General features: G+C 40.4%; 1 protein-coding gene across 1 annotated transcript; it reads right to left on the bottom strand.

Moving 5' to 3' along the window:
• Positions 1 to 3,348: 3,348 nt before the first annotated feature.
• Positions 3,349 to 53,537, bottom strand: MDFIC2 (MyoD family inhibitor domain containing 2). Its single transcript, XM_027823875.3, has 5 exons — positions 52,633 to 53,537; positions 51,871 to 51,958; positions 23,770 to 23,808; positions 9,162 to 9,383; positions 3,349 to 3,608 (listed from the first exon to the last, which is right to left on the bottom strand). Exons 2-5 carry the CDS (start codon positions 51,956 to 51,958, stop codon positions 3,349 to 3,351), a joined length of 609 nt encoding a protein of 202 aa, XP_027679676.2. The 5' UTR covers positions 52,633 to 53,537.
• Between the last annotated feature and the right edge of the window lie 18,552 nt (positions 53,538 to 72,089).

Raw genomic sequence — 72,089 nt, forward strand, 5'->3', positions numbered from 1 at the left:
TGTGCCCTATGAGCCTTCTGTGAAGTGCAAGGCCATTTTCTCTGGGGTGGGGTGAGGGAGAGGAGGATGCAGAGGAATCTTCATGAGGAGACTCTCGGAAAGTTTGCAGTGGACGTTATCCTTTTCTGTAGGAGGGGAACAAGTGGCTCATTGTGATTGGCTCTCTTCTCCACCCAGTCTGTCAGTGTTTTGTGGATTAAAAATAAAGTTGCTGAAGAAAGGCAGAGTATCAGGGAGATGTTCCCATTTACAAAATGGTGATATTTTATTCCTTGTCTTAAAGAGTTGAGGTTTCACACATTGCAGAGCTGACATTCACTTTGGCAGCACAGCTGATTCTGACAGCATGGACCAATGATGCAGCCCAAATGCCTCCCACTTGAGTGAGTAGGCCTTTCTCTGAGGTAAACCAAAAATGCAGCTCGGAATTGCTTTGAGTACCTGTGCTTAACCTGTCTGAACACTGTCTGTCTAAGTCTGAATCTGATGAATGGATTTTGTCTGACTTGTGAAAGTCAGGTATGTGTGGGAATAAGATGGATCTCTAAATAGAAAAGCTAATTTCTGGAACATTTCAGGGGGAAAATTATTCTAGCCCACTTGCTCTGCTGTCTGATCTCAATGTGCTAAATAGTTCCTCTGTGTCATGAAAATGCAGTATGCTGTATTTTGCAATTAACCGTTTTATGAGGGAAGACATGAGCTGTTAGTCCTTTCGGTCATTAAGGTAACATAAGGATGAAGAACATTTTCCAGGGTGTCTTAGTTCATGCTGTAGGGCACAAAAATATCCATCTGCATTATAAAACAAGAAACCAAATAGCATGCCCCCATAACCATTAGGTGAGGAGACACTTCTGTACTATTTAAAAGATCATCATCGATTGCTGCAGTGGTTCTCAACCTTTTCCATGTGGTGAACCCATGTAACAGCCGAAAGAAGTGTTGGGAGACCTGTCCCATCTAGTCATTGTTGTGGTTGTGACTCTCCTGGTCCTGTTCTTGCCATTTCTCCACTCCCCCTATGGATTCCGATATGAAGAAAAGCTGGCTTTGAAAGGTAATAGGAAATATGGGCCCAATTCTACAAAGCCTTAGTCAAATAAACCCCGATCTTGCTAGGTGATGCACATGGACAGACCTCTTTGCTCCTGATGAATCTGACTGAGGCCAACTGTGCAAAGGTCCTCCTCTATGCATCACATTGCAGTGTCAGGGTCATGAGTAGCCTTCCTTACCCTTTCACATATGTGCATTGAAATCAATGAAACTATTTGCACGAATAAGGAAAGGACAACTAATGTGAATAAGGGTTTGACAGATGCAGACCTCTGTGTCCTGTTCTCCACACTGAAAATTTACTCCCCAGTAGACATCTGGCACAGGCTAGACAATTTGGAAACACACATTTTAATCCTTAAACTGGCTAAAGTTGAGAAAAGCTTGACATTGTATGGCACGTAATACAACAAAGTGTAAACAGGCCTCTTCTACTCCAGCCCCCCAGCTCAACAAGAAGCACAGAAATCAGGTACAGTTGAGTCTAATGCACCTGTTCCCAAATGCAGTCTATTTTTATTATAATAAAAAGTGCTGAATTTGCAAAGGAGACTATATGGCCTTAAAATATTTATAAGACGAGTATTACAGTCTAACATTTTTACTGTACAGTCTTTTTTACTAGAAAAGAAATACACCAGTAGTTGTTACATCTTTTTAAATCTCTTGTAAATTTCCAGGTTGATGCTCCCATGGTATAAATCAGGGTATGTCTATATTGTAATCCCGGTGGTATCTGTACTGCCATGGGGTGTGATTGCAGCTCGAGTCGACATACCCAAGTTAGCTTTTGCTGGAGTGGAACCATGGGTAATTATTTGTGGAACTAGCCCGAGCTGAAGCATGTGCTACCAGAGTGTCACTGCTCTGGGATCTGAGCTAGCTAGATTAAAGCTAGCTAGGATATGTCTATTTGAGCTGCAGTCACGCCCCCTGTAGCACAAACGTACTGTCCATTATAGCTGCACTGCTTTCAATGGAACTATGTTGATTTGTACCCGAAGAGGATCTGATCTTGTACACTTTCCATGAGGATGCCTCTTTTGGCCCCTATAGGCACTATATTTCTTCCGTACTGAAATCAGTGAGCTTGCTTGGAAATCTGTGAATGCACAAAGAAGGCAAATGCTGCCACAGAGCAGGCCAGCTTCAGTATGTAAACCTCCCACATGAACGAGCAACTTTTGTATTTTCCTTTTTGCTCAATGTGCAGATTCTCCGCCCCTTGGTAGCTGAATTTCCATCCTTTTGTTGTCACACGTGTAATGTACAATGTTCATTTCATTTTTATTAATCAGACCCATTATCAGAAAAGAAAAATACAGAGAGTGTTACAGATTGTAGTAAGTGCCTCCAAGTTGGATACTGTCATTTTTTATCTTTTGTGCATTTTTTAATCTTTTGTGCACTCATGTCTGTTTTCCCACACTGTTATTGCTTACAATATTCTGCTCTTTACAAAAAATCAGACAAACAAAAATTGGGAAAAAGCATTACTGGCTATCCGTAGGAAAATTCTCCTCTAGAAGTGTGCATTCAATTTCTATTAATGCTAATTAGAATTAAGGAGCTCTTTCCTATAACTAATGAACAATAGGCATAACCTGATATTACATAATGGTAGGCACACATATTAATACACTGTTGAATTGCAGTTCCCTGTTAAAATGCATCCTCTTCAAAATTCACTGGAGATTTTTTAGAGACCTTTATTGTAATTACATCTAGCATGGTTTCTAACTCACTTAATTTTCTTTTCTACCTAAACTGAGCATTTAAGTGTATTTTAAGAGATTGTATAAATACATTTTTAATTATAAAATGATGTTATCGCATACATTATTAATAATACCCAACAATGTGTAATACATATTTTTGTATGAATCCATTAGGAAGATGACTTAATATACATCATTCCTAAAAGAATATCCTAATTTGTCTTATGTCTGTGGATGGAGGGAAATCCATGTTGAATGCAATGGAGAGCTTTATAAAAGAGTGAGACTGACCCTGAGCAAAGCAATTAGCACAGCTGGTATTTAGGATTTTTGTTTTCATCTGTTGCAAGGTAGGAAACAGGGCTTCATTCTTTATTGGCTTCAGTGATTTGTGAAATCATACAAACAAAATTTTCATTGGTAATGCTATACAGTTCTTCCAACGGGACATCAGAGAAAACACACAGCCCTGGTTAGCAAACACTCCAATTATTTTAAAAAATTGTATATCCTTTTTACTGTGTCAGTTTCCATTCAGATAGTTTATGGGAATTCTGTCAATTGTTTCCTATTAGCGATAACAGACTTCAGAAATCTCCAAGGCAAGTTCCAGACATTCACTGGTTTCATGACAGGATTCAAAAATGCTGCAATCAATGTCACACTCACAGTTGCAGTCATTGTTGGAGTGGTTTTCACTGGAGGTATGGTGATATCTATAGGATGGACAGCACATATTTATCAACCAATTTTCACAGGTATTAGGCAGCATTATAAGAAAGTCCCAAAATTGGCAGAACAAGCAGGCCAGGATAAGTGATGCACATTCATCTAAGAAAAAAGAAAAAGAGTGAGATACAGGAAAGAGAGAGGGCTTGATTCACTATCGTAGTACTCCAAATGTAGGCAGCTGTGGAGACACAGAAGTCATTTAAATGGGACACAGAAGTCAGAGATCCCTGCAGACTACAAGCTAAGCTTCAAATATAATTTTGAAAAATTACAGCAGTAAAACATATTACATAAAATGATTCCTGTGTTGTTTGGTCTGGACAGAAAACCCCCTCACCATGCTTTGGATGAAAGTATTCCATATGAGTGAAACTCACCTTTGTACAGAGGATGTAAGTAGTGCTGATGCCCTGGGCTGGCCCTCTGTATAGGCGTCAATTTCACTCAGTGAGGATACTCTCCATTGTACTAGGTTAGTACATAAACGTATCTCTAGTGTGATGCCAGTAATTCCACTCAAACACAGCATCTGCCATAGGCTATAGAATAGATTTTATTTTTCAGATAGGAATTTGTAATTCAATGTAGAAATCCTCAGTCCCAATCTTGCACCCCTTATGCAGGCAAAACTTCCAGTGGGGATTTTGCCTGCATGTAAAGATTTGAGGATTGGGCTCTTGCTGTTGAAATAATATTTTTATGGGCTGTCAGCCCATCAGAGCGTTTTAGGGCCTGATCTGATGCTCACTAAAGCCAACAGGAAGAGTGCCACTGACTTCAGTGAGAGTTGGATCAAGCCCTTAAAGTCTGCTAAAAGCGTAGTTATTAGTTGTTCAGATGGAAAGTGTCAGTTAGGATGCATATGATGCTGTATAGCCGAATCACCGAATTAGACATGGCAGATGGATGAGGATTTAGATGAATTTATGGGTGAGAGCAGAACTCACTTGTGGAGTGGTGTAAAACAGCACAGATTAATCACATGCTTCTAGTCTGATTTTTGTAAGGAGTCTGATTTAATAGGTTCACAGATTCTAACACCAGACGGGACCATTGTGATCACCTAGTCTTACCTCCTGTATAAAACAGACCATAGAACTTCCCCAGAATAACTCCTAGAGCAGATCTTTTGGAAAAACATACAGTTTTGAGTTAACAATTGTCAGTGATGCAGACTCCAGTACAACCCTTGGCAAGTTGTTCCAATGGCTAATTACGCTTACCGAAAACAAAGTATGTCTTATTTCTAGTCTGAGTTTGTCTAGCTTCAACTTCCAGTGAAGTTCAGTGAATGCTAGCTTGCAACATTTACCAAAAAGGGGGCGGAAAAGGAACAGTACAGAGTAGAGTTAACACATTGCAGTTTGGTATTCTACGCTCTGCCCAGGGTCACAGTTCACCCTCTCTCTTAAATAAGCTTTTCACCTTCTAATTCACATGCTTGTTAATTTTTAAAAGGGGAAAAAATGTGGAAAAAGAGTATCAACTTGGAAAGGTACATTTTAAAGGGAAGTCGTTTTCTTTCCAGCATTGTGTAAGGGAGTCACTCTTACATATCAGCAAGCATCAGCCCCAGAAGGACCAGTTCATGACTAGAGTAATTGTCCTGTAATGTTGCAGGTGCTTTGGCAGCCACTTCATACTTACAGTATATATAACATGCCCCAGAAGGTTGCCTTAATGTGCTCACCCAGGCTTTGATTTCCCCGTGCTCGGCCCCTACAATTAAAGCCAGATTTTCCAAACAGCTCAGCTCCCATTTGTTAGTGTTGAAGGAAGATAAGGTGTTCAGAGGCAAATCTGAACTATTTGGAAATTGGCGGGAGATGCAGTTTGAAGTGTGGTGGATTCTGCCAATGATTTGCCCTTCCTGTGCATTCACTTATTTCAGAAACCATAACATGACCTTTTCCCTTGGTCGTTCAGCTTTTTGTTTCTCTTTCTCTGTTGGTTGTTATTCCTAAGCTATGCTTGTGGTGATATCATGTCAGAAGCCACACTTTACTGCACCTTGTAATGCCTATCAACAAAGGTTTTTGTCTTCCTTTTTTTCCCCCAGAAGGATCAACACCATTAATTATCAGGGCCCAAATCTTTTCAACTGTTGTTTTTTTTTTCTTCTTTTTTTTAAGGAAAATATGTTTCAATAGTGAGAATTGTTTTCACCGGTACTTTCAGGAAAAAATATTGGATATTATCACATTTCTTGCTCTAGTATGACAAACTATCAGGTATCTTATTCAGCTGCATTTGTTCAGTTGTGGCATGAGATATATCATGTAACATAATGCAACATGACCAATGAAGTTAACTGAGAAGTTCATAGCCAGAAACTTTCCAGAAGAATTTTTTTAAAACTTCCTTGATGATAAAAAAAAAAAAATCACTCCAACTTCTTTATTTTTTAAAAAAAGTCTATTCAGCAGGTAGAATAAAGAATAAATAGCATGTGATTGAAATTCTTTCCGTAAGTAGCATAGCATTGGCAATGTTATCAATTTTAATACTTATTTCAATATGTCAAGATCTATTTAAGTTCAGACAAGCACAACTAACTTCCCAGTCAGTTCTGTAGAATGAGAATGACTAGATTTTGGTAATACTTAGTAAATTCATGCTTATATTTTTTTCTGAGTAAATGAACTGAAATAATTAGAAAATTGAAACATTTTATAAGGTGACACTGCTGCATTTAATTGTATGAAATTTACAGTGTAGAAAATGTAATCATTTTATCCAGTAGTCCATGGTGTAATTAAGACTATTCTTTTTAGGTATCTTATATTTATGAAATTTCCCCCTTGCACCTTGATAAGATATATCAAATTCAAAATAATACAGCAATTAGGGATCTTTTCAGCTTTTTCTAAAATAAAAAAAATAAGATCTGTTTTCTAATAACACAGATTTTCCTGAATTTATTAACCTTAGTGGTGCTCACATAATCTTATGAGAATAGATAATAGTTCTTAAGGGTCTACCCAGGAAAGGGACCACACAAAAAGCACAAGACTTTAATAATAAAGTAATGTTTCAGCACAAAGTCTGTGATGTGCAGTAAAGATGCTTTTAAATTCCCATCAGAGCACACACCATGAACTGTGCTAATGGATGTAACACATCTTGCAAAATCTGCATGTGTGAGGCTTTTTTGTCCTGTGTTAAGTGGTAATGTATATAAATAATAGATATTAGCAATTAAGCATCCATTCCTATGCATTCATTCATATATTTGAAAATAAATTAGCCACAAACTGCACAAAAGAAGATGCAATCTCCTGTTTTCTCTTCTGTTTTTCCTGCTCCTTTTGAAAGGCATTATTGCATTTATCTCAGTGAGAACAATGACCTCAGCTCTCAATTTCTACATTATTAGATTAATTACCACAAAATAACTATTTTTCATAGTGTTCCGGGTCTGCCTTTGCTCTACATTTTCTTGCTCTTCGTGGCTTGTGGGTGTCAATCCATCTTTAATTCATACTGCTGAGTCTTGGTATGGGCCTGATCCAAATCTCACTGAAGTCATGGGTGTCTTCTCCATGGATCAGACTCTCCTAGAGCAGTTTCTGCAAAGTGAGCCAAATTCTTCTCTCAGTTATAGCCAGGTAACACAGCTGGCTTCACTGGCTTTAGGGTTTTTCCATGGCTGTATCAGAGAATAGGATTTGGCCATATGTGTGCCTAATAATCAGCTACAATAACTAGTCAGAATAGATTGAACGAAGTGTTCAGTGACAAACACAAATCTTGAGTTTCCTTGATTTTCTTGGCTTACGTCCAATTCTTAACATTCTTAATTGAGCACAGATTGTTTTCGTTAATTTCCTTTGCTTTTCGTTTTTTAACTGTGTGAAATCTGTTATTTACTTCACATATGTACCACTCCTGTGTACCAGAAACAATTTAGGAGACCAATCCTGTAATCGCTACACAGGTAAAACACCCATTGGTGTTGGAACTGCTGGATCAGTCCCCCTTAATGGAATAACTACTTCACCTCTTTAAAGAAGATTGAATGCACTCTGATATCGCTAGAAGTATATGAAGCACTACAATTATTACAGAATCAGTGATACAATATATCATAATGGCTCCTTTGGAGCATTGTGGTTTATTGTGTTGATCTGTACTTAGTAGTTCTTAATTCAAGGATCATTAACATGATATAGCTGACATGTTTCAGCTATATTGAATAAAATCCTCTCCAATGCTTTATTATAAAATGCCCACATAAGGAAATTTAGTCTATGGAACAAGAGCATCACAGATATTTCATTGGGATGTATCATGTCTATGAGAATATTTAGGGCTAGAACCTCAGCTGCTGTAAATCAGCATAACTTCGTTGACTTCAGTGTAGTTATGCTGGTTCACACAAGATGTAGTCTGTACTAAGTTACAGAACCTGGGTGTTCTGCTTTGGTGCATGGATACATGATGGATAGTGAAATTCTTATGAAAACCAAAGATTGTGTCAGCACATTAATGACTTGTGTAATAATGAACGAGAAAGAAATAACTTGTTTTGTTTATGTAAAAGAAAAACAACCCCAAATAATAGCCACATGCAAATTTTGGATTAGCAGCCAAATACATTTCCTTTTAGAAAGTGCAAACATTTCTTTGGGTCAGGGGTGTTCTCACAAACTATGCAAAAGCCATGCAAGTTCTGTATTTTAACAGCCTTATATAGCATTTTGCTTTCAAGTTGGTAGAAAACAAATTTTTAAAAACCCTAGTCATGTGACGTACTGATATAACGTTAGTATTTTGCATATATGGGGTCATATTGGCTAGCAGAGGCAGGCCAGAATCAAAAGCCTCAAGGCCATGCTTCACCTAGGTTCAGTAGCACATGCCTAAATTTAAGCACCTTGAAGTCAGTGGTGCTACTACCATGCTTAAAGTTAGGCAAATGTTTAAGTACCTTGTCGTATCAGGGCTTAAAAGCAGCATAAACAGGATGCTGTATTCTGCATAAGTAGGGGCAGAATACGAAAAGGCCTCTTCAGTGTGGTCCTCTGTGAGTCTTTGCAGCAGGCTCACAGAGGCAGGATTAGGACTGGGTGGGGTAAAGGTAGATTTGTGGGTAATGGACCCACAACTATATGGATCCAGCAGGCAAGCCACTGTGCATAAGGGGTCGTCCGTGCTCATAGGCCCTGCTGTAGTAGCAATAACAATGCCATTCTGCTGCCTTGGGAGAAGGAGTCTGTTCCTCCAATGCCTACTAACCATCCTTATGCAAAGACTATTTCCTAAGATCCATGCACAGGTAGGGTGACCAGACAGCAAATGTGAAAAATCGGGGCGGGGGTGGGGTGTAATAGGAGCCTATATAAGAAAAAGACCCCAAGATCAGGACATCTGGTCACCCTATGCACAAGCACAGACATGTCCCCACTGGACTTAAATTCTTGTATTGTGGCCCACCAATAAGAACCCTCATGTCATGGCCACTTTAAAGCAATCTTCTTTAGATTCCCAACTCCAGCGTAAACCATCTCTAGGACATCTCATGATTGCTTAGTTTAGATTCTTGAACTTCCTGTCCAATGTTTAAGCAGGTGTTTCAACTGAAATAGGGCATTCTTTAAACAGATATTATTTAGCAATCTGCTTACACTTAATCTGTTTTACAAAACATACCATCACTGTCTCTCTGATGAACTGATGCATCATTTTCGATGTAGGTGAATTGTGTCCTGCACTTCTCAAGGGAAGATAATGATGATGTACTAGAGTCTGACAATTTCTTCTCATTTTTGGTGTCCTTGGATGGAGCGTCTGTGATGCTGAATTCCGACACTGAACTCATAATACCTTTAATAGGTTTCTTGTCTTTATGTTTTTCACTTGTAAGCTGGTTATCTGGGGGAAGGAAATAAAAGGTCTACATGTAGTACTAAGCCAGTGGACCAAAGGAACGACATTTGCAGAATTTCCCAACCTGTGGGCCCAATCCTATAAACCCTTACTCCCCAGCCGTGGCCTTACTCATCATAGTTGTCCCAATGACTTAAATGGGACTATTTGCCTGAGATAAGTGTATTCAAAAAGTAAGGGTTGGCAGGCTTACAGTTAAAGGTATTCTCCTACACCCAGAGAATTCAGTGGAAAAACTACCATCGACTTCAATGGGGCATGATCAAACGAGGCTATACAGCAGAGACTTTAATTCAAATGGAACCAAATTGGAGTGGCATGCTAGCCATTGCTACTATAATTCTTGGTAGTAGACTAGGAGGCAAAAAAGTTATCTTACTATTTTTCAGTTGCATCACTGTTTTTTTTAGACTGGCAGCCAGCTACATGATGTACAACTGCATGTAGGTGGTACCTGTGTGCAGGTGGGACAGCATGGATCACAACCCAGGGTTGTGAGTTCAATCCTTGAGGGGGCCATTTAGGGATCTGGGGCAAAAATTGGGGATTGGTCCTGCTTTGAGAAGTGGGTTGGACTAGATGATCTCCTGAGGTCCCTTCCAACCCTGATATTCTATGATTCTATGATTGTTCTTTTGCAATGGCTCACAATTTTGTTGCAAAGAGAGCCAGATGGTCTCTGATTAGAACCCTTACACCTTGTTTCAGGACTTCATTTTCATTTGCGCTGTTGGCCTGGATGTCCTAGTTATAGTGACTAAAAGATAGTTTGATTCACATGCTATAGTAATGTGAGAGATGCAGCTTAAAAACCAGGGGGGAAATTATGACTTTCCAAATAGATCTTAATTTTAAGGACCAATTAGGGAATGGTTTAAGAGAATTTTGAGCTCAGTCTAACCTTGAGGAATCTCTCAAGCACCAGTAAACGTGCTCTCCAAAGTGACCGAGAGGCCAAGAAACATAACTAATAGCCAGTCTCACTGGTACTGGGATAATATAACCTCATCAACTCTTATCTCCAGTTGATTAACACTGGCACCTCACATCACACAGAGCCTTACTTTTTATCTAACCTAAATCTCATGATATGCTTCCTCTTAAGCTATATACAGAAAATCAATCTTTACAAACAGCTCAGTTTTGCAAACATTTAATTCTAAGAAGAGCCGTAAAGGTTTTCAAGAAGCGGGGCTGCCTTCTGTGGCAAGGACCCAGAAAGAGATCATGCATATCATTTCCCCCCCACATACTTTTGCTCCATACTGTATAATAAAGAGCAGCTAAGAAAAGGGTTGATAGCTAGAGAAACCTTGATGATTATAGAGATTGCAGTAGCTATTTACTTACAGAATTAATTAACAATCAGTTTAAATTATCACACATAGTCAGACTGCATGTAATTTAAATTGCCTGTACACAAAGTAATTTGCAGAGACCAAAAAGTTGGCTAGAGGTTAGTGAAGTATAAGAACATGGGGAGAATATAAAGTTGAAGTACGGGGCTGTATATTTTACTTTTTAACTTTGAGCCATTTTTTAAAGAGTTCTTTTTGTAAAGGAAGACAAGGGATGCTACGAAGAAATGCTGGAGTGAAAAATCCCTCCTGTGTCCACGTAGGCTTCTAAGGGAACAGAGCTATTATTAGTAAAACTATTTTTATTATTCCTAGGGGGTGCACACTCCACAGCTTCTGTAGCTCCTGGCTTCCCTTCATTCCCCCCACCAAGTTTCCCGTATGCCACCCTCCCATCCCCCTCCATTTCAGGAACTTCCTGCAACTCCCTCCCATCGCCTCTCTGCCAGAGTTTCCATGTGCCCCTCATTGGCCCCTCCTGACATACCCAGGATCCCCTATTCTTCCCCCCATACCAGCTGCTCGGTGTGTACCCCATTCCCACTTCCCTCCATGCCATGGGCTCTATGTGCCCCCCTTTCCCCATGCCATGTTCCCCCAATCTCCCTCCCCCGAGAGGTTCTTTGTTCCCCTCATTCTCTCCTTCACCCGTTCCCGCGTCCCCCATTTTCCCCCATGACTTCATGTTAACCCCCATTCCCCTCTTTTCTGCTGTGCACCCCATTTCATCATGCTAGGCATCATAGAAACACAGAACAAAAAGACGCTCTCTGCTCCAAAGGGCTTACAATTCAAGCAAAAAACAAGAGACAACTGGTGAATACAGCCAGACAAAGGAGCACAAGGAAACAATAAGGTAGTATGGATGAGCACACTAGAGAGTGCTCACAGCACACCCGCTGCTTAGCTGTTGTCAAGTTTTTTGTAGGCACCAGGACAAAAGAAAACTTTAAGGAGGGATTTGAGGAAGGACAATGAGATAGCTTTGCAGGTGTTTAGGGGGAGCTCCTCCCGAAGTGTGAGGGGCAGCACAGGGGAGGTCTTGTTTGAAAATGTAACAAGTGGGCAATGAAAGCTGCATCGCTGGCAGAGCAGAAGTGGGATTTTGCTAGTTTAATAATATATCCTTCCTGAAGGTAACTATCTCTTTCACATCAGCTGCATAAAATCAAACATATATTGATTCATTGTCCAGCCCGGCCAGCCCAGAATGCAATAAAATTGTCAATCTTGGAGTGTATTTACAAGTGCACGAACTGGCATTTTCCACCTTACATAGATGAGGGACTAATCACAAATTTCTCTGCCATTTGTATTTGATGACACTGTACTATGTAGCATCTCCAAGTAGGATAGGCTTAAGAAAAAAGAGGATGCACAAATAGAGGTATCAGATCTCTGGAGGAAGCAATTTACTTCGAACGTATTGGTAAACTTTTCTCTGGTACAGATTTTATTGCATAGTCCACACCATAGTTACCTGACAAAGCAAATAAAAGACGTTCACCTCAATATTAGATGATAAGTACCATACTGAGTACTCTCTGGTGTCCAGTGTGTTGACTTAAACTGGAGTTGCATGGGTGTATCTGAGGGCAGAATTTAGCTTTCTGTGAGTTAGACATGTTCTGAAATGTTAGAACATTTTTCAGGAAAGTGGAAATGTTACAGGCAAATATGGAAGTCTCTACACCAGCAGCCTGATTGTGCTTCCACAAAAGTTAAAGGCAACACTCCCATTGATTTAAATCAAACTTAGAATCAGTGACTTTTTCCCTCAGGTCATATTTTGTTTCAACTGATATGTTAATCCCAGTTACAAGTAGTTCAAGAAGCAGGTTGGTTTACTACCATATACATCTTGTTCAAACTATAATGTAGGTATGCAGATATAGATACAGATATAGATTTGAAAATGTGGATGTAGGTACATATGCTTGTGTATCTAGCTAGCTAGCTATCATTACATTATATTTGTATGAGTTGCTGATGATAGACCCACCTACAACTGAACAAACGTTGACTCTCTTACATTAAAGTACATTTTGTTTCATTTGAATCTATGGCATCTTCTAAAACAAATTCTCACTTGAAATCCCAGTTTTCAAAAGAAAGGCCTGTAATCAGACACTATCAATGTTTCCCCCCCAGTTGATGGGCATGACCAACTGCAGGCACAAGGGATAGAATTTAGACAACGACCTGATTTGTGGATGTAAAAGACATTCACTGTCACAGGTCCCTCAGTCCCCAACCCTGCAAACAGATCCATATGGGCAGACCCCTCCATACCCACTCTGAGACCCAATGATTTCAGAATGTGCAGACCCAGGAGTCCATCCTATGCAGAGCTGCTTGCAAGACTGAGCCTCGTTAGAATTTTGATTTCTATCATTTGCACCAGCATTTGTTGGTGATCACAAACTAGTGTTTGACTGCAAATATAGAGGACAGGTTGAGAATTGGACCCTTTCAAAATTTGCCCCTAAAAACTGAACAGAGTATTACCTTTAATAACTAAACAAATATGTCAAGTGCTCACTTTGCCATGTTATGTAACAATGCAGTCACCCTCACAATACACTTATTCCTTCAATGGAACTAGACTGAAAAATCAGATGGAAATAGTCAATAAGTGCCAGTTTAACATTTATTGTATCCACTAGACGGCTAGTATTCATGCTTCAAGTCAAGTTTTATCCTTGAAGTGCTGTTGAAGAGAAATCAAAACTAGAAATATAAAGGCATAGATGCAACCTGAATTTCTCAGTACAACACTGTCAAACAAAAGAGTAACAAAAGATACCATGCAAGGATGCAAAAAAAAATCCTCTGTTTTTTGAAGAATAGTACATCTTTGAAAATACAGTACATTTTTGGGGTCAGACTCTTAGTTTGAAAATCTCCCCCTAAGTAATGTTATACTTGTCTTGTAAAGCTAGATCGAGTCATGGCACAATCACCATAGCAAGCAACTTGCTATGCCAAGCAGGATCCTTGCTTCCAGAAAACAGTGCAATAGGGGAGAATGCAGTGTACCGTTATAGGTCTCCATTTCATTTTTATGTAATTACCTTAAGTTCAGCTATGGGTCTATCTGCATTATGTCTTTTATCAATTTAATGTTTGCACAAAGTGTCTAAAGAAATAAAGATTATGCTAGACCAGCATAAAAAAGGTGTTAGCATTTTTTTAATAGTTTGATACTATAATGGTCAGTAATAGGGTTAGTGCTTGGAAAAATAAATGAAGCTAAATAATCTTTAAAATATATTGTGTACAGTGGATATTATTTATTATCATTTTGAAATGTGAATATAAAAGACCCCTTACAATTAGAGATTGGCAGGAGGTTCAAACCCCATTGTTACCTTCTAAATATGTGTGTAGCATAACTATCATATACTCATATATGCCTGTGTTTTTAACAGTCAGATCGACTTCAACAAACTATCCACTGAAAAAAATCAAGGGGGGGGGGAGGGGGAGAAATGCACCCTAATGAAGAAATCTCTGTCTACTCATATACCTCATCAGGTCAGTCTGTGCAGCCATATACTGTACCAGAAGCTTCAGAGGAAGGTGTTAACTGCCCCCACCACCAATGTACAATCTTGCAATAACATCCCTATGGAGCAAATTTCTTCCTAAGCCCAGGAAGTTAGTGGTTGGCTTAAGTCCTGATGCATAAGGGTTGAAATCTCTCATACATTTTTAATATTAAAGCTTATGTTATTTTTAATATCCCTATGAATGTCCAATCCTTTTTAGAATCAGACTAAGATCTTTGCCTTAATATCTTGTGGCAAAGAGTTCCACTGGTTAATTATGTATTATATGAAAAACTTTCCATCAATTTAAAAAATATTGCTTTTTAATTTTATCGAGAGTCACCATGTTCTTGTATCAGGAGAAAAGGTAAAAAGGGAATGCCTGGCTGATCTTCTTTATCCCATTATTTCATATACCGCTGTCATTCTGTCTGTCTAATTTATCATGCACCCATCACTATAATAGCTATGTGCCATGTCCATTCAATCCCTTGATGAAGTAGGCAGGACTACATTGGACCGGAAGGAAAATACCTCTTGTATTTTTAATGTTTTGAACTCAGCTCATTTGGCTTGAATAGAATCACAGCAAAAGTAAAACCAAAAGCCAAGTTTTGTGTTGCCGTGTGAAAAGGTGGAACTTTCTAACTCTTTTAACTGACTTCAGGTGGGTCAGTTTTCCCACCAGCCTAACACACATGGTTTGTGTTGTGATGAAAGTGGGAGGTGAAATTTAGGCAGTAATTTTGTTCAGTGTCATACTGTTTCGAGGGCTGAATCTTACCTGGATGGTCAGCAGGGTTCAGAATTACAATGGGAAGAGCTTAGAGAGGGAGGGAACTTGTGCAGCTGTCTTGGTCGCGGAAAAAACGCAACACAGCACAGAGAGACACCATAATAAAATGTGGTTCCGCACATGAATCAGTCAAGTTGCTTAATGCCAATAGTTTATTCTGAAGGTTGTTATGTCAAGGTGGGAGGAAGCAAGTGTGGTTGTTGGGGGATTTTTAAAAGGAAAGTGCATCCTGTTTTGTTATCCTATTTTTCTGCTTTTCTTGTTTGGAAAGGAAGCAAAACCAACCCCATAATAATAAGGAAAAGAATTCAAAATGTAGAGTGGGTATAGAGGATTGTAGGAAGCAGGCACGCCACTGCCTTACAGAGGTACAGGGAATTTGAAGGCTGGGAAAGGAGGAGAGTCCACAGGATTACAATGAGAATATGGGAAGGCTATGGAGTCTTACCAAGAATCTAAACATCACACATCTCCAGTATCAAACACTAGTGAACTTCACTTGAGGTTCTGAAACGTTCAGCAAAGAAGCCTTTAAGGGGAGATGGGGGAAGTCCTGAAATTCTGTCACAAAGCCCCCTGCCTCCATATCTTACCTGCTGTGGCAGGTCTTCTGGGGGTCTAGAGGAGCAGGCCCATTATCTCTGAAGTCTTTCAGGGGCCAGTCACTGCAGGGGCAGTTGTATGGAACTCCTCCCCTTCTGTGCTGGATGGGCATCATCTCCCCCAGTGCAGTCTGAAGGCTGGCTAGCAAGCAAACTCCCCCTCAGCAACAAGACCTTAGGTAAGGAGGTCCTGTTGTTATGGTCCTTTAAATCTCACAGTATTTTGGTGCATTAAGAACTCTGAAATTCCATATCTTGCACAAGATCATTCCCTGTTTACTCATTGCCACTGTGAATACTTTGAGGGAACACACCTTAACAGAACTGTTCTGATGAATTTCAAAGAAGGTGGGAGAGAGAGCTGCAACTGTTCTAAACCCATCTATTAGAGAAGAGTATATTCATGGCCATTTTTAGTGTCTCATGCCGACCATATTTTACTGGGCTCAGGCTTTAGGATACAAGGGATTTAGAAATGGCTTATTTTTGCAGCATGGAAGCAAGGCTGTAAATACATGTTGGGCTTCTCATGGCATCATGAAATTGTGCAAGCTCCTCTCTTCTGATTTATGATGATGGATTAGTAATTCACAGAAGCTTCGGGTTTACTGTTTTTTGCTGTTGGAAGGGCAAAGCTAATGGTGTGATCTCTGTAGGGGGGATTTTTGACCCCATCACGTAAATTCTTAGTTCATGAATCAGTGACCCGATAGACTGTAAAGTCCTCTATTGACTCATTATAAGTCTATCACAGGGCTGGCCAAACATTTTGGCCCAGATCCTAAAGTCTGACAGGAATGCGTTGATTAACCACCTCCCATCCAGTTCCATTAATACTTCTTACAAATTATACCAGATATTATAAAAATTAATTAAGCCAATATATGGATGTAACTTTAACTGGTTTTGAAATAAGAAAAATATGCCCCCCCCGCCAACATTTTTCCACCTTCAACATTTTTTATTCATTTTGAATTTTAATGTGATGAATGAAATTGAGGGTTTGGGATTTTTTTTTAATATTGAAATCTGTTCAATTAAAGGTTTAATTTACTTCCCTTTACCACCGTAGATTCAGGAAGCGAGAACAGCTGGGCATAGAAACAGGAGGGAGGCAAATGCAGAATGCAAAAAATGTGTGAGGAATAGATGGATATAGACAGAAAATAAAGAGGAAAGTCAACTGGGTTAGTACCAAAATACTTGTGCACCATGGGTCAGGTGGATCGCTCTTTATAATATATCCTTTCCCCCTCTCCCTGGCCCTTATCTAGCAGAGGCTTATTATGCATGGGCTTAATTTTATGCAGTGTGATTTGATGACAAGGTCTTTGCAGGATCAGGCCTACCCCACTGCAAGGCAGAGGTCCCGAGCTTCTCCCCCGTCTGGTAGGTGGAGAATGGGGGTGGGGGGAAGGCTCTGTGAGCCACACTTCAATGGTAAAAGAGCCAAATATGGCTTGCGAGCCACAGTTTGGCCACCCCTGTCATATACCTTCATGGCTATCCATGCTATATGAATATTTATTCTGCTATTCTTACACTAATATTGACTTACTGCTATCCTGAAGTCAATGGGACTAATCAAGAAATAATGTACAATTCTCGGTGAGTAAAGGTGGCAGAATCTGGTCCAAAGAGTGAAATTCACCAATTGGCACACGATACTATGCAGGAGTCACAATGAGAGCTACGATACAACAGGGGGCTACTGCACTGTACTCCACACTAGCTCTGCCTATGCTGGCACGGTGGCATATACAGTTCCAGTGGGCAGAAGGAGCCAGTTAATAGGGGTTTGGCAGGGCTGCAAGCCAGTCCAGAGATTGGAACTAATAGTCTGGAAGGGGTTTCCTTGCACCTTGCTCTTGTATTGGGAATAGATTCTATGTCCCAGATTTTCAAAGTGATTCGTGATTTTGAGTGTCCAAAATGATACATCAAAGGGGTCTGATTTTCAGAAAGTGCTGTGCACCCATCCGCTGAGATTTCTCCAGCTGAGCACCCAAAATCACTACTCACTTCGAAAATCCTGGCCTATGTCCCTAACTCCATTAAATTGCCTGCACTTAGCCTATTTACTCTGGCTCTGTGCAGGCTTAAAGATGGAAGAGGTGAAGGTCAAATTCTGGTCATGTGTGCAACTCCCTTTGATGTAAATGGGAGCCATGTGCATATATCTAACCATAAAATTAGGCCCAAACTATCATTTTACAGCTGGCTCCCAGCTTCATGAATGCCAAGACAGTAAAAGGCTCCATCCGAGTGATCTGATCAACACTATATTTTTATTCTTAATTTAAGGCACACATGCAGTGGGAGCAGACTTTGTTTTCCTCACTCTCAAAATCACCCTCCTCCCCAGAGTTGATAACATCAGTATAAAATGTTGCTCTCATCCCACAAACGAGAGAGACAGCTGAAAATATATGTCAAATAAAATACACAACCTTATGTCTTTCTGACGCTTCAGTGGCTGTTTTTTAAAAATAGATTTGTTAATTTTGACTGAATAAAAGGTTCCTTTTAGGGATTTCAGTAGGTGACATGAAAAATGTTAATGCAAGTGATCAAGACAATGGAGGTTAAAACTGTTTTGAAAATATGTTTCTTTTATAGATCTCAGCTGTTGGAAGAGTTACAGAATAAATATATGGTAGTGCTGACATTCAGTGCTGTGCTGTTTCATCTTAGCAAAAGAGTTTTTTCATAAAGCAATTTCTTTTCAAGGAACATATTCTGCAACCAGTCTTAAAAAAAAAAAGAGAGAGAGAGAGAGTTTTCCCCCCTCCTAGTTTAATAAAATTAAAGTAATTTATGTCATATTGATATGTCGATATGTTTTTCAATAAACTTTTTCACAGCGTTTTTTTTAATTCTCTTCACTTTAAAAATTATAATTATACATCTTCCTCCCACTTTGAAAATGGCATAAGGTGCTCATTTGCAGAGTTCTACTGTTCAAATCTTCACTGAGAATAGAAATGTCATGACTCAGTTAACAATGCTTTATTATTCACATTGATCTTTTTTTGTAGTGTTCTTTATCTCAAAAACATTGTAAATTAGATATCTTCCTCCCACTCTTTTGTTCATTTGCAAATTTTTATTATTCTAGGTTAAGAAAGCAATGGAGTGTCAAGAGTCAGTGTATATTGTTTATGTTCCTTTTTTTGCTTTAAAATTACTTTTAACTATAAAAAGTAAGGCTGCTCAGCCTGAAAAAAAAGAAGCTGAATTTAAAGGTGCTTTGAACCATGCTTGGAAGGAACAGCGTATGTCTATTTTGTTTTCTTACACAAAAGAGAACTGTAGTTGTAACCGACCTTGAAAGAAGTTTGACCAAGTTTTTTATAGAATATTTTTGGATGTGTTAATCCCAAAACACCCCTATTACATATACCTAGCTTATAGAGTTCAGTTTTTTGGTGTAATTTGTCTTCAGAATAAAGATCTGGGCAAAACAGTCAAATGCATTTGCAGTGTGTGACTCTGACTACGTGCATGTGTGTATTCAGAGGGCCACATTTTGAAATGCTCAGCACTCACAATATGGGTCAGATTTTCAAAGTATTTAGTTCCCAGGCTTGCACCAAAATAAGTGACCAGATATTCATGCAATCAGGGAAATGGCTCATGCAGACAGTCATTCAATTATGTATGCCAATTTGGGGGTGGGGTGGGCGTTGAAAGTACATCAGTGGTGATCATGTTTGAAAAGTTGGTCGTTTGAGTCCAACATTATGCAATCACATATACTTGGGCCTGAGCCACAGAGTTTTGTTTCTGGATCAGAACCTCTACACTGTGTGGAGGTTCTAGTCCAGAATTCTGGTTCAGGCCCATCTCCAATTCCTACCAGATTTCTTTTTGGTTTGCATTGTACATTTTGGTGGTTGTGGTGATGGCCTGAGGTTTCTGACTATAAGCTCTTCCTCATAACAATGTGTCTGGCCGCCTCAAGACCCCCTCCGACCCTCTATTTTTATACTTTATATTCTGTTTGGTTCAGCTGGTGGCAAGAAAACCTGGGTGAACTTTTCTATTTGCTAAGTCTTGAGAAGCAGATAAGCTCTTTGGGGCAGGGACAATCTTTCTATTCCATGTTTGTACAGGGCCTGGCACAATGAAGTCCTGGTCCTTGATTGGGGCTCCAGGTGCTACCATAATACACAATAATAATAATTAATAATTAATTAAAACTATCTTGCTTGGTCTTTTGGGTAGGGATCTTGTTCTCCAATTTGTCTATTAAGCAACATCTATGTTTCTTTCAGTTTAAAAAATAAGCAAATAATTCTAATTTGGGGCTGGTGCAGAGAGCAGCAGGTCTTTGTGGCATTTCACCTTTGTGATAGCTAATCTTTTCCCCCCCTGTTTTTAATTGATTTCCTCCTGTCTGTGGCCAAGGCACACTGGTATCATGCCATGACTTTTTCTGCACTTGAGAAAGTGAGAGTCCCCTTTCGGAGACTCCTAGAAGCTATGTCTCTGTTTCAGAGCCTGAAGTTAAGCTGCAGCTTGGATCTCCTAAATGGCAAAGCTGCTATGTTCTGGGCCGCAGTCCCACAGGGCTTTTGTAAAGAAGCTGTCCTGTTATTAGTTGTGGTTAGTGCTTTTTTTTTTTACAGTGCACTTTTCTGATCTTTTTGCCTCTAGGGATGATTGAACCAGTTCAGATCAAGTACGTATCAACCCGAGCCTTTGCCTGAAACCACAACACCATCCTCCCTCTTCTGAACAGAGAACTGAGGTTTTGGATTTATATTTATTCTTATTAATGGGGCGTGTTGTGGCCTATCCTGGGCACTAGCGCAGTGGAGAAAGAGGTCATGAAGCAGTCCTCACTCTCCGGACCTGGCTACCCATATTGTGGGCAGCAGCATGGTCAAAACCACTATTACACCCGCACATAAGTGGGTCGGGGAGAGGGCTGGCAGGCACCGCCCCATAAATCTACCAGACAGCACTGCTACACCAGTATGCCAGGGGACATACACTGCACTGAATATAGGGCTGAGACCAGGTCGGTCTCCTTTTTTGGAGCGGGGAAAACCAAGAGGTGGATTTGGAGTCACAGTATGCTTCCCTGGGTACTCCTGCAGTAGTGCAGCTATGTGCTGTCCCACACATGGAGCTTGTGGCAAAGCCACCAGGGAGCCGTTGTTGTTATTTATTACAGTTAAAGAATAATTGAAAATGTCTCATTCACAGTATTCTTCACTGCAGCTTGTGAAGCTTAAGAGTACGATGCATCTTTCTATCTGTATTGCTCAGCTTGTTTTGTTTTTAAAAAATCCTTTGAAATTGTAGCAATGCTGCAGAAGCAAAAGCTATGTTAATTCAGTTTTCCTGCATTCCTCTCAGGGTTCATTGTTCACCCCAAGTTAGACGATCTACCAATATGATCAAGTCTCCAAAATAAAATTTCTGATCAGAATAGAGGAGCCAAAAATGGACATTGTTTTATTAATACACTGACACTGTTACTAAGGGCAAGTCTCCACCATATAAACATAATCATAGAAATATCGGGTTGGAAGGGATCTTGAGTTGTCATCAGGTCCAGCCTCTCCTAGCTGCAGTAGGACCAAGTAAACCTAGACCATCCCACAAAGGTGGTTGTCCCACCTGTTCTTAAAAACCTCCAATGATGAGGATTTCACAATCTTCCTCTGATTCTACATCTTAGATACCCATACAGAACAGAATCAGGCACACTCAAGTTTGTCAACATGCATCCCAGCATCGGTATTCCTTGTTCACTTATATTGATGCCACTCTTCCTCTGTCACCCTTAGGACTTGTTCACCATTTTATGGATGTATTATAAGACTATGTGTGAAAGATATAATCCAATCTGGAACCTAACTGTGAATCTAACCATGAACCGATGATCCACATGAGTAGATGCACTGAAGTCACCACTGAAGACTCATGTGAGTAACTCCTTCCCAGTGGGAGTAAGAAAGTCACAGCCTGGACCTTGGAGATGAATATTTAGACATCAACTAAATGAAAGAGGTGCCACCACTTTTACACCAAAATCAGGCAAATATCCAGCCCTAAGTCTGGCATTAATCCTTTCAGAACAGGGCCCTTGGTTTATTCCTCTTTGAATCTATTCTGTATTCAAAGCAAGTACGTTTTTTCTGTCACTATACCACTATTGTTAACCACTATAAATGTATTAAAAACACAAGGGCATTTCAGTATGTGTATTGTGCATGAGAAATATTGTTACATGACAAGCTCCAATTGGCAAGTGAAAAGAGGTTTTATTGAAGGAAATAGCAGAAGCAAACAGTGAACTATGCAGAATAATGGTAATTGTTCCTTTAACATTGGCAGCACACGTTCACTTAATATGACTGCTCCTCTGTCTCTGCCTCATCCAGACCCAAAGGACCTGTTAGACAAGCAGGCAGCCACCTCTCTCTGGGATCAAGCTGTCAATGCAAACTTGCTTTCTTTCTATTTCTCTGAGCTAAGCTATACCCCCAGAGCTCCAGAAGCTTTTCCTGAGTGAAAGCTTTAAAAAAGCTCTATTCTAAATTACAGCACACGAGCTGTTCTCTTCAGACTGACAGAACAAAAGAGGGGGGAAAAATGCCAAAAGTGCAGTCTGAATTACTTCTTAGTTACACTGAATGATTTGCCTCATCGTGGTTTAGCGGCACAGATTAATGTCGTCTTGACCTTGCCCAACTAACCCTCAATGAGCTTCCTGCTAATTAGTTTCTGATCAAAGCAACTTCAATCAGTGGGGGCTGAGGGGAACAATAAAAAATGCAGCACAGAGCTATTGTATTCAGCTCAATTCAGTGCAATATCAGGACATTCTGAGACCAATTCCAATGATTACTAGTATGGTTTGTTTATTGAGTGCCAGAAGTGTTCCTGATGCTTTACAAATATGTTAGATGATGTGGTCCTTGTTGTAAGCAGCTTGTTGTTATAACATCCCCAAATGTCCTTGGTGCGGAATCTTATAAGCTCACAATCTAATGCGGAAACACAGAGAAGGTCAGGTCAGGGGTGGGGTGGAGTGAGTCATGGCAGTGATCTTAAAGGCCTCAATAGCCAGCTTTGTCTGACGCATCTCATGCTGAAGGCTATTACAGAAGTAGAGGGATTGGATGGACAATTCCCAATCCTGCTGCTGCTGAATGGGGAGAGGATAAGCAGGCAGACATCCCACTCCTTCAAGGGGCCTTAAATTGGATTAAAGGGGTAGAGAGTCCCCTAAAGCAGCAAGAAGTGGCCAGATGTGAGGGGCGTTCTTTTGCAATCCTTTCCACTCCAGCAGATAAATAAAGGTAGGGCAGAGGTGAGATCTTTTGGGATAAGAGGTAGTTAAATTCTGATTTAAGCAAAAAACCAGCAAGATTCATTAGGCAGCCAGTGAGAGTTGCCCGGAAGTCTCAGCTTTGCATCAACCCAAAGTAAACTGCTGGGTTTCGGCAGCTGAAATTCTGCAAACTGAAACAAGCTGGTTTCATGCAGCTCACATTCTGATTCTTGTGGCTATTTATCAAACCATCTGTCAAAAGGTACCGTTGCAATATTCACAAGAGAAAGAGGGTTTAACCTCGGCATCCAAGCAAAGTGCCCAACTAAGGTAAAGTGGGTGAGATAATATCTTTTACTGGACCAACGGTCTAATAAAAGGTGTTATCTCACCTACCTTGTCACTCTCATATCCTGGGACCAACATAGCTACAACAATATTGCAAACAACTGACATAAATACACTGTATGGTGGCCTACATACATTCCCCTCTTAGTTCTGAGTTGGATATATTATTTTACACATCTTAAACTGTTGGTGGTTCTAATAAATGTGCACACACCTTCTAGAGATGGGCTGAAACCTGACTCAGATGACAGATCAATAAGTAAAGCCAAACGAGATGGAGACCAGGTTCCCTACGCAATACTAAATTATATAGAATTAAATTCTTTCTTCTGCATGACAGGTGCTATATAAATAGTTATAATTATCATAACATCATTTAATATTCCTCACAGAAAGGGGTAGCTCAGATAGGTGGGGAAGCTTACCTGAGTCTCCAAGAGGCTGTAAGATAGGACTGGCCAATTCTGAAAAACAAGAATTAAACAAAGAGCATCATGAGGCTGGATTTTGTAGCAGCACTAGTATGGCCTGGATATCAGTATTTTGGAAAACCAGTGTATGTATCCTAAAGCCCTACTATTTTAATTGAAGAGACAGAGTCCTCTTTCGTACCCCTGGCATACCATATGTACAGAATTCCCATTGATCAGAAAGTGCTCAATTGCTCTTTGTAGGCTGGTCCCAGAGCACTTTACCTACAGAGGGATCATTTCACCCACCAGTGGAAAACAAAGAGCTTTGCGGACGTGTTTAACCCCGCACACTACAACACTGTATAAAAATGTAGGCCAGGTCAGCAAGAGGAATATCTTTCTCAGTTGCACCTTTCGAGATGGAGTATAGCTAGGCAGAATGAAATGGTATGTGCCCAGGGCACCTGCTCTGATACTCTGCATATGCATTGGGATCGCAGGGAGCTGGAGAGAGGAACCGCCATGAGCAGCAGGTAAGGAATGAGTGTGAAAAGGTGACTTTCCTTCCTCAGTGACTCCAAGATGGTTTAAACAAGAGTGTCTCTAGCAAAGGATTCGTAGCGAAGTCCATTTCCAAATGGATACTGAGAGTTGTCTTAAAAGTATAATTGAGAATTATGATGTCTTAAACTCTGAAAGTTCCTCCTAGGTTAAATGAACCTGGGCTATTTATTCAATTTCTTTGTGTCCAAATGTATCTTCTGTAAACTGGGGACAATTCCTGTCTATAAAGTAACGTTTTGGATATGCCCGTTCAGCTCCAGAAAGTTTAATCTGTGGTGAATTATGTGGCACATAATTAAATCTCTGTAGCTATTCAGTTTATGGCCACTAGTTAGCTCCAATAGCTAGGATAAATTTGACAGGCTCACAAATGTCTTTCCAGCCTGTAAGTTTCCTGTTTTTTTCCTCAGTCTCATTTCTACACTTGCCAATACTCCCCCTCTTGCTTCAGAGCATTAGTAATGCCAATAAAACTCAGTGTGCCCAGTATATTAGTTAAGTTGTTTCCATTTTAACCAGAGAAAAATCTATTTAATTTAGTGTATTTGGCATGAGGGAGTTGTATTTGTATCTGGGTTGGGCCACGATAAGCCAATTGTCTGTCGGCATTATGTTTAAATTTGCTTTTAGCAGAACATTTACTGGAATGTCCTGTTTGGAAAGTTGGTCTGAGCTTTGGTAATCTAATTTCAGTCTGGTGGGTGGCGAGGGAAATATGAACTATGGGAAACAAAATGTTACTGCCACATGTGCTGGATTGTGGTTTGGTAGCAGGAGCTGCCTGTAATCGAGTCGTCATCAAAGCATTTCTCAGGGGATGCAATATATATATATATATATCAGTTTTCAAAGAGTAAAGAAAGGTACAACAGTTATTGTGACATAGGTTTTCAGCATGTTTCTGATTATCCTCTTGGCTGGAGAGTTGGGATTTCTAATTGTAAGGTTAAGGAAGCCTTTTTAGCTATCTCTTGCCTCCTAATTCTACGCTAGACAGTATTGTTTTCTGTGCCTTTTGTCTTCTGCCGAAGGAGACAATCTCTGGCTCATGTGAACATCTTGTTAAAGTCTGTTGAGGCTTAGAGGGTGTGACAGTTTTCTTTCTGAGCCTTTTTATTGGGGATTTTTATGCCTGATTTTCTGGGAGGTCTTTGAAATGTCTTTTATGTGGCAATCATTTCCCTGTTTCTTTGTTGTCCCAAGGTGTTGAGGTTGTATTTTTCTCATCTGTTCCTGTTTATATTGCGTTCTGGTTGGTTGTAACACTTTGACTTGAAACACTGTGCTATTCTAACATTCCACATCATTCAGAATCTCAGAAATGTTGCTAACCGCCTTCGTACTATAGCAGAGCTGATTTTTGTTTCGAGAACATTGAGTTTTAAAATCCCTGTTGTCACTTGAAGAAAAGATTGAGTGAAAAGTCTGAAATGTTATGAGAGGATGCCCACAAAAGACTACTGAAGAGAAGAAATACAAAGAAACCAGACAGATTTCCAAAACAGATCTGGGTCTGATTTTCAAGTAGGCCAGGTTTGCAAAAGTGCTCTGTATCCAATAACTCGCACTGGAAGTGTGATGCTTATGACCAACTTATCAAAAGACCTCAGCAAAAAAGTTGGTTGAAAAGTTTCTAATTTGACATTTTTCTTTGAAAACCAGAAACAAGTTTTTCACACACGTTTTCATGAAAAGTTGAGCCCATGTTTTGACTAGCTGTAGAGCTGGCCACAAAAATTCCAAAAAATTTCAATAAAAATGCACTTTTTGCTAAAATGGTCACATCTTCCCCCCGCCCCCCAGATCCTCTCAGCATGAACCACATTTTTGAAAATTGGCCAATTAGTTTGATCTGAAATGACAGCTGAGCCCTTCTGAAAAATCTGGATCTGAATGCGGGAGCTGATGTTTGGAAAATCTTGCCAATAGGGCACTTACTGTGTAACCCCAGTTTGCAGCAGTGAGCACTTACTCATATTAGTAGTCGCAGAGCATTGCTTCTGGCTACAACCCCGCAAGCTACGAGGGATCCGTGCAGACTCCGGGGTCCATCCGTGCAGATTCAGGATCAGGGATTAAGTGCTCACTGACATGAGCCAGAGTTGCACACTCTAGTCGATAATGAAAATGTATACAATGCTTCTCTGGTTTTCATAATGGGAAAATGACTGCACCACTTCTGCCTCGCAAAAGAACCGGTTTAAAATCTTGGCTCCATTTAAGTTAATGGTGAAACTCCCATTGATTTCACTGGGGTCAAAATTTCAACTCAGATTTTTTTCTATATAACTTACTGCAGAACTCCCATTGACTTCACTAGGAGCAGGATCACATCCTTATTAATTGAAGAAGAAAGGGCCACCATTTAGCCACTTTCCTTTTGCTCTAGTAATTATCTATACCTATTTTGTCTCCCTTACAAGCAACTTGGCCCATGCAACACACTGTTTTCCCTCCCATGTTTCAATTTCAGGTTCCCCAATTTTTTTCAAGGTGTTATGCCTTAAATAATCTTGTTTCATTTTCCCCACTGCCTTTAAAACACTCTGTTCCAGATCTGATTTCATCTTAATTTATATTACCAACTGTGTGTGTTTTGTTAATGGGTTTTATATGCAGCATAATACATACTGGTATATCACTGATGTTTATAAAAATCAAGTTTCATACCGTACTTATTTCTCTTTCGGTCACATAAAACGCTCAAACATGGCACTGTTGCAGATTAACAGTCATTTAAAAAATAGGCTTCATGTTTATATTTTTTCTCACCACCTTCATTACATCCACAAGTTAGTTACTTGGATTGGAGTAATGGAAATCTTGTGGGACCGTCAAAAGGGCATTTATTTGCTACTGAAATATCAATTAAGATAACATGCAAACTAATACAGTAATCAAATAAACTTGATGGATAACACAAACTTTTTTTAAAGCTGCAGAGGCACTCTAACAAATCTATTTGATCAATATATGGGATGCAAAAAAGGGGAAGACAAGATTGACTGATGAATAAAATGAAACTGACACAAATAGGCTGACAGCCAGTTGTAAGTCTCTTTAGGGCAAATGCAATTAACTCAGAATAATAGACTCAAATTTGATGGTTAGAAATGCATTTTTATTAACAATCACAGCCTGAATCATTATGCACTCCTATGAATAAAACTGTACTTATTTTGCCTATGTGTATATATGTATATGTACAAAAATAGACCTCACTGGGTGAGAGCATTGTTTTTGTGTGTCAGAGAGAATAACAGGATTTGATTTAAAATAGAAAAGCATAAACAACCATAAATCTAAATATTTAAAACCATGACATAAAATCAAGTATACTACTTTTAAACATAAAGGCAATAAGCACCGGTCTCAGGACTGCTGGTCCTTTTGGGATGTGAAATTGCAGTCAGGGATTTACAGATTTCTTTTTGAAGAAGAGAAGTCATTACTAAAAACATAAGCTCATTCTCTTTACTTTAATAGCTATTTTAAATCATTCATTTAGAAAATACATTAACAATCTATTGTATCAGCAATATGTTTCCATTGGCATTCAGTCTCCATGCTTTTTTATTTCAAATTATTTCATTAAAAGACTATTAGAATTAGCAAAATGATCCTACCAATTTCTGCAAATGCTACTCTTGAAAGGGCTATTTTCCTGATTATTAACAGGTATGAAGTATTAAAATTTTTAAGAGGAGGGGAGATACTCAATTGTTAATATGTCCTTTTTCTTTTGACCTTAATTACAGAGGTTGATTGCTATTTGTAAATTACTTTAAATATTATTAATCTAATTTAATTTCTGAATAAATATAATCTCTATTTTCGCATGGATCCCACAGGACACAGATATGAAAAGCGATACCTTGCAGATATGCCTATAATGGCAAAGTGTCCTTTTTGTCAGAAATGGGTACAATATACAGTACCATTTAGTGCGTAGAATCTATAAATCATAGTAACAAGCATAGTGTAAAACGACTACACTACTGAGGAACCCACCCACAGTGCTTGAGGGTAAATCAATGTAAATATCATGACTGGGTGACAACAAGGAGTGCTAATAGAAAAAATAGGCATCACACAAAAATTAATTTAGGTCACATGCTGTCCTCTGGCGTGTGGTGTGGGTGGGAGCAATGGAACAACGAATGGCCACGAAATCAACAGAAAGGGAAGTGACACATTCTCCACCCACCCACAGCCTGTGGAAACCCTTCTGTACAAATGTCATGCAGCTGGTCAATGCAGTGCAGGTTTGTTGGGTTGGAGCCAGGGAGCAGCTGCGCACAATTTACTCTTCTTTAAAAGTGGCTTTCACCCTCCCCATTCCCAGGAGTGGGCAATGTACAGTTATACTGGGAGCCTGGGCGACATGACCTCTGGTAGGAAGAGGCCAGTGAGAACCACAGAGACCAGATTCTCCTGTAAATCCTTAGGTTCAGACAGGTTTTAAGGCTGCCATTTTACATGCCTCCTCCATATAGCCACAGACTTCTTTGCCCAGAGGGAAGAATTTCTCAGAAACTTCAAAAGGGTAATCTTCATGGATGGGGGTTTTTTTGAACACTTTTTCTCCTCCCATGATTTATGACAGGGATATTATGGCTGTCTATCCCAGGGTTTCTTATACCTTCTTCTGAAGCAGCTGATACTGGCTATTGTCAGAGACTGGATGTTAGACTAGATGGACCACTAATCTGATCCTGTCTTGCAGTTCATGTGGCTATATCATCACCACATATTGTGTGCATATGTATGCAGATAATAATGATAGTGTGGGGTGGTAAAGCATAAAGTTGTTCTTTTCTGAAATGGAAGCTCTTAGAAGCTGTTCAGAGTTTGGAATATTAAGGAGTCCCTATGGAGACGGATTTGTGGGCACAGTTCAGGTGAAGTGGTCAAATTTGCACAATCCATACAATTTATGATGTGGCTCTTTAGCCTTACACACTTGATGATGATATCCATATAGCTGTCACTGGATGCTAGTGGAAAAAAATCTTACTTCTTGGCTGTGATGTCAACAGAATGCTGTATTTTGTGACTATAGCATAACTACTCTCAAATCATAGAAGGTTAGGGTTGGAAGGGACCTCAGGAGGTCATCTAGTCCACCCCCCTGCTTGAAGCAGGACCAATCCCCAATTTTTCCCCAGATCCTTAAATGGTCCCCTCAAGGATTGAACTCACAACCCTGGGTTTAGCAGGCCAATGCTCAAACCACTGAGCTATCCCTCTCCCCATCATTTGTAAATGAGGGAAATGCCCTAAAACAACATACATGCAGGGCTTCAGGATGTAAATAAACTAAAGATAAAGGGCCAGATCCTCAACTGGTGCAAATGGGTGCCGCTCCTATTGATCTCAGCAGAGGTGAACCCATTTATACCTGCTGAGGATCTGGCACTATAGGCTTGCTCCTCCTTTCATTTCATTGATTTTATACCAGTGTGACTCCACTGATCTCCATGCAGTTATTCCTGATCTACAATGGAGTAAGTAAGAGGAGAATCAGGCCCTGTATGCTGATTCTTCATGGATATCATCATCATCCCACAAAACAAGAATGATTCATTTTATTCACAAATGCCTCGGTGCTTGATACGGGTCACATTTAAACTGGTTTCACACCAACCTCACCCCATTGATTTGAATGTCACTCCTGAATTACATGGATAATGTGAGAGGAAAACTAGGCTCTTAAAATCATATCTTAAATAATGTGTCTCAATAATCTCTTAAAAATCATCTCTCTCCAAAAAAAATCAGCAAGCAAGAAGGAGGCTGTTTTTAAGTGCATGCTATTTTTTTCTTAACACAGTTGTCAGTAACAGCAATATACATCTTCGATAAGTGAGCATTTTCCACAATTTCTGTTCCCCTCATTCATTAAAAAGCCGTGTTTAAGCTCAGAGCTTTGCTGGGTATGTTCTCTGATGCCCCTGCAAGGGTTTAAAAGGGGATTGCTGGTGTGTAGGAATGCCAAGGCAACACCCTTTACACCCCTGTTGGGAGCCAAGTGTATAGATGGCACAGAAGTTTTTCTGGGAAGACAACTGTATGAAGGGGGAATCCTCATGTAATCTGTAAAGACTGCACAAAATAGCCAGACTGAATGGAGAATTTGGACCAAGGACTGAAGAGTCATCCTTTTAGATCATTTCAAGCACTTATTTCGTTCCTCTTCCTCTCACCGGTGAGGTCCAGGAAGCAATGGCTAATTGTCCTATGTTCAGAGCGATAAGGATTTATGCCAATAATACACCTTCCCCATCAGTTATCGCACCCCTTTCTCTGACTAGCATGCAGTGCGTGTGACTGTGAAGCAACAGACAGGCAAATTGGTCAAAAAGGCCATTTATAGTAGTAGCTTCTGTTTAAGAGGCGCATCGCTAATCAGATTCACTGAGTCTGAGTCAGCATCAGCCCCTAGGCTGGCTTCTACTAGCCATCATGTTGACTTAGTGCTACAGGCGTGAACTGGATGAGCCCGGATTTTGAATCCGAAGAACAATGCCAACAAGAATCTCAGTGGATGGAGTTGGAAAAGACCCCATGGGTCAATTAGCTAAATCCCTTGCATGGAGTGAAATTTTCCTGTAGGCTAATACCTTAGGTGTTTTCTCTAACCTCTTCTTAAACACCTCTTAGTGACAGTGCCTCAACCTCTTCTTTAGGCAGCTCATTCCATTGCCTAATAATCTTTGCTCTTAAGACATTGTTCTACCATCCAAGCTAAATTTTTCCTTTTCCTAAATAAGCAGCATGGCAGGTGTCCTGCTGTGGAAACAGAAAAAAAACCTTAATATAGTTTTTTGGGGAGAAGCATGGGGGAGGGAGAAGGGATTGTGAAGCAGTAAAGTGAAGCTTGCCCATTCCTGGATTTACTTATTTATTTTAAAATATTAAAGGGCTGAATTCTGTTCTCTCTCTCACATCTACCTAAATCTGGAGTAATGCATCAAGACACAAAGGGAGTTATTCTGGTTTCACACTGATGTAAACAAGATCTGAATTTGGCTCCAAGTTGCTGAGCTATGGTAGCTGTTTTATTTATATTAGGCAATGCAGTGGTAATAAAATAAGACTGAAATTACTTTAGTTATTAGACTAGCTCTAATAAGACAGTTCTGTAGGGTACTCAGTAGTTGGCACTCAAAAAACATCTAACATGCCCAGTATTATAGTACATAAATACCTCCAGCAACCACCTGATTGGTTTGATTTTCTAGTAAAATACAGTGACCTGGCATTGTATTAATAGTAGTATTAACAACAGAGGCTAGAGACCCCATGATTGGAGCTCCAGGTGCTCTACATACACATAGATGGAGGCAGTCCCAAAGAGCTTACAATCTAAATAGCCTATGGAGGTCTGAGGATTTTACACATGGGAACTGCAGCACAGAGAGATCAAATCATTTGTGCAAACTCACACAGGAAGTCAGTGGCAGAGCCATGAACTGCATGTTGCTCATCTGTCCTGTAAGCCAGCACCTTAACCACAAGCCATGATTCTCCAATATCACATAGTCTTGAAAATTATCATCATCCTACACTGGGTTTCCTGAAGTTATCGTTTCACTTTTTTCCCTGATCGGAGAAGGTTTTACATTTCCTATGTATGATTTATGTCTGAAAATGGTGGAAACTCATTTCATTATCTTCAGCAATAATACTAGCCTCTTACAAGCTATGCTGTCTACGGTGACACTGCATTCATGGTTTACTGAAGACCCTCACGAATCACCTTATCTTTCATTTCAGCCCCTTTTTAGTTTTGTTTTTATTTTTGCAGGTAAATATTTGCTTAATGACCAGTGCCACTCCTGAAATTTCACTGAGAGAAGGTAAATTTGTGAAATTTCAGACTATACTCATTTAAAACAAAATCCCAATGAAATCACCAAGAAGCAAAATCACAAAATTCCATTAAAATCAAAACAAAATACAGCTATAAAATACTATTTTCCTGTATTAAAAAAAAAGGATAAAATTAGATAACTATTATTCTCTTGAAATTCACACTTGTCTACCTAGCTTCATAGATTTGTAAGGCCGGCAGAGACCACTTGATCATCTATCATGGCACAACACAAGCCACAGAATTTCACCCAGTAATTCTTTCAGTGAAGAGAATTCTTCTTCTTTACTACATAAGTGAACACTGTCAAATCCAAACAGACACTGTCAGGTCAATTTAGGCCCCACATTTAGGGCTAGATCCTGCTCCCCTGGAAGTCAATAGTTTTGCCATTGATTTTGGTGGAAGCAGGATCAAGTCTTTTATTTTCAATTTGAGGCATACAGGTTGGAATTATGAAGAATGATTATTTAAAATAGCAATGATGTAATATCAGTGTCAATTCCATTATTTTAACAGATGTAAATTTGCTCTGTTCTTGAACTCTGGTGAATGGTAATGGCAATATTAAAGAGATACTATTAAGACTACTTAAAAGAACTATTTGTAAAAATTGTCTCAGATAAAAAAACAGTATAAATTGCTTTTTTATTCACTCTGTGCAATTATTTATTTGAATGGGTTTGTATATTATTACAAATTAATGGGAATAAGCAGCTAAAAGAGACATGCTAATAATGCTAGTTGACACTGGATACAGGAGAGCTTACACTGCCTCGAGGATGTAGATGGCCTTCCTCCAAAGCAACTGCTAGAATAATCTTAGCTGCAGAGCAAACACAGTGCGCAGCATTATGGATCGAGGATGTAGAAAGATGCTGTAACTGAAAATCAGCAGGTTAAGTATGTTTCACTGACGGGGCATATTTGTGTGCGTGTGTACTGCAAACGTCCTTTCTGCAAACAGTTACATGGTCCTTCCTGCCTGATGTTGAGTGCCCTGAGTTTTCCCAGCATTCAAAGTATGAGTGCTGAGCTTCTTGCAGGATTAGGCTCTTATTTTATATAGTTTTTTTTAGGGAACCTGTATAACAAAATATTCAAGAGGTAAATAATAGAAAGAGAGAGAAACAAACATTGAGAGGTATTTGCAAGGAGGAGAATGTGTAGCTACAGCACAGGTTGGAAATTGACTTTTCCTAACCTGTATACATCCCCTACCCAGAGAGGGCTGTATTTTCATCCAGTTCATGTTAAAATAACCAAACTTTCCTTCCTGAAAGCACTAAGGGCCTGATCCAAAGCCCATTGAAGTAAATAGGAGTCCTGACTGAGATATGAGACTGAGAATCAGGAAACCTAGAGTCTAATAATGCAGTACTGACACTAGGTCACTTTGGGCTCGATCCTGCTCCCATTGAAGCCAGTGGCAGTTTTAGCTCCTTGTGATGTTGGGCCACGTTTTTCAAAAAAGGGCCAGTGATTTTGGGTGGCACAAGTTTTGGATGACCAACTTAAAACATAGGGGGCCTAACTGTCATAGCGTTTACAACTCCAGATGAAGTCCATGAGAGATGCATCGGATGAAGTGAGCTGTAGCTCACGAAAGCTTATGCTTAAATAAATTGGTTAGTCTCTAAGGTGCCACTAGTACTCCTTTTCTTTTTCCATGAGAGTTGCAATTCTCGACATCTCAGAAAATAAGGTGCAAGATGGGCACTCTAAAATGAGATAAATAAGATCAGTGGCCACTTTTCAATGTTTGCATTTCTGTGCTTCAGTCTCTCAACCTATAATATAGAGGTTATAGAAAGGATGAACCCAGTCTGCAAAGTTTTGATCTGAACTTCCTCAGGGTTCAAGAAGGTTCAGCTGTAAGGTTTGGCTTGGTCCATTATAGAAATAGGATCCAGCCACAAAGTTCAGATCTGGTGCAGACCTTCACTCAAGTTTCCAAAGTTTTGGTTCAGGCCAACCTTCTTCACAAAGGTGTGAGGCTTAGCTTGTTAAAGTCAGCAAAGTGACTATATAGTGGAAGGTGTAAAGCATTATTAGTGTCGTCTCACCTGTCTTATTGGGAAAGTCAATTGTTTAAAGTTCTCTATGCAGCGCTGTAAACTGTTCAGTCAGCAGAACTATGCAAAATTACTAGGTGTTCCCCCTCACTGAGTATTCATGGGCACAACCTGAGATTTTCTTTTTCACAATTACTCATGAATTTGATCGAAGCTGAAATGCGTCTATTTCCATTAGCAAAATGCGTCTATTTCCATCTCGTTTTTTGGTGCAGATAAAGTGAAATATCGCAAAGGGCAAAATCATGAATCCTCCAACCCCTCCCCCCCCCCCCCCGCCAATTTGCCCCTCAGGGTGTGAAGCAGCTTTTTTCATGGTAAAATGGCAATCTTTTACTTGTGTTAAATTGCCTCTCATCTTTGTAAAAGCCAGCAAAAAACCCAAGGAAGATAAAGGTATAGTTGAAATCAGCAGATATAAAATAATAAGTGTCCTTCCTCTAGTAATAGAACCCCACCTTGATTTAGTAAGTTGTCATTCCTGAACCCCAAGAACAGTTTATCTATTAAACTGGAACACCAAATGGCCAGTTGCTTCTAGTGCTTTTTTTGTTCTTCAAGCTAATGGTCATGACTTCACCCTGATTTGATCTGACTGACCCAGAGCAGAGTGCTCAGTGATCTCAGCCTTTTTCTAACACATTTGGCTGGAGCAATCGGAACTCAGTCAGCACAAAGCTTTAAAGGGGAGCCAAACCAAGCCTACCGGGCACAGAGCAATGAGCTTAGAAGGGCTCATTTGCCAGAATCCAAGCTTCTGATCTGCTGTTTTGCTCGTGTCTTAATGGTACAGTCTACACAGTGCTCTTGAGAATAATGAATGTATAATCCCATACGCCACAGTCCATTACCACACCGTATTTGAAAAAGTTCCCATTAACAAAACAAAATACACATAGGTAAAAATATCAATATGTCTCACTAAAGAGGAAAAATGGAAAATATGGCCAAGTCCTGGGCTGCTGGGCAAAGCCACAGTGGATTTATGCAGGTGGAGTCGCGGGGAGGACAGATTCGTACCTATCCCCTCAGAAAATCAGAGAGACAGTGCTAAGTAACATTGCACCTGGGCCACAGACTCTATTACAGCCTATTGGCAGAAATAATGCCCAGAGCCTTCCTCATCTTCCTATCCTATTTGGCCCAGATTCAGCAAAATACTTAAGCACGTGCCTAACTTTAAATGCACAAGTCCCACTGAATTAAGCATCTTGCTGAATTGGGGCCTCTGTCATAAAACTCTGCTTAAAATCATATTCCATACTCATGTGGCCCTCCCACAATGCCTCTCTCAACACTCCTGCATCCAGTCACCATGGACCACCCGCCTTGTGGTGTGCAACAGGTAGTTGAATGTCTTGTGCTGACTCTTTTTCCTGCCACTGTAACAAAAATTCTGTATTTCCACTGCATTTGGGGCTTTGCATGTGGCAGTGGTGTGATGCAGCTTTGGTTCTAGGGATGAAATTCACCATTGTGCATAGCACAGTGTCTTCAAAACAGAGCTTAAAATGGGGCTTAAAAGTGTGGATTGGAGTTGTGTTGGTCCTCTGCACTGGGATGAGTTTCACCCTAAAAGAGATAATTGTGACTAATAGCTGAATAAAAGCTAGTCATCTGATCAACACACACACATCAAATCCATAAGATTAAATTCAAAGTTCCCAAGCTTTGAAATCTTCACAGAATTAGACTCTTCTCTTACCTCTTAACTTTGTAGTAACTTTTGAGATAGAAGAAGGGGTGATGAATCACTATTGGAAAGTGCTATTAAAAGTGACAGATAGGTGACACTGATATTACCATCTTCAACAGGCAGCCTGTACTCCTCAGTCCTGAACTACTGTACCTCTGCTGACCAGCTTATTCCTGGGCACCGAACAGCAGTTGTTCAGTCTGTGGGCAGCGTTTGTAATGTGGATAAATGGTTACTAGGTACTCTGAGATATTTGCATGAACTCAGAGAGCATTAAAAAGGATCATGCACCTTACTGTTATTTATGAATCAGTAAACTCTGTTTTAGCACTTCCCCTCCTCTCGGTCTTCCTGTGAGGAGTCTTGCCTCCTTCCCTGCACCTGTTCCACTCTCTCTCCAACCCTGAAATAAAATGAAGTGAAACGTGGTGGTTTCAGCTGAGTTTCACTTTTTGTTTCTGGAGTTGTTTGAACTCAGGAGGCACAAATCCACAAAAAGTGATACTGGGCAGAAAACTACATCTTTCCCTCCAGATTCTACCAAGCTATATAGCTCTGCCAATGGGGCCTAGTCCTTCAAAGCCTGTATTAACAGCACATTTCCAAGAGTAAGAGGTATGTTGGCGTCTTTTAAACCAGACACAAGGATGTACTTGGGAGTGATGCACCCTGCATCTGCTGTGCCTCACTCTCACTGAGTAAGAATCTTTCCCATGTCACCTCCAAACCAAGCCATCCTGGGAAGTGTTTTTCTCTGGATTGCCCTGAACCCACAATGAACTATTTTACCATCAGGCAAGCACCTGCCCTGGATCTTCTTACCACACAAGTCAGAGAAAGACTAAGTGAGATGGGGCAGCTAGATTGGTCTCCACTGTGATATTGTGTGTCAATAAGGGCCAATGTCAATTTCCCAGTGTAATTTATGGGACATGAAGTCTACTTGAGAGCTTATGCAGTTCAATTTTAACAATGAGGGTAACTAGCCCCTTGAATGGATTAACAAAGGACATGGTAAATTCTCTGTTTCTTGGAGTCTTTAAATCGGATGGGATGTCTTTCTAAAAGATATGCTGTAGTTCAACCTGCTCTGGTTAGACCAGACGCAGGAATTTCTGGATGAAGTCTATGTTCAGTAGGAGGTCAGACTAGATGAATATAATTGTCCCTTTAGGCCACGAAATCTGACTCTGTGAATGACAATGTTCAGAAGTGAAAAAATAAATGGATTAAACCTGGCTTCAGCTTGGTTCATTCTGCACAGACATCTGCATCTAAACTGTACTCAATATCTTTATCTGATTGAACATGAGAGATGTCCAAAGCCCCTGCAAGCTTCAGTGAGGCTGAGAGAATTCCTGCTTTTCCAAGGGCATCACAGAGAATGTGTTGCATCCAAGGGGACTGGTCCCCATGCATAGATTTGCCACTTCGGATCACTGAAGTGTTTACTGGGATAGAGGGGGACCCCAACCAGCACCTATCAGTGTGGTATTTAAGCTGAAATTCACCTCCATGCAGAGGGCCTTCATGAGGAAAAACCCAACAAAACAAGAAGGGGAGCCTAGAGAGGAATCTGCAATGATGGGCCTCCCCCGCCAGGACCTCTGGCCTGGTAAGGCTGTTGCTATGGTAACATGGGCTAGACCCAGACCCTTCAGGCTATGAGCTTCGCTGGGAGGCCCGTGGCTAGGGACTTAACACTCGCCCAGCTTGGAGGGCTGAGGAGACACTCTAGGCTGCTCCTCTAGACGGGGTCTCTATGATTAGAGCCCTCAAGGACTTTAGACTCTAAGTCTTCCCCTGAAGGTTTTAACCATAGAGTGGAGCTATGGCGACAGTGACATGGAGTGGCCACTTCTCCCTGACCCCAGGGGCCTGCCAGCTATAGCTAGGAGCAATAGGCAGGACAGCTAGAGCCCCTAAGCAGCCAGGCCTAGGTACCCAGCTGGAGCTAGCAGCCCAGCTGCAGCTTCGCCCAGCTGATTTCAGGAGCCAGCCTACCCCTCCACGCCCCAGCCCAGGGCAAGCAGCACCCCTAACAACCCCACCACAGGTCTTTTAGGACAAAGAGCAAACAGGGGCAGAGCCTCTAGGCGCCACCCAAGTTACCAGGGCACCAGGCGAGTCAGCAGGAGCACAGCAATTCCTGTGTCCTTAAAGCTCATTCCAGGCTGCAGCCTCATCCATCTTACATTCTGGTAAGCAGGACATTTGCTGCCATCTGTGCAAACAGGCTGATGCGTGTTCAGCAAGCAAGTCATGTGAGTAAAATCTCCAGATTTCTGAAACTTCAGGCTTAACAAGGGTGCACACTTAACCTGGTTACACAGTGATCCAGTTGTGTTAAGAAGCTATGCTACTGTCCCACGCTGTGGTGGTCTGTAGAAGTGCAGTAGTATGGCTGTTTTCCTTGTCAAAACTGGTTAGAGAAATTTTGCTAGAGTCACTGCAGTCATGCTAGCGACAGTTGTATTTGCAAGTCAGTTACAAGCACAGACCATGATACATATTTTCAAGATAGGTACTGAACTTTGAGCTGTAGTGTGGTCAGGGGTTTGAAGGCTAGAAATGACAAATGTAGATGGCTGAGACTGGGTCTGGTGGAGTTTCAATTAAATATGTAACAGCTTGTCTTATTCAGCTGCATAGGGCAGCATGGGAGAGTAAATCTCCCATCCTTTTGCTAGGCCTACTCAGCCCTGCTCTCGGGATACTACTCTCTTAAAAGCAAATTGGCAGAAAGTGGCTGGAGAGTGGTTGGTAGTTGTTGGACCCTTAGCTCTTCTCTCCCTTCTTGCTGGGCAGCTTAACTGGGCACGTATCCGGGAGGAAATAAACTATACTCTTTCAGGGGTTGCAGTAGCATACTTTCCCTCGTGGAGCAAGAACAGCGCAGGGGAAGAGTGCCTCAGTGCAATGCTTGTGAGACAAAATGCCTCCTGGGGTTGAGCACTACCCCTTGCTCAGGGTTGGGCCTAAAAGCACAATCTAGGCCTAAGCATTTTCCAGAGCTGATGAAGATATGTCACTATATCCAGCTAAACATCTCATTGTTGCGCTATCTAAACATTTCTGATTGTCTGAAAATTATACACAGATAAAAAAATTGGGGGAAATTGTGGCAGTTTATGTATAAAACTATCTTATTTAAAATCTAACTGAAATGATCTTAATGAGTTATGTTAGGTGAAATATTGGGTTTTCCTTTTTCTTTCTTTCTTTTCCCTGGCCTCACACAGGCATATTAATGATTATTTGTCAAAGTCACACTGTTTGCTTACAAGGTACGAAGGCTTTTTAGACACTATAATGACAGCTTTTGATTCACTTGATAATATTTAGAATAAGCCATAAAAGCCAATCTCTGAACGAACAGACCGTTTTTATTGGCTTTTAGTGCTATTACTGCTATCATAAGTGGTAAATTGGCCTAATGCAAGTAATACTGCTGTGTCATACTGTAAAACCGCTGCTTAGTTTTATATTTTATTTATTTTACATGAAAACATTTTAAGGCATGGAGACTATACTATCCTTTCATGACTACTGGCAGTTCCCTGCAGGCCAGGGCTGGAACAATGTGGAGAAGCTTGCACTGCTGCTTATGTTAGATCTCTTTTGTGCATAAATTCTCCTCTGGGTCAGTGCAGATCACATGGCTCAGGGCAAAGCATATGAGAGCCAGGGACAAAGCATTCTCATTTGAGGGGATCCAGCTGTGGAATGAACTTCCAGAGGAGATTAGACAAATCCAGAGTCTGAGCACCTTTAGGAAATGCTGCAAAGCCTTCCTATTTGATAAAACTTTATCACGATAAAGAGAGTGACATTCTCAACCACAACCAACTCACACTAGCCACTTAAAATCATCCCTACCTCAAGCAGATCTTTCTATAACCTGAAATAGAAAGACAGACTCCCTGAACTCCCCTAGGGACTTCACTATTGCTAATCTGTTTAACGCAGAAGGTGCTCAGATACTATTGATAATGGCTAGCAATACATGGCTCCTAAAATCAGATACAATCCTTTTAATTATGGTGTTATAGAACAATTCTCAAAATATAAGAATGGATTGCATAAACAATGAAAAAGTATTGGTGATGATTGCAAATGCTAGTCAGAATCTGATGAAAAGAAAGATTCAGTTTGCAGGCGATATGTATGCAGTGTTGTTGAAGCCGTGTTGGTCCCAGGTATTAGAGAGATAAGGTGGGTGAGGTAATATCTTTTATTGGACCAACTTCTGTTGGTGAGAGAGACAAGTTTTCAAGCTACACAGAGCTCTTCCTCAGGTCTGGGAAAGGTACTCCAAGAGTCACAGCTAAATACAAGATGGAACAGATTGTTTACTACAGGCAGTTAGCACTTAGTCTATGGGACTGTCAAGGTTCCTTCCCCACTCTGAACTCTAGGGCACAGATGTGGGGACCTGCATGAAAACCTCCATGAAAAAAACATGAGAGTGTATCCTAGGCTTTTATGCAGCACCTATCCATTTGGTATTTAAGCCCTCTGTAGCTGAAATTCACCTCCACGCAGAGGGCCTTCACGGAGGTTTAAGTGGGAGTTAATTGATGCATGGACTTTGTGCTGGCTCTGAGCACACAGAGGTAAATTTCACCAACTGGAATAATACTTGGAAAAACAGAGATGGGAAATACCAGTATGATTTTGCATTTGGCTTTAGAAAGTCTCATTGGGTTTTTTTTTTTAGTTTGCAAAATAAGAGTGGTTGGAACCGGGGTTCTGTATCGGAATAACCAAAGATTGGAAGATAAATGATTCTGCTTTGGGCCAAAGGGATATTCTGTTTTAAATTAAATGAAAGTATGCAGGTCCAAAATCTCCCCCACGTTGCACTGAAAATTCATTTTTAAAAACCCTACTCATTAGTTGTAAAGACTGAATAGCAATTAGCTGAAAAATATGCATGCAGCTAATGCAGTGATTGTGTGTAATGTAATTTACTTGTTTTATATATGCTACAGGAATAGGAAGGAGATTTGCAGATTCAAACTTTGGTTTTGGCATCCAAATGTCTGTGGGTTCCTGTAGGTTATGTGATCTTTTTTGCCCACACACATTGTCTGTTTTCCATTGGCATAAAGCTATTTGTTTTTGTTTTTCCTCTGTAACTGCTTTTCAATGTTTTGTTTGATCCAATACTTTTTATTTAGAACATTGCCTTCTATAAATTCCAAAATAGACAGGACCTTTCTCACCTTAATTTTTATTCCTGATTGGTTTGCTTCAATGGGAAGAGATTAATAGGCCCTGTATTATTTTACTCTCTAGACCCTACTTACATGATGATATTGAAGCAGAGTACATATTTTCCTTTTCATTATGGATGCAGTGCTACTGCTAAATTGTGTACCCATCACATCTATTTAATCTCTAAAAACTTTAGAGAACTTGGCACCTGCATCTTCTGAGAATGTTGGAACAATATTTCCTTTCAAATTGCTTATGGGCATATTTCAGCAACGATGTAGGGAAGCTTAATTTGTGTTAGTAATCAGTTCAAAGATCCATCATCAGCACTGAAACATTTTTATTTGGCTGGAGGAGCTCAACAGAGAAGAATTCATCTACTTTTCTATCTCTGGAGCTTGTCAACATGTTCACGCAGAGGTTTTTTGTTACACAGATTTCTGGAGTGTGTCTATATAGAATGTGTGTGTAAGAATATATAACATTATCTTCTTAGACAGTGCAGTCATGGGTGCATTAAGAAGATAATAAACAATCTGTCTGAATTTATCATTTACCTAATTTTCCGCATTGTTTGAATGTGTTCAACGGGATTAAATCCAGAAACTAGAAGGGAAATTTAGAAACCTGAAGAGCTGTTGCCTTAAGTAGGGTGAAAATCATCTTGTGGAGAGGGCCAGCCAAAGCTTGCCCACCACTTAAGTGGTATTTAAGTCATGCATAGATCTTATGTTGGTCCTTTGCACGGGGATGAATTCCACCTGTAGTGAATTAAGGCCCTACTTTATTAAAAGAAAAATGGGAGACCTTTGAACCTCCGTAAAAACTGATCAGTGCCTCAGCTGCCATTTATTTTTCATTTTGAGGAATTCAATCAGGTCTTGTTACTTTAACTGTCACAGGGGCACTCCTCAGAATGATTGACTCTGCCTGATTCATTCTGCTTATCAATACATAACCTGGAAAAACTGAAAACAATTTTCTGAAAATTGTAGCTGTGCAAAAAGAAACTTCTGAACTATGAAAAAAAATCTTAAATGGTAAAATACGTGCAGGCGTAGCACTGAAATACTTCCTGGCCAATGGATGAAAATGTACTTCCATTTGAAAAGTTGCGTAGGTTACTTTGGAATGTGTACATCTGAAGCCTGTTTATTTGCAGAAGGACTCTAAACTCATTCATGAAATGGGGTCCAACACCAGGTACAGTAGTTCAGAGCAGGCTGCAGCTTGCTCTAACCTATGCTGGTATGATTGCCACCAACTTATTTATAACTCCCCTTCAGGCTGGGTGCAGCTGAGAATCTGGCCTATACAACAGATTATTTCTGATGGGTTATCTCTTAAGTAATAAAAAAGATTTCTAAATGAATTTTAGGAAAACCTCAGTGAGACATGGACAATTCTCACTAACAGGAGTGCAGACTGCTTTTTCACAGTAGTAAGCCTTCAGATACACACGCTGTATATGTGGCTTCATCAGGCCTTATCCTCCTCTGAGACTAGTATAAATCAAAAGCTACCCACTGAAGTCAGTGCAGTTACCCCAGAGTACAACTGGTGTCAGTTATTATTTGTTTTTTGAGCCTTCAAAAATGTTTCCATTGGTTAAGGAAAATAACAGTATGCTTCCCTTTACCTTAGAAGAAAAGCAAACAGCTTACTGGAAATGATAGATGTACTCGAATCAAATACCAACAAATTCTTGTTAGAGAGAGGATTTATATTCAGGATCTTTAACAACTCTATTAAGAGTCTTCTGAAATACTCACCACTTTTATTGGTAGTAAACGTTCTTTATAAACCAGTATAGTTATTGTGCCTATTCACATACGTGCATCTTTCTGGCTTCTACAGGAGTACAACAGACCTGTTTTGCATTTAATAGGTCCTTAACATAGGTGAGATGGTAAAATGCTTCGACTGAGCCACCTTGTGAATGGAATGTTTGCGACTGCTTCAGTAAGATCTTGGTCCAGCAGCTTGTAAGCACACTTGAGCTAAATTCTGCAGTCTTTTAATTGTTGACACCCAAGAGGACTAAGGAAATGTGAGTTGGAGTCTATTCTGGATTGCACATCACCAGTTAAATTGTAGCTATGGTGCAGAATTCTGCCCTTGCTTATACTTGTGCCACCAAGGGCAAAGTTTAAAGACAATAAAGTTGCCCAGGCACAGCTGAGAGCAGAATTGGGCCTGCAGAATCTTTACTGATGCATGAGACAAAAAGAACATAGCCTATTTTCAGATCTTGGCTTGTTTACCAAAATGCTAGTTAGAAAAACTAGTTTTTCCTGGCAACTGAGCAAATTTGAATGGAAAGGAAATGAGACTTAACAGACATGGAACCATTTTTACAGTTGACTTTCAGAGTAGAAGTTTACTTTTAAATATCTTCCTATTGCTGGAGAATAGTGTGCCTTCTCGTTCAGATACTGTACATTCACACTATATGACTATCGTTGGGTTTTTTTCATTTCCAAGGGGTCTGCAGTACAGAGATCAAGGACTACTCAGTTTATAAAACTGCCATTAGGAGCACTGAACTGGAATCATTTTACATTTCATATACTCCATTTCCATTGGAGGAGAGTCTTTAAATCTACTGTTTTACAACTTAAAGGAAGGGTTGTCTTAATTAATTCATTTGGTCATAGTCCTGAAGCTGACATGGCACCTTCCAGGAATTCCAACCCTCTGGGATCAGTAGCATCAGTTTTTACGTCTTCTTTTTCTTGTCATTCCTAGCTGGACAGCATCAGCTAAGATTACAGCATTCATTGTGTAGTTATTTGGCTATTTTATTGGTTGCTGTATGAATAGGCCTGAAAGGTCCTACTTCACCAGCAGTCTTTTATAAAACTGTCCAAACCCATTACCATAATTCATGCTGGAAAGAGAGTGAAAACTTCTTGACCAAATCCCTGCCTTCAGCTTAATTTGGGAAGCCAGTTTATAGGTGTGAGAGCAGATTTGGGTCCACTGATTTCTGAATCTTTCAGGGTCCTAATCTGTTTAATTAACCTCCTGAATTTAGGATATGTCTACACCTCAAACTAAGGTATGATTGTAGTGTGGGTAGGCATACCTGCGCTGGCTTTAATCTAGCTAGCATGGGTAACAACAGTAGAGACGTAGTACCCTAGTATAAGCTCACTGGGGGTGCACTCAGATTGCTATTTGCAGTGAAGTTCATGTCACGACATCTTGACTCATATCGTTACCTCTGTTAGCTAGATTAAAGCTAGTGTGGGTATGCCTACCCACATCAGAATCACACCTTAGTTTGCAGTGTAGCATAGCCTCCCATCAGGAGGTAAATTAAAGAGGTTTGGACTCTTTTAAAGAATTGGAAGTCAGTGGACCCAATTTATGCTTAGACCTCCTAAGTTATGGTAAGGGCTGCTTAAAACTCCAAGAACAGCCCAGAAAGCCATCTTATCTCTGCTCCAGGCTGATAATTCTGTGTTGTGCCATTAAGAGATGCAGCACAGAACCTCACCCCGTGGGACTATTTGTGGAGTAAGGTACTAGTTGGTGTGAATATCATCATTACAATCAGGTCCATAAAATAAGCAAGACTCACTTTTATATGTACCGCCTTCTTTGGGAGTTAAATTTACTCCTGTGCAGAAGTCTTTATCTACTGCTTAAACCCTATTTTGTGGTTAAGCGCTGACACTGTTCTGACCCACTGCACAGGGCTCAGTTTCACTCTAGGGTGAAGATCTATTGGTTAGATCAGGGGATTAAAAGTCAGGACTAGAGATGTACACACTATTTGTAAGAAAATGAACCAAAAAAGAGCTTTTTTTTTTTTTTTTGCCAAAATGCTGCTAATGTATAAGAACTTTAGAGTGGAAAGGGGCTATTTTGGGGAAAGGCTGGAGATTAGCATTTTTTCACACTTTTGGTGGAGGAGCAAGGAAGCCTGTTCATTCAGTTTTCACAGAAGTTACATTTGGAGGGGGATGCATGTGTGCAGAGCTGAGCTGACTGAAACAGTAAATCTTTGTGTGAAAATGTCACGGAACAAAATATGAATTTTACACAAATAAAATTGTTCTAGTGTCAGTTCCTGGGTTATAGTCCTTGCTCTAATCACTTTGGGTGAAACCGACTGCTGTGCTTCGGGCCAGACGGAGGCCTATGCACCTCTTATGTCCCACAAGTCCCACTGAAGCCCTTACAACAGGCACATAAGTGATGCATAGACCTGTTCTGGCCCCTGGCACAGGGATCAGTTTCACCCTTACTACTTTAGGCAAGTATGTAATCTCTCTCTGCCTTAGTTTATCCATACAGATATAATTAACTCATGTTGTGAGACTAAATTTAGTGTTTGTACAGAACTCCGAGGACTTCTTTCCAGTTGGAACTTCGAACCAGATCTTCAGCTGGTGTAAATTGGTATATGTCTATTGACTCCCCTTTACCCCAGCTGAGGCTCTGACCGCTACTGTGTTACCACTACACCACTACAATGATGCAAGTGAGAGGTTGGGGGCTATTGCCCAGTTAGTTTCCGCCGTGCATTCACATTTTCAGAAGACTCTCTGTGATGCTCTAATATTGTCTTGATTCAAATTAAACATTTCAAGAGTGTTCAATAGCTCTCAGTGTTGTTTCTTACCTGGGGTGTGATGGTCTGGTGGTTGCACATCTGGCTGGAGTGTGAAACCGGTGGGAACGATGGGTTACGACCGCTCAAAGGACATTTCTTTAACACTACCTGCAAGTTACATCAGTGTCTCTTTACTCATTCATATTTAGTATACTAATAAAATGATGGTAATACTGATCCAAATTCTATGTTGGTATAACTGGACAAAACTCCACTTTAGAGGAGCTTGTATCCATTTATGCTAGCAGAGAGTTTGGCCTATCATATTTTTTAGAGAGAAGTAGGTAAATGATCCTATGCGGTAACATTCACTTGAGTTGACATGTTTCATATATGTCTTCACTGTTTGACCTTGTGCAGTTTCACAGGCTCCAGTTTTACAATAGGACAAAATACATGGTTTCATTGTGAAAGCTGTTTGTGCTTAGGATATAGGTCCACTCCTCCTTATTATCAGGCCTATTTCAGTAGAAAGTGAGCCAGTGTTTGCTTCACAAAACTGTCTGTGTACCTTAGCAAAATTTTCCTCACAAATGGGCCCATTTTTGAGTACACAGTGAAATGCAAAAATCCTTGAATTCTGAGTAGTTTTGCATTTAATTACCAGTATTTTATATACATAAGGCCCTGATCTTGCAATCAGATCAACACAGATGGACCCATTGAGAGTCCCATTATCTTCAGTTTGCAGGAAATCTGATTATTTTTAGGTGCATTGACCAATCTCTGCAGTCCCAATCCAATTGGAATGAGTGACGGAGAGAGTAGTTCCAGTTATGCCTGTTCTGAGACCAGATGGCAGCCTCATCGGATGGGAACAGCAATCAGAACAGCTCATTTGTGGGAATATGTGGGGCCAGATCCTGGCACCCCATTCCAGCTGTTTGGCACGGCATTGGGAGCACAAAGCAGCTGAAAAGCAACTCTGAAAGAGAGAGGGGCATCATGAGATGCCAAAAAGCCGACATACCAAACTCTACACACCCACTTCCAGCTCTCCAGTGAAGCGAATATATTGGGAATGGACTACTGGCAGGAAGAGTTGTGGCTGAAGTCTCCAGTGATCCCTAACTGGTGGAATGAGGCCATTACTGCTGACTTAACTTACAACAGCCCTTGCAGCAGTATTATGGTTCTAAACCTGTGGAGTCTCTCATATGGTAATCTAGTTCCAGGTCTACAAGTTTGACCCAAGAGGTATCTAAATGTGCTAGGACCCTTTAACAGGCTAGCAAGACAGGGCCACTCATTTTCTAGTTTAAGTCTCTATAATTATTCTATTTATTTGAATTACAATAGTGCCCACAACATGCTAGATACTATACAGACATAGGAAGAGACAGTCGGTGCTTTGAAGACTGGCTTGTAAGATGAGCAACCAACAAAGCATGAGGGAAAGGGTTAAAACGTATCAATACAGTCAGAGTTGTTACTGGTGAGCAAAGCTCTGCAGGTCTGCTGACTGTGTTTGTCAAAGGAACATAATATATTTTTATAATGCCATTAAGGCCCATTTGATGGCCCTCTTGTTTTTGTGGCCAGAAGTTTCACCCTCAGTATAGGGCTTTGACTCTTACCCAATGCCGATGCTATAAGCCAGAGTCAAAAAGACTCCTGTTAGCAGTGCCATTCTTTGGAACTAATTTAATACTAAGGTCCTTTCAGCTAGTGCTGGCAAGGTGGAAGTTAAATATCCCTTCCAAAAGAGTAGAGAATAAATAAAGCTGATATTTGGGTCAACATTTCCTCTGTTAGTTAAACAGGTTCTAATATTCAAGGCCCATGAGTACATAATGGGTCTCTCATTTGCATACAGAGTCACTGCACTACAATACATAACTTATTACTTTATAGAGCACTTTGGGAAACCTCGAGTATGGCAGACACTATATAAAAATCAAATTCCATACTATATTTCTTATGCATATTTCTGCTACTATGTGGTTCATGATTGTTTTTTCAGAAGGAACAAATAATCAATACAAAACCATGAATAAAAATAACTTGTCTTTAAAAGTGAATGCTAAAAGAACATACAGCTTTTTACTCTGCCTAAAGAAAACTCATTGTTTATTGGAATGGCTGAAAGCTATGTTATTATTTTTAAAATGTTTAAACATAGAAGTCGAGCTACTGCTGGAGACTGTTTGGTTTGCTCCTAGCTTGAAAACCAGAAGCGATACACAAGTATTTAAAATGTTTGCACACAAAAAATGTTGTAAAAATTATTAGTAAAACATACAAAATCAATAGAAATAACGGAAAAATAAAAATGTCTATCTCTTCCAAGAAACTTCACAACCATTTATTAACTCAGTCACTGTGAAAAACTTTCAGGCCCAATTCTACTCTCTGTTGCATTTCACAATAAATTGTCATCAGTGGGTAGAATTTGGCTCTTAACCTCCAGAAGAGACTGATAACGTGAGAAAAATATTATTAATGCTAACGAAACATAGGACCCCGGCTCTGCTTATCATTTCATCAATCAGGCATCCCTGAAACACACTCCTCAAGAGAATGAAGTAGATACATAATGATAGGGTGACCAGATGTCCCGATTTTATAGAGACCGTCCTGATTTTCTGGGGCTTTGTCTTAGGTAGGTGCCTATTACCCCCCACCCCCATCCCAATTTTTCACACTTGCTGTCTGGTCACCCTACATAATGAAACAGATTCATAGATTCCAAGGCCAGAAGGAACCATTGTAATCATCCAGTCGACCTATATAACACAGAACTTCCCCAAAATAATTCCTAGAGCATATCTTTTAGAAAAGAGCCAATCTGGATTTAAAAGTTGCCAGTGATGGTGCATCCACCCCGACCCTTGGTAAATTGGTCCAATGGTTAACTAATTTATGCATTATTTCCAGTCTGAATTTGTCTAGCTCCAGCTTCCAGCCATTGGATCTTGTTATAACTTTCTCTGCTAGATTGAAGAGCCTGTTCCCCATATAGGTACGTATAGACTGTAATCAATCACCTCTTAACCACTTTGTTAAGCTAAGAAAATAGAGCTCCTTGAGTCCTATCATAAGGCATGTTTTCTAATCCTTTAGTCATTCTCATAGACTTTAAGGTCAGAAGGGATCTTCATGATCATCTAGTCTGGCTTCCTTCACATTGTAGACCCCAGAACCTCATCCACCCACTCCTAAAATAGACTCCTAACCTCTGACTGACTTACTGACGTCCTCAAATCATGGTTTAAAGACTTCAAGTTACAGAGAATTCACCATTTACACTAGTTTAAACCTGCATGTGACCTGTGCCCCATTCTGCAGAGGAAGGCGAAAAAACCCCAGGGTCTCTGCCAATCTTGCCCAGGGGGAAATTGCTTCCCGCCCCCAAGTATGGTGATCAATTAGACCCTGAGCGTGTGGGCAAGATCACCAGGCAGATACCTGGGAAAGAATTTGCTGTAATAGTTCTCGTGGCTCTTCTCTGAACTCTGTCCAATTTATCAAAATCCTTCTTGAATTGTGGACACCAGAACTGGACACAGGATTCCAGCAGTAGTCACAGAAGTTCCAAATAACCTATCTACTCCTACTGCAGATTTCCCAGTTTATGCGTCCAAACATCATATTAGCCTTTCTGGCCTCAACCTTCCACTGGGAGCTCATGGTTAGCTGATTATCCATCATGTCCCCAAAATCTTTTTCAGAGTAACTCTTCCCAGGACAGAGTCCATCACCCTGTAAGTATGAACTATATTCTTTGCTCCTAGATGTATACGTTTACATTCACCATATTAAACACATATTGTTTGCTTGCACCCTCCTTACCAAGCAATCCAGATCACTCTGCATGTTTTTGACCTATCCTCTTCATTATTGAACTCCCCCAATTTTTGTTTCATCTGCAAACTTTATCAATGATCACTTTGTTTTCTTTTAGGTCATTGATAAAAATGTTAAATAGCGTAGGACCAGGAACCAATCCCTGTGTGACCCAACTAGAAATACACTTGCTCGATGATGATTCCATTTATATAGTTGGAAGACCTATTGGTTAGCCAGTTTTTAATCCATTTACTTTGTGCTACATTCATTTTATATCATTCTAGTTTTTTAATCAAAGTGTCATGTTACATCAACCAAGTCAAATGCCTTTGAAGGAAGTCTAAGTACATTATTTCAACACCTTTATCAGCCAAACTTGTAATTGCTTCAAAAAAATACCAAGTTAGTTTGACAAATACTGTTAATGAGAATCATCAGCCTATAATGCAAGGATCTGCAGATCTAAGAGACACAATAAAGCTGAATCCTATTTGAACCCGTGCCGACAAATGGATATGACTAGGGTCAGGAGATCCAAGCTCCCCACCACCCCTCTGGGGTCTTTCTATGTTGTTAGGCTAGTCTCTTAACTTCCCTGTGCTTTAGTCTCCTATCAATAAAATGATGATAATGATTCACCTTTTGCATCATGTCAAATTATGTGTTATGCTGGAATGGATTTGGTCTCATTCATGTAGTTTTGATGTTACAAGTGCCAGTGCAACATTGTCTTGTTGCATCAGAAACTTCTTTGGTTGTCTCTATCGGAACTATTGCCTTCTGTGAATCTCATCCTGCAAACCTTGCATACACAGAGTTCCCCCGACACTGGATTTGTGTACAGAAGGAAGTAAGTTGTTATTGTTCAACCAAAAAGAGAATCTATGTTGCCCAATCAGTTTTGCCCAATGCTATGATTTTCATGCCTTGGAAGTGCCACTTCTACAATGATCTTGTCAGCATAGGGAGTGAAAAACAACAAAAAAATAAAATCTTGTTCTGTTTAATTGCAGGGCGAATTACTCCCAGTGACTAGACTTTACCACTCAGTTAACATACAGTAGGAATAACATAAATATCATAAAACACATTTTATAGATTACAATATAATCATTAATATAAATGAGCTCTTCATTCTTGCAAACCTATGCATCTAGTATTTCAAAATAACAGATCACTTCTTCTTACCCCTCCTAAAAATTGTTAGAATTAAAAAGTCATTTTATATAATACAAACCATAACACACTCTTGAGCATGGAGTATGTGAGAAATGCATTTCATAAATCTTGTAATGTTTTGCCTTAGAATCTCCACTCTTTAATGCATATAGTTATCATATATACACTGTATGAAGTATTGTGAAATAACATACAGTGACTCTACTAGTCAAAGATAGTCTTTGTGTCTGTTTATATTTTGTAATTTGTTATGTATTAACCTGGAAGATCAATTTTTAGAGTGTAAAATATTGAAGAAACTTCCATCTTTATAATTGTAGCTATGTGCAATTATGAAATAAGTAACATAATCTTATATGTATTTTTCTTCTTAAATGCTTTTAAACAAATCTTGCACTTGAATAAAATCTGAATGCTTTTAATAATTATTAGCAATTTATTTCCTACAGAAAGAAAAGTTTTGCGGTCTCCTTCTGTGGTACTTCTCTTCACTTTTCTTAACATTTGGTCATCTTCCTTATATGCAAAAAGAAAACAATGCTAACAGATGGATATTGGAAGTAGATTATAATATTGTCTTTCCCTAACATAGATAATATAGGGCCAAACTCCAAGGTACGTACTTAATTGTTACCCAACTCTGTATAACCCGTACAAACTTTGATTCACTTAACTCGTAGTTTGACTTAGTAAAACCTTGGAAAGGAGCTTGGGGTTTGGTCCATAATGCTTTGTGGCTGTAGCAGGCTTATAATAATAATTACAAAATAATAATTATTAATAATAAATAATAAAATAATTAATAAATAACAAAGCTTCCCCTATGATTGCAAGCTCATTTATATCAAGAAATCAAACCTTTGAGCAGCTCTAAATTCTGACAACTTAGGCCATCTGGAAAACTAAACAAAATTACTTGCATGTACTGGAGACTTCCAGCTAGAGGACTCTCGGGATGAAATCTGGGCCCTATTGAAGTTAATGGGAGTTTCATCCACATTCTTTTGTCTTTATGCTGCAATCAGTTTTAATAATTAAATAATTAAATCTTAATATAAATAGAAATGTAATAAATAACAATGCAACCTACCTTCATTCAACCAAGGAATATTTTGCTTGTCATTTTGATAGCTTTCAGTTGCTCTGATTTTTACCTTGTCTGTCTCGTCTTCTGACATCTATTTGGGAGAAAAGAATTTGGGGATGGCAAAAGTTCCTCTTTAAACCAAGGTTCCAAACAAAAAGTGTATTCTCTTCTTAGGTTGCTGATATCATGTAATGAACTATGAATACATATACTATTTTTTCTGATCCATGATATACTGTATAATCTCTCACACAATACACTAATATAGCATTTCTAAATCAATATTAAATGATTGCTGATTGTAGATGCAGTCTTCAGTAATGTTGTTATAAATTATATTATGAAATGCATTTATAATAAATTCTTAACATGGTGGTAATACAAGTACATTATAACACATATCATAGATCCACTATGGCTAAAAATATCCACACTGCCTATTTAATGCAGTTATAAAGAATGCTATCAAAGTAAGCTATAATTAAATAAATAATAATAAAGTATTTATAAAGGTAACTTTAGAAAAGTGTAACCAATAAAATCTTTACCAACACTTTCAGCAATTTATTTGCTCTAACGAGAATCATCCAACCCAAAGCATGCAAAGTTACAGTACCTGAGGGTATTATATATACAGTAACTATTAGACCATACATTGTAGTTTACTTCCATTGTTTGCTAGGAATAAAATTAGGCTGTCTAGTCTTCTTCTAACTGCTTTTTTATTCACTAAGTCCAGTTGCTAAAGCATTTCAATATTTTTACCTGTATATTACAATCAGAAGAGGTAAAAGTAGTGGGGTTTGGAAGCAGTTCAGCAGTTCTTCCTGCAGCCTCCTTTGTTGTCTGTTGATGTCCAGCATTCCCTTACACAGACAAAACTGAAAGGATGAGCAATGCGCTCTCTTCCTCCCTGACGTGTGGTGCTGGATTTGTCTTGCTGCCAGAATCAGCCAACTTACTGCTGGGTTGGTTTTTGGGGTTTTTTTTTTTTTCCATGCACTATCAAACGTGGAGCGTTGGGGGTGGGGGATGGCGGAGAACAACATCTCAGCCCTATCAGAGTGGCATAAAAACGTCATCTTTCCAAATCAAGAACAGTTTGGAAACACATTAGTGTTGCAGTTCATAACTCAGTGACTCTGTAAAAGAAGGGAAAAGAGCCGGGAAATTAATAGCGACAAATCAGGTAAACATACCAGAATGTTTTGGCTAAATGCAAGTTAAAATAATAATGGATGTGTGCAAACTAGTCCAGAAGTGCCCCTTTAGGAAAGATCTAACCTAATCCTGTGAAGTGCAGTGCTCTTTCAAACTCCCAGTGAGTTTAGTGGCTCATTCTAGTCAAGGGTGCCAAAGGGAGCAGGCCTGGATTAAGTAGGATTTATTTATAATTATTAATTGTATTGCGGTAGTGCCTAAGGGCCTCAATCGGGGACAGTCCCTGTCCCAAAGAGCTTACAGTCAGCGCCTCATAGGTTCAGAGCTATTGTCTCTCTCTGGCCTGATCTTGTGAGGTGCTGTATGCTTTCATTAATGGGCTGTATAATGCTCTCATCAAAGTCATTGGCAAAACTCCCATTGACATTACTGGAAGCAGGATCAAGCCCAATGCTAGTGGGATTTGAGGGCACAGAAGCCCACAAGATCTTGTATACAAAAAGATGAGTAATATGCAGCAAGAAAGAAAAAGCCACTCATTTTCAGGGCTGAATTTTGAAAATATTAATTATGGAATAAATTCAGAGTTATCCAGTTATCTTACCTTTCTGCAATATTTACAAAATTTCAAGCAGTATTTGTAACTAGATACCGTAATCCAAGATCCCAATGCTTAAGTGTGGCCAATAAATAATAACACAGTCCCTTTGTTATGACAATATCTTCTTCTCCTCTCCCATCACATGTCATTCTTTCTTACAGGGAGAAAATATTGTTTCTTTCTCTTTTTAAATCTCCTGTCCAACATGACTGAGATTCTTCTACCGTCCTTAGCTAGTTGTGAAATGCAGGTTAGGCTCTTACTATATATCAGCATGATGCAAGGATAAGACTCACATTGGTTTAAAAAACATAATTTAAACAGGGTAATTTGGGAATAACTACAACCACTGGTTGGGTGGCAGGGAGGTATAAAGGAGTATGTCCACACTGGCATTTTAATATCCTGGGTGGAACTTCAGGAGTCAAGTGTTCTCAGCCCCTGACTTTCCCCTTCAACACACACACATCTTTTTCATGTGGTTACACCTGTGACTTTGGGTGGGGAACAGAGGCAAGTGCTTGGAATCTGCAAATAGCGCTGCTGATACCGCAATTGGATCCACATTGTTGCAGGCAGACTCCTGTGGCCGTGTGGAGTTCCACTGAAATCATTTAGACTTGCATAGGTCTGCCTACATAGATCTGATTGCAAAATCAGGGCCAGTGCTAGTGTTCTATCAGGAAGTACCATGTCAAATGAAGAGATTGGTTGATTTAAAATATATTAGAAACAGACCCATTTAGATGTATCCATTCAGACCGTGCTTTTTTCCAGGGATTTTCTCAAAGTCCTTAAGCCAAAACAACCCCCAGAACTACCACACCTCAAAAGTGTTCCCAGGTAGGCGTTATCTTCTGGAATCCAAAAATATGTGTATTGTTGCCAGTCATCGACATTCCATTGGCAAATGTCTCCCCCGTAACCTGTAAGGATTCTGTTTGCCAAAAAAAGTTAAATAAATTGGGGCATGTATTCTATAACAGAAGAAAGAAAAGAGTCTCCTCTGATCTTTGCTATAGGATCCCTTTCAAAATAATAGCGCAATGTACATAGGACACAAAACTGACGTTATGGTTTAATATGTAGCAAAAGAAGGAACCTCCAAAGTGGTTCAGAAGAAGGTCAGAAGAATTTCCTGGTCAAAGTGGTCTCCATTGCTGACTTTCAATGAATGGTCCTAGTATGTTTTCTATCCAGGAACATTAACTGAAAACTTTTATTATCCTGGTCAACTAGTTTTCAACTGAGACATGTTCCTGTGTGCTATTTTTGGCATCAATTAATTATTTTGGATGAATGCATCAATATTTTTATTTCCTAATCAGTCTTAAAATAGTTAGAGGAAAGGCCGGCTGTCATGCATTCTCAACAGTGTTAGGCTTTGAAGAGGAGAAAAAAATAACATTATGCAAGAAGATAGTTAATATATTGAGTAAACTTGTTTCTATGAAAATGGTAATTGAATTTTTAAAGCCATGGCCCATTTTAAGCAACCGAACTTTAGTTTATGGGTTGATAATTCATTTCATTTTTATTTTATAGGTTTTATTTTATAGCTATTAAATGGCTATGGGCCATCACTTGTTCCTTTTCTTCCAGATTATGAAATAGGGCATTTATATGGAGGATAAAAAATAATCATCATGCCAAAATAGATGTGATATCAATCTGTTGCCAGATAAATGTACTGCATCAAATGCTTGTTGAAATTTAGGCATATAAAAGAGTTTATTTTTCTGGTCTGTTCAACTAGGAATGCATTCAAGGACTTCATAGAAAAGGATCCTTTAATAGATTGTAGTATCCATCAAATCCAGAGAAAAAATTCATCTCAATCCCAGTCCTAGCAAATCTCCAAACTGTCAGGACTACTTCACATGCTTAGTGTTAGGTCAAGAGTCCAGGACCATGTTCAGTCTCGGAATCTAAGTGAGGAATAAAGGTCTAAGAGTCCTAGGTGTATCCAGATGGCAAAGAGGTCAACATTATATTTCTGTGTCTTAAGTGACTTTTATCTGAATATATGAAGTATATCCCTAGTGGTTTCATTTCCGAGAGAGGTCACGTAAATGATGACATTTGCATCAACAGCCACATGAAATGTCCAAAGCACAGCATTCGGTCAAGCAGTTATATTTCTCTTGTGCCTTATACTGACAGCATGTAGCCAGCTCAGTGTGTGCTGGCAAGCGGTGCTTTGTAGCTTTGGAAAATCCCATGCTACAGTAAATTTGCATGAGAAGTTCCATTCCTCTGCTATTTTTTTTCCATGATCATTTCCAATAATAATGCATAATGTGTCCTGTCAGAGTTAAGGACTCTCTTCTTAATCACACTTCTGTAGGTAGAATATTAAATTGTGGGCATATAAAAATGTACAGCCAAATTATCCTGGTGACTTCATGTACCGTGTGTGATCTTTTCAGCCACGCCATCCAGTCTTGTGAATGTTTCAAATGCAAAATAGCTTGTTTGTATGGACCTCCTCAAATTTGCGATATCAAACAAATGTTCTATATATTGCAACCACTCGAAGCAGTACAAAGAAAATAAGGACTTTGCAGAACTTCAGAAAGCTAATGAGAAGCAATCTTCTATACAGTAGAGTTCTGCAGAAACTCTGTGTACCACATTGAGAGCTGTGGAACTTTGTTTTACTTTGTTACTCACTGGCATAGCAGACTGGCGACGCGTGGTACTGTGTTTAAAGAGGGGGAAATGGGGAATAGACATTTGTAGGGGTTTGCAGTAGAAGTTTAGCCAGAGGTTACTAATGTCATAGAGGAAGCAGAGGAGAAAAATACCCCAAATGCTCCCATATTCCCACTGTAAAATTAAAAAGAAAAATACCAATTTCTACATGAACAGCTTGTTTACAGCAAGCTGGGATGTAAATCAACCCCGCACTAGCCTGCCGTGCACTGAGTGTCCGCGTGACACGCACTATCCATTCCTTAGTGCGCTTTGATCTGCTCCCATTTGAAGGTGGGTCATTATAACAGAGAACTGTTAGTGCACGTCAGTAGGGTCCACATGGACAGTTAGCGTGTAGCAGGTTAGTATGGGGTAGAGTCACACCCCAGTCTGATGCAAACTAAGCGTTTGTGTCCCAAGAGGCAACAGCAACTATGAGAGCAGAAGGTCTTTTCAAGTGCTAAGCCTTGTTTTCTTTGCCGCCAAGTCCTTTTCTCCTTTATTACTTATCATTTGAACCACAGTAGTACTTAGAGGCACCAACTGAGATCAGGGCCCAACTGTGCTGGGTGTTGTAGTTACACAAGAGAGAGCTCCCTCTCCCAACCCGTGTGCAACCTGTATAGATGACAGACAAAGGGGGTAAGAGGAAAAACAGAGGCTTAGAAATGTGAAGCGATTTGCCCAAAGTCACACAGCAGATCAGTGGCCAAGATGGGAATGAAATTTAGGTGTCCTAACCCACAGTCCAGTGCACTACCGACCTGCAAACTCTGCCTGCCCTTTCAGGTGTTAGTTCTTCCTTGATCTCTCTGTTATCTGGCCTTCTCATTCTTCCTCTCTCCTAACATAGTCTATTTCAGCTACATTTTCCAGCCATCTCCTTCCTGGCTAGTTAACCTCAATGGGCTTCTCTTTACTGCAATGTTAGCTTGAGGTGTAACATGAGTGTTGCCCCCAATCCAACTTCTGTCCAAACACAAGAATCTCCAGCTTGAGTTAGGTGGCACTGTAAACCCAAGCTAACTGACCTATACAGGGGTATGGGTTGAAGCTGGAACATGGCTGTTCAAGTTAGCAATGCAGAGAGGATGCAGCTGTCTGTGATGTTAATCCAGTCAGTTTGAGTGGTGTTTTGCAGTGCGGCTGCTGTCACTCAAGCTCGACTAACTCAAGAGGAATTAGCTGGAGTGTAGATAACTTGAGCCAACTCTGAAGTGAAGACATACCCTATGTCTTAGTTTCAATGAAAGCACTGTGTTTTTAAACTGGAAGAAAACCAGGCCTAAGCATTTTCCCTCTCCCCTGACTTTTTGCACTTTTATGCAGTGATGAGCTGCCAAAAGCTGAAGAACCAGTTCCTTCAGTCGCTCCTGGTCTTCGGCGGCACTTCGGCGGCAGGTCCTGCAGTCGCTGAAGGACGTGCTGCCGAACAGCCGGAGCCAGTGAAAGGCCTGCCGCCGAAGACCCGGAGCACCGCCGGGTGAGTAAAAATTAAAAAAGGGAGCCTCCCCAGCTGAGAGCTCAGGTGGGCCGGACAGTATGGTCCTGCGGGCCGGACTTTACCCACCCCCTTTAACAACCGGTTCTAAACCGGCTTCAAAATTTAACAACAGGTTCGTGCGAACCAGCTCCAGCTCACCACTGCTTTTATGTAAACTACTTTCCACCAGTCATCCTTAAAGAAACATGGCTTGATTGCAGAGTTACTGAGCTCCTACAACACCCGCTGAAGTTAACAGGAGCTGTGGGAATTCAGCACTTCCGAATATCAGGCCCAGTGTTTAAATGAAACTGAACTTCAAAAAGGGAAATAGTTTTCTGGTCCTTTTGGATCCCAGAATAGGTATTTATTCTAACATTTGATCAGCTATTCACAAATGATGCCTTTGTATCTTTAAAATAACTACAAACCAAATTTAAAACTGGAAGCTCTCATCTCTAATGTTATCTGCAGATAAGATAAAGCTTTGAAGCACTAACAGAGTCTAATTGGAACAGAATACCAATACAACCCCAAATTAATGGAAAGCACAAGAACTGGGGGGGGGGGTGGTCTGTAGCTTTAAACTAGGACCATTTATTCACAAATGTTATAGAATTTCATTTTAAAAAGTTCAGGTCATTCTCTGGAGCGTAGATGAAAGATCAGAATTTTCTGATTCAATGTATGATGCTGCATACTTCAAAAACAACCATGAGACATAAAAATACAATTAATACAAAACAAAATAATTTTACATAACTATCAGCGTTTGTCAAAAATAAAACCAGCTATAGCTGTATGGGAGAAAAAATGGTGCTGAATATATTTGTTACCAATTCTAGGTCTTTGACTTCCTATAGGTAGATAATGGAAGATGTCATCAGTTCTCAGAATGTTTCAATGGTATCAAGGAGACTAAACTCTGCCTCATGGCCCCAGCCTAAAACTCTGTGGTTTGGCCACTTCTGGTCCCCCTGCCACAAGAGGTGTTCCAGGGGCAGGGAGCAGGTGTGTCAGGGCCAGGAGGGACTGGAACCAGAATATAATGCATTCTGGGGAGCCATTATACTTGGTTTAAGTTGGAGCAGTCCTGAGGGTGCTCTAACTTGCATTGGGGGCTGTGTCAGCCAGTGGTCCTTCCTATGAGCCTGCAGGCATTCACAAAGATGGGCGACCAATGTCTGCATTTCTAACCCCAAATTGCATAAAGAACTGCTTTCTTCCTTTGGAAAAAGATGTCATTTATAGCTACATGTAAATATAAGCTTTCCCTTTGCATTCTCTGTAATATAGACTATACTGAATAAAACAAAACAAAAAAACTCCACTTGTGTTAAAAGAACATTTAGATTGCAAAGTCAAGCACTTGAAAGTAGGAAATGCCAAAATTAGGTTGCCCAGGCAACCTTATTTCTGCTCCCTGGTGCATATGCATTATACTACAGTCTTTAAATTATATGAGCAGCTATAGTTTTTTCCACAGGATTCCTGCCATATGCTGGGTTCAAGATGAGGGCCTGGTCTGACTCTATTCCACCCACTTCCAGAAAAGCTATTTGCTCCCAGTGCAGTGTGTGTGCTGCTGATGGGGGGAGAGATAGCTCAGTGGTTTGAGCATTTGCCCGCAAAACCCAGCGTTGTAAGTTCAATCCTTGAGGGGGCCATTTAGGGATCTGGGGCAAAAATTAGGGATTGGTCCTGCTTTGAGCAGGGGGTTGGACTAGGTGACCTCCTGAGGTCCCTTCCAACCATGATCTTCTATGATGCATTGATGGAGGCATGGGGCCAGTTCATGTTGAGTTATTATTTTGACATGCTGCCAATATTTTGCTAACCATGAAAGTGACAGAAGGGAATTATCAAAAGTTTATATCTCTGTCAAACCTGCATGGAAACTAATGGAACAAAGAAAGGCATTTCTCTGGCCCAAAGGTGTTCTCTCTGAGAAATTTCAAAGGTCAGATGCAAACAATGGAGATGTTAGAACTTCTTGTAAAAGGTTGCTGGATCCACCCTACAAAGTTTTCTTTCTCTCTCTCACTATATTAGTTTGCACACATTGAACTTTATGCTGTATTTCAATATACTCAGTATATTTTTGAGTGTTTTTGCCTCTCTCCTTGGTGATGAGATTTTGTTTAAATGATACATGTGGTTTATCAGACTTTAAGAAGGAAAACGTGATGTATGGCGGGGGAACTTTTGTTAAATCGGTGACAGCAAATTGCTTTTCTATCAAAGTTATGGCATGTAGCACACAAACTGTATACATCTCTGCACAAACAAAATGCTTATATGGACTTAAAGATAGAATAGGGAACATTGTAACTTGCCATATGAAACATGGATTCATGTTCTGAATCAACACTGAAGTATTCAGAACACATATTAAAATGTTTTGAATTCACCCCACAGAACACACACACACAATACACAACCTTTTAAAGTATTGATTAGAACACATCGAAGTTTCAAGAAAGAAATATCTCAGTAGTAATCTACATAAGAAGTAGAAGTAAAAAGTGTATGTAAGTAGCTAAGGTGGACAACTTAGGCATAGAAAATGTCCTCCTACTATGGGCTTGTCTATACTGCAAAGTTAACTCAAGTTATAACTTGAGTGTTGGCTCTAACCTGACTCCCATTCACATATGAACACCTCTAACTTGAGTGTGGTGATGTTTTACATTTGAGCTGGTTGACATGTCAGTGGGTCAACTGGAGTGGTTCTAATGCTCAAACTACTGCTAGCTGCCGAGATGCAGCTAGAGTCCACTTGTGTGCTGCTAATCCCTTGATGCCTTCTCAAAACTCCCCCTGAAGCCTTTGTTCTGTTTATCTACCTACTCACTGGTTCTGGACCAGAAATTATATCCAGCCAGTATGAAAAGCCTGTTTTGGCCTGTGGCTCTCTATACCTGTAGAATTTTTTATAGCAGTATTGCGCTTGTCAGATCAAAGGGCATCTAGGAGAATGTCCTCCCATCATACAGCTAGCAGGCCTGAGGCTGACACCAAAGTTCTGGCGGGCCTGTGACATGACTCAGGCATATGGCAACAACTCAGCTGCACTGGCTTCCACTTCCCACAGAGCCTGCAGTGACAAAGCCTGCAGGCATGCAACATGACTCAGGTGACCCCCGGGCTCAGGCATTTCTCAAACCCCACCAGAGCTGCAAATCAGCCTGTGCAATAGCACTAATTGGCCAAGAACCCGCCTGCTGCCTTGCAGTGTATCAGACTCTCAAAACTCCCAGCCTGCTCTTGTCCCTGTTCCTATTCCTGCCCCAGCCTGGCTTGAGCCCTGTTCCAGTCTTGTCTTTGCCCTGCTCTGACCTTGTGTCAGCCTTGTTACTGACCTCAGACTCTGACTAACTGGCTTTGACCTGTATGTGGACCCTGGCTACGATACTGACTTGCTTTGTCCCTGGACTCTGACCACCCAGCTTTGACCCCTTGCATCTGGACTCCAGCGATGCTATTGATTCTGGCTTGACTATAGACCAGGGATCAGCAACCCTTGGCATGCGGCCCATCAGAGAATCCCGCTGGAGGGCTGGGACGGTTTGTTTTCCTGCAGTGTCCACAAGTTCAGCCAATCGCAGCTCCCACTGGCCGCGGTTCACCATTCCAGGCCAATGGTGGCTGCAGGACGCGGCATGGGCCAAGGGATGTGCTGGCCGCCGCTTCCCGCAGATTTCAGTTTTGACCCCAGCCTGTCTGTGGATCTTGATTCCAGCACCACCCTTGGCCCAGTCCCAGCCCAATGTCTAGCTTTGACCTCTGCTTCAACCACTAGGCCTTACTACTAGGAGGCATTACTGACAATTGCCCTCTTCCGTGATCCCCAAAACCCTTCCTCCCCCTGGCAAGGGCAATGCAAGATTTTTTTATACATTTTAAACATGCAAGCATTGCTTTAATGCGGCACACACTGCTGCATGTGTGAAAACCAAGAATTATTAATACAAGCCTAGCGTCCCTGAGAAGTCTGAAGCAGCTTTAGAACAGAGGAATGCAGAGATGGTGGAGAATGAATGCCAAGGTGATAAAAGTTGCAATTTTTCCTTTTGTGTGGTGCAGAAAATAGAAAGGAAGGAATATTATTTTTCTCTTGTGGGGGGAGGGTGTGGAGAGGAATAATTATTTCATTGTTTTCAGGGCCATCTGCCCCAGTGCAGGCCAGGCACCCACCTAGGAGATCACTGACAATCAGCACCAGGGTCCAGAACTTCCAAAGCAGAAGGAAGAGGAGAAGGGATGATGTGTTGATGTCAATGCACTGGGATTTCATCAGTAGGTCAGACTGCCTCTTTGATCTGCAGAGGGAGATGATGGAGAAGAGAGGCAAAACAAAGCTGCAGTTGAGAAGATGCTGGAGAGGGAGCAGAGGATACTTGCAAACTGCGTTGCCCATGAGGGAGCAGGACCACCAGCAGCAAAGTGACCTGTTTTAGCACATGCTGAAACTGATGGCCAAAAGTTCCAAGACCAATCCAGGTCCGGCCCCAGCCAAGGTTCCACCCAAGCCTCCTATCATGGCATCCCCTCCATGCTACCACATCCTGAAACCAGTAACCTCGGGGTGGGACGTTAGCCAGTCCATGGATGCATTTGCACGTGGTCAACTGTACCCTATTCATTCCAACCCTGTGCAGTTGTGGTGGAGGGGTAGCAGCTACTCTAATGATGTCCACTTCCAGTACTGTGACATGGCATTGCACTGCCTGTGCACTTGCTAGAATTGCTCGGGAATTTATTGACAACACTTTTTTCCCCTCAGAAATGCCAGTTCCTCACAACTAAAATTATTTGTAGGAAAGGGTCAGTTTTGATTAATTTTCCCATTCAAAAAAATTTTTGAAATAAGTTTCAAAATTGTCAAAAATACCATTTTAACATTATTTAAATAAGTTTTTTTCAGTTAGAAACAACTTTCATTTAAATTTTTAGTCAATTTAAAATAGAAAAGTAAAAATAAATATAGAAAGGTAAAAATAGAAATGAAACATTTCAAAATTATAAAAATGAAACGTTTGGTTGACCTAATCTAAACTGTTTTTCAGATTAGCAATTCATTAATATTTTTGAGATGGCTACTTTTCAGCCACAAGAACATGAATGGCATTATACATGCTGCAGTCCAAACAGGTTTGTGGGGAGTGCCATTTGGCCAAAGACACATCCCACCACTCTCCTGCACTTGCTTAGTGTATAATTAAACCTTTTTCTTACTGGGCTTCATGAACCAGGGGAGTGGCAATACGGGATGGCATCCTATGTCAGGGAAGGTATTCCAGTAACTCCAGTCTCATCATCAGCACCAAATGATGTCATCAAATGACAGGCTATATAAGTGAAGCAAATGACTTATCAATATCTACAAAACTGCATCTGCCAACTGGCCAACTCTTGTCTTACCCATTGTGACAGACCCAGACCAGTGGGGTACAGGAATCTGGTAGAAGGCAAATATACTGGCCATTGGATGAATAGTTTTCTGTTCCCTGAGTGACCAGAGCAAGGGCTGCCCTAGAGCAATCAGGAACCTGCTAGAACCAATTAAGACAGGCAAGCTAATTAAGACACCTGGAGCCAATTAAGAACTTACTAGAATCAATTATGGCAGGCAGGCTAATCAGGACACCTGGTTTAGAAAGGACCTCCCATCAGTTGGGGGGGGGCACGCAAGGAGCAGGGAGTGAGAAGGTGTGCTGCTGGATGACTGAAGAGTACAATCATGATCAGGCTTCAGGAGGAAGATCCTGCAGTGAGGATAAAGAAGGTACTGGGGGAAGACAATGGGGAAGTAGCCCAGGGAGTTGTAGCTGTCACACAGCTGTTAGAAGAAACACAGTAGACAGCTGGATCCACAGGGTCCTGGGCTGGAACCTGGAGTAGAAGGTGAGCCCGGGTTCCCCCCATCCCCCTTATTGGATACAAGAGGAGTTGACCTGGACTGTGGGTCCCACCAGAGGGGAAGGTCCCTGGCCTGTTCCCCGACCCTGGGGAAGGTCCCTGGCCTGTTCCTAGGTGGACCAGCAGAAACTGCAGGGATTGTTCTCCTTCGTTTTCCCCATGCTGGCCAGTGATGAGGTTAGCTGAGTGAAAGGCAGGTTTGAGCCACTAGCAAAAGTGGCCAAACTGAGGGCTGCTATGAACCTCTGAGGTGAGCAAAGCCACCAATAAGTGCAGGACTCACCAAGGCAGAGGAGGAACTTTGGCACACCATCTTCTCAGGTCCTTCACTCTACTGTGGAGATTTTAATTCACACCATTCCCATTGGAGCTACTCGATGATGATGTGGATAGAGTAAGGCTAGAGGAGTGGATGTCGAAGGTGGACCTGCAGCTTCTATATGACCATTAGCAGCCATCCACTTTCCATAGCAAAGGATGGACCTCACATTCTTTTCCCAACCTCACCTTTTCTACAACTGAACAACACCCTCCCATGGTTATCATGCGTAAAGTGCTTGATATATTTCCTCAATCCCAGCATTGGTCATGCCTGATCATAACAGTCATGCAAATTCCAATTACAAGCAGCCTCCACAAACCTCATTGGAATTTCCAGAAAGCAAGGTGGGATCTGTTCCTATCCATGTTGGGAGTCTCTTGTGGACAGAGACTTGGAATCAGCTATTTGGAACAAAATTAGTGCCATCCACCAAACTTTTTGTGATAAAGTTCTAGCTCCTACAAAGAAATATATAACCTGGGGATTTATTTAATCAACAATTCATTCCTGTATCGTCATTGATGCAGCCAGACTATATCACAAATTTAAATAGGCCAAGAACTAACAGGAGGTTTTTGACAAAATTAGAGACCTTTCTTAACCTTCCAGACCAAACCAAGTAAGAGTGATTGAAAGAACCTGTTTACAAACTGAACTTCATGTATTCCAGTCACAAAGCCTGTCAAACTATTAAGAGATTGATCTGAAATTCTAGTCTGGGCAAAAGAGAGACCCATTCCCCATTCACAGAAAACTCCATCACATCCCAGGTGGTGCCAACAGCAGAGTGCCTACCCCAGACTAAGTTTTCAACCATGCAGTTAAAATGATGGTTGCTGAGAGACTGCAGGTTCCGAGTGTGGACACGAACCTGATGGCCCCTTTTACTAATCAAGAGCTCCATCTGGTTATACATCAGATTCAGCCTAACAAGATTCCTGGTCTATATAACATCCACAAGTGTGCCTCTCACTTTCGCCCAGTCACGGAAAGCTGGCTGCTTCAGTTTCTGATTTGTTATACCCAGGATTGCAGTATCGCAAAAGTGTGATGCAGAGCAAATGTCATAGGTTTTTCCCAAGCCAGAAAAACCACCGACTGACACAACCAATTTCTCCACAGTATGTTACCTATAAGCTGATAGACTAATCCTGTTGAGTTCTGGCTGGATTCAGGTGAGGATGATGCACCCAAGATCATGTACTGTGTCTGACTCAAGACCTAGAAAACACATTGAGTCAGAAAAGAAAGTTAGTGCAGTTCTTATTGATCTAATGGAAGCCTATGACACTGCATGATATATTAGGCTGACTGCCAAACTGCTGCAAGTTATTCCTTGTAGGCAGTTGGTGCTTTTCATCCAAGAAATTATTAATAACTAACACTTCATCCTGCAAATTGGGGGAGGGGGATCAGTTGCCTTAAACATTTCTGCAGTGGCTTTCCACAAGGGCCAGTTTTGGCTCCCCTTTTCTTCAGTGTATACACATAGCACCTTCCTGACATAAAGGCTGAGATGTGTGTGTATGCTGATATCTGTATTCCTGACACAGGAAATTACTTCTATAGGCTTGAAGGGAATCTCAGCCAAGACATGGATATTTTGACCTTTTACTTCCAGCAAAGGAGACTAATTTTCAAAGAAACCAAGACAGTGGCAACTATTTTCCATCTAAACAATCATTCTGCCAATCCGTGCATCTTCCTCCATATACAAGAACCGCTACTGCCATTCCAATCAGTTGTCACATGCTTGGGAGTAAAACTCAACCATAGTCTCACATGCTGGCTTCACCTGAAACACCTGAAAATAAAGATCTTTCTGCATTGCCTTGATATGTAAATTAATCGGGAACCTTCCAATCCTTTGGTCCTTTGTGCATCTGTATTGGCCCTGATGTTTACTCCAGCTGAATGCTGTTGTGCAGTTTGGAGTCCCAGCCACCATGCTCAGCTGAATTTGGTCATTCATATTACTAGGAGCTGCTTGACTAACCTCCAGTCTGCATGTGCTAGCACACATAGTTCCGTCAGACCTTCAATGAGATGCCATTACAGTGACATCTGCCTGGAGGCTGTGACAGGTTAAACCCATTTATTGCATCTCCAGTTACTATGGCACACCGCTGGCCCTTTAGCATGCATGGAGGATCAGCACCCACAGGGAACTGAAAACATTGTTCTTACAGAGTGGAAGCATCAGCGGGAAAGAGAGTCTAACCCATTCAGTAAATTCAGTAATCCATCACTGCACCTGCCTCTTTGTCCACTTCATTACAGATCTTGGGCCAGGCTCAACAGGCAACTCTCTATAAGGATTCTTCGGCCTTGAACCTGGGTGTGCAGGGCTCTGGATGAGTAGCACTTCCATACTGCCATCAGGCAGCCTGGGCAGAGCTATGGTCAACACACCATACATCCTGGGATATCAGTCACTGTGGGAAGTGCTGCCCACAGTAGAGATAACTGGCAGCTCCTCCTGTGACCTCTGATTGCCACAAACTTATTATTTAAGCCTGGAAGGAGCACCAGGAAGTTGTCTTTACAATAAGGCAGATCCCTGACCTGCTAAAACAGACCCTGCCTTGTTCCTGGTCCCTGCTTCCTCACCTTGTTGCTGGTCATCTCAGGTCTGCATGACAATGTAGTCCCACCATTCTGTGTTTGTGGTCTGATTCACAACCGCCAATCAGCATACAAATATTTCTCAGCTATGAAAGTCTGCCTGGGCTGTCTCCACTTCCGTGATGTCTAAATGCACCTGTATGATCTCCTAGATCAGTGATACTCAGACTGAGGCTCACAAGCCGCAAGTGGCTTGTCAATGTGACTCCTGCCGCTCTTTGCAGCACATGATATAAAAAAACTGTGTGATTTAATTATTAACCAGTCTAAGTTATTAACCAGTCAGGATGCTTTTACTATGTTATTAACCTATTGTAGTTTATAAAATAACAATACTTGGTCAGTCTTCTGCTGTGAGAATAATATATATTATTATAGTATTATTATTTTATCAATTATAATATATATGTATATATTAAATAATAAATGGAACAATTTATTCACATTACTGTGGCTCCTTTGGATAATATTGATAGCTAATTAGGCTCCTGAACCACTGAGGTCTGAGTATCACTGTCCTAGATAAAACACATTGCCACCTTCTGAGATAGGTTTCAGAGTAACAGCCGTGTTAGTCTGTATTCGCAAAAAGAAAAGGAGTACTTGTGGCACCTTAGAGACTAACCAATTTATTTGAGCATAAGCTTTCGTGAGCTACAGCTCACTTCATCGGATGCGTACTGTGGAAACTGCAGAAGACATTATATACACAGAGACCATGAAACAATACCTCCTCCCACCCCACTCTCCTGCTGGTAATAGCTTATCTAAAGTGATCACTCTCCTTACAATGTGTATGATAATCAAGTTGGGCCATTTCCAGCACAAATCCAGGTTTTCTCACCCTCCGCCCCCCCCCCCCCCAACACACAAACTCACTCTCCTGCTGGTAATAGCCCATCCAAAGTGACCACTCTTCTTACAATGTGTATGAAAATCAAGGTGGGTCATTTCCAGCACAAATCCAGGTTTTCTCACCCCCCCACCCCCATACACACACAAACTCACTCTCCTGCTGGTAATAGCTCATCCAAAGTGACCACTCTCCCCACAATGTGCATGATAATCAAGGTGGGCCATTTCCAGCACAAATCCAGGTTTTCTTCCCCCCCCCCCCCCAAACTCAAGTACTCCTTTTCTTCTGAGATAGGGTGACCAGATGTCCCGATTGTATAGGGACCACCCCGATTTTTGGATTTTTTTTTAAATTATATAGGCTCCCATTACCCCCCTCTCCCATCCCTATTTTTCACAGTTGCTGTCTGGTCACCTATTCTGAGAGCAAAAAGTCACTGCCAAAAGGACTCTTCTGTGTCTCATGCCCTGTATCTGCCTCCTGTTCCCAAAATGAGAATTCCATTAATGCCAACATTTGGTACAGGTCATCATTCTGAGCGGGATCTATGCCTTAGCACCAGAATGCAGGTTGCAAACACAAAATCGGAAGTAGTTGTACTATAATGAGCTGCTGGTCTAACACCATTTCTCTCGTGCCTAAAAAAGAAAGAGAACGTTTTCTGAAGTACCCTCTGAAAGATTTCAAAGAGCATCTCACACTCATGTAGTGCTAAAAAGCAAGGGATACGCCTCCCAGAAAGCTCAGCTCCTCACTTTGTTTAGCATGTGAGGATGCAGTAACTAGAATATGGCATGAGTTATCCTTTGCAGTGTGGATGCTCTCACTTGAGCTAGCCTAGCTTGAGTGGAGAAACTCAGCTGTAGAAACTCGAGTTAACTCTGCAGTGAAGACATACCCTTAATCCTGCATCTGGAAACTGCTTTCACTTTCACTGATCCTTAATCTGTACTATGTGTGCCTTATTACTGAGGAAGGCGTAGGGCAAAGGCAAAATACGGCATTAAACAAAAATGCACTGGTCTGCACTGGGGTGGGGGTGGAGGGGTGAGCTAAGTTGGTCTAAGTTACAGAACTTCAGCTATGAAAATAGCATAGCTGAAGTCGACGTACTTAGAGCTACTTACTGTGGTGTCTTCACTGCAGTAAGTCGATGGCTGATGCTCCCCCGTCGACTCCGCCTGTGCCTCTCGCTCCAGTGGAGTACCAGAGTCAACGGGAGAGTGCTTGGCGGTCAATTTATCGTGTCTTCACTAGATGCGATAAATCGACCCCTGCTGGATCAGTCACTCCGGAGGTAAGTTTAGACATGCCAGTATGTTCTTTTATCTTATACTCATGAGATTCTCTGCTGTAGGTTTACACTGCTTCATATTGTTTAATACACACAAATTTACAGTCCTCTCCTTTTCTTAACTGATTCTGGTAGAAGTCACGTTTACTTATGTAGAACTCTGCAGAGCAAGAATATTAAAAAGTGAATATATAACAATGTATAAATATATAACATTCTGAGTCCAATTTTACTCCATTAAAGTCAATGGCAAAACACCCATTGACTTCAAAAGGAGTAGGATTGGGCCCATTAACATATAAACAGTTGGTTTTGATGTCCATACAGCCAGAAATATATATTGAGTTATTAATACAAACTATTACAACCCAGCACAGTGAGCTTTAAAAAAATAAATATAAAACCACTGCATAGCTGAGTTCAATTAGCTCAACTCTGATCCCATTGAGTGTCAGAGGGAGAGTCACGGGTTTGCAGATTTCTTAATTCTGTTCAGCGAAGTAGCTCCCCATCCTGCTTCCCAGAAATCGTCATGATTATTCTTTGCCTTGATTATGACATTCAGCATATTACTGGCAAGTTCACTTTTATTCTCCTTTACCTTCTACACACTATTTATTTTCAGCCTCTCTCTCCTACTCACTGTGTGATTCCAGCCTGCTGCTGTTCTTATTTTACCTTTGCTGCAAACTGGTCAAATCTGATTTCACTGTATAGTAAATGAAGCTCCAAGCTTATTGTATTATTGCATGTGTTCTACTAAAGCTTACATAGACCTTAGCACATTGTGGGAACCTGGTAAGGGAGCTAGTGTTTACTATACCCCTGTTTTTCCAGCTTGCATTTAGGAATTCTTAGGCCCTGATCCTTAAAAGAGCTCCATGCAGGCAGACTTCATTGCAGGATTGGGGCCTAAATAACATTCTGCTCTACCATGCAGTTAATTATTCATGGTGCATATACTAACAATTTCAACAACAGAGGAAAACCCCAGTCACTTCTGGAGTTTGCAAATATGCACTCAGTTTAAGTTTACGTCTTATGGCCTCTATCCTGCAAACACATGCTTAACTTTACTACCATGACTAGTCCCATTGAAAACCACTCTCTCCCAGCAGCTGGTTGGTATTAGAAATTTCACTGAATGGATAAAATGTAGCAATTTTTTGGTTCCTTCAGTGGTATCAAATAAATGAACCATCTACTTTCTTTTCTTAACATTATCGTAGTAAAAAATTCCAATTGCCTAAATTTGCAGAAGACTATCACCTGTATAGACAATAGCACAAATCTGTATTGATCAAGTGCTGCTAAAGTATGGAATTTAAAAGAACAAACTATTACTTGTTCAAGATTTTAGAGTAAATCTCATGAAATCTGCTGCAGAGGCTTTGCAATTATTTTGTGTTGTGACAGACAATACAATATGCTTATATAGCACTTCATGGATCAAAAATCATATGTGAGGTGAATGATTTAAGTTGTATATTGGCAAGCTGGCAGGGTTGTAGTTGTGTGTAAATTATTATAATTTAAATCTCTAAAGGGCAGAAGGCTGGGTACAAAAAATATATTAGAGATTGGTATGGAGTTGTACCGTTAAAGCACAGAAGGGATTAATACAGACCCAAAAGAGGCAGGAAGTGGACTGTCTGGTTAATTTCCTGTCAGCACTGTGTCTGTCCTGGCCCTGGTCCTGTGCAGAAGCATTCTAATTTGCACAGCCCTAATAAGTAGTGGGAAGATGATGTATAAGTGGTACCTGTGGGCCTAAGGATACCCTCCATATTTGGAATACTTGAGACTCAATTGAACTAGCTCTTTCCTTAGATAGATCTTCTCAATATTGACCTTATTTTCAAATATTATCAAAATGGGAGAACATGAAGGTTTGTAGATCTGTGGTTAAAGCTCCTTCAAGAGTGTAGTTTGAAAGAAAAACTTGGATTTATCATTTTTATTCTTATATACTTAATTTTCTTTTTTTAAAGCAAATAATTTCTTTTGTGTCCCAGTATTCTAAGGAGTAAATACAGTATCAGAAGCTTGTTGATTCATTGTCCATTGTCTATTGCTTTTTCTCTCTGAAAATGTGGAAGCTGGAATGTTGCAATTCTGTTAAGTGCTTGTTTTCCCTGATAAATATTCTGCACTGTTGCTATATTTCAGTTGTTAGGTTTCTCAGGGGAAAAAAGCATAAAGAAAGAAAACGAATAAACAGCTCAAAGTCTTGAGTGTCCAAAATATTGTGATATCTTGCTTTTAATAATAGAAAATTGAGAAGCTTTATTTGGGTACATTTAATCACATCTAAAGGTTTGTATACAAATCTATAGTCTGCCATTTTCTCTCTTTTCCCTCAAACATTTAGACAGCTGGTCTTTATGGTTTTCTTCATTTCTACCAAAAGAAGAAGCTTAAGAGTTATTTAAAACTGAAGCAGGTCGCACCAAGGACGAGGCTGAAAGATGGCCTGCAAAGGAAACAAAAAATGAGCTTTGGCCATCTCCACTGCCTCTTTATAATGTACAAAGCCTGTAGGGTTTTTTTGTTTGTAGTTTTTGCTGCTTGTAATTTACCTTAGGAAAATCAGGAATGTCTAACTGGTGTTGCATGGTTTTACTGTAGCACTCTTTTGAAGTCTTATGGGTTGTGGAACTTTTCTTAGCCTTAACTGGAAGGGCTGGAAATGTTGAATCTGACAAAAAAAATAATACAGAAACAGCTCTTCTCCCAATTGTTTATTGGGCAATTGGCATTACACAGAACTTAAAACAATTAGCCCAAGTCAAAGGGTTTTAAACAGTCAGACTAAATAGGTTCCTCTGTTACTTAGGACCCACTCTGAAAAACATTGAAGTCAGTGGAAAGAATCCCATTGACTTTCATGGACATTGGATCAAGCTCTCAAGCTGGTTTCATTTGTATGGCATCTCTTGTGTCAGAATCCATTCTGTTCTTCACTTGTCCATAGAATCAGGAAAAAACAGGGTAAACAAGACCTAAATTTCTAACATAAAAATCCAAGCTGGAAAAAAGCTTCACTCTTGCCTTTCCATTCACCCTAAACAAACCAACCAATCCCTGCAGAACATCTCCCTTCTCCTTCATTCCTCTCTCTCCCCTTCCTTTTGTCTCTTTTGGACCTGCCCTAAACCCCACTGAAGACTATGGGAATTTTTCATTTGACATCAGTGAGATGTGGTTGGGACCTTTAAAGGAACTCATTGGGCTGTCTAACCTATCTTATAATGTTTATTT

Source organism: Chelonia mydas, chromosome 7 (genome assembly GCF_015237465.2).
Source record: "Chelonia mydas isolate rCheMyd1 chromosome 7, rCheMyd1.pri.v2, whole genome shotgun sequence".
Lineage (NCBI taxonomy): Eukaryota > Metazoa > Chordata > Testudines > Cheloniidae > Chelonia > Chelonia mydas.

Bases quoted from the DNA above. Each gene is read 5' to 3' on its own strand.
- MDFIC2 (XM_027823875.3), bottom strand. From the start codon at position 51,958: ATGTCAGAAGACGAGACAGACAAGGTAAAAATCAGAGCAACTGAAAGC. The intron at 9,384-23,769 runs GTAAGCTTCCCC...TCCTTCCCCCAG, and splicing joins ACAGCCTCTTGGAGACTCAG to ATAACCAGCTTACAAGTGAA. The intron at 3,609-9,161 runs GTATGTTTTGTA...CTTTTTTCTTAG, and splicing joins TCATCAGAGAGACAGTGATG to ATGAATGTGCATCACTTATC.